General features: G+C 39.6%; 1 protein-coding gene across 1 annotated transcript; it reads left to right on the forward strand.

The window, feature by feature from the left end:
- Window positions 1–2,421: 2,421 nt before the first annotated feature.
- On the forward strand, window positions 2,422–59,351 carry LOC128520038 (carcinoembryonic antigen-related cell adhesion molecule 5-like). The gene is made up of 4 exons (XM_053494046.1): window positions 2,422–2,436; window positions 2,524–2,614; window positions 55,299–55,496; window positions 59,074–59,351. Exons 1-4 carry the CDS (start codon window positions 2,422–2,424, stop codon window positions 59,349–59,351), a joined length of 582 nt encoding a protein of 193 aa, XP_053350021.1.
- Window positions 59,352–72,089: the final 12,738 nt, after the last annotated feature.

Here is a 72,089-nt window from a genome sequence, read left to right on the forward strand (position 1 = left end):
GGGTAATGTATTGGCAGATTTAGATTTAAGAAGTTAATCCAATCTTTAGAAATAAGTTAAGATTCTTGGATTTCCATCAAAATACCATTATGAGAAATCTTAACCTATACCAATCAGCCATGCCTGCACGGACAAAAGGTCAGCCCATTTCCAGAGAAAAGCTTATAAAGGAAAGGCACCAGAACACCCCAATGCATTACAGCCTGCCACTAACAGAGGCTTGCAGGCAAAGAGCCCAAGGTCACCAACCTGGTCACCAACTCCCCAGATTCCTCATAGGATGTGCCTGTGACAAAAAAGTCTGATCTGTGGAGGCCCACGGAACCAAAAGGACCTGCCAATGTCCTGGTCCTGGACACACCCAGAGGCCCTGTTGAACCATGTCCCAAGAAGCCAGATTTCTCCCAGTAGCACAAGGGAAGCCCAAAACCTAGGTTGTTTTAATGTTAATGCTTTCAATGTTTTACTGTAGCTGATTGGCATCTTTTTAAGATGTACTTGCAGAGATATGCTGCAGTGCAGAAAAGTTGGAAGTAAATGTTCTGAAGCATTTGTTCAGAATACATTCCTCTAAACTAAAATCGTTAGCTAGCTATGGAGCCCTAGATGTTCTTTTAGAAACATCATACAGCAGAACTAAGAGATTATTAAAAGATTTACCAAGGTCAAGTCTTTTCCAAAATATTCTGGAATTTAAAATGTTAGGTTATTTTTTTGGCATGCCTGCTATGTAGCCTGCATTATTATTGAGAATTTCTTAATGCCAAAGCAAAAAGTAAACACATCAGTGAAAAAACATGAAATACAATACATGGATTGTGTTGCTTTTCTTTCACTGCATTGCTCTTTTTTTAAGAATTAAATGCTGACATAAAATGTAATCCACCTTCAAAAGCAATACCCTTGATCATTAATAAGATGATGCGACAACAAAAACAATGCAGTTAAGGAAAAGCTATGGTTACAGCTGGAAAAGACTGGCATGCTCAATTAAGTTTTGGGAACAAGCCTTCCAGTGAAAGACGGTACATTTACATTTATTGAATTTGGGTGTTAGCTATTACAGTAAATACATCCAAATACTGGTTCAGTAGGTCACAGCCTAAGAATACAATCAAGCTAAACATTCTGTAAGGGATATATTATAGTTAGAAATTCACACACAAGACTTTTTTAAATTGCTAATGTAAATAAATCAGACCTCGGCCAGTGTTTCAGCTGTTTGGGCATCTAGGGGAAGTTCATCACATCACTTACGTCCTAGAATAAAGAATAAAGAAACGTCCTAAGGCATGTCTTCTTTGTACCCTGAATGATGGTGGGACCAGATGAGCAGTGTTAGAGTGGTGCAGTGTGGGGTGTGAAAAGTGCTTTGAGGTAAGTGGGTGCTTGTTCGTTTTTGGCTTTGTAGCCAAGCATCAGTGTGTTAAATCTGATGCAGGGAGCTACAGAAGCCAGAGGAGGGAGTGTAACAATGGGGTGGTGTGGGAGAACATAGAAAGGTTAAAAACAAGTCGTGCAGCTGTATCCAGCATAAGTTACAGAGGCAGACCTGCCAGGAGCAAGTTGCAGTAGGTCAGTCCTGAAAAACAATATACTGTAGTATCCTGTGTGGGTAGAAATGGATGTAATCTTCTGGTGATTTTTAGGGGAAATTGACATGGACATGCCAAATGAATGATATGAAAGTAAAAGCTCAGTTCATAGTCCCTGGTTAACCAGGGTAAAAGCTGAGAGTTGTCCATGTTGGTCAAATTGTCCTGACATTAAATAAATCACCTGGGGTGAACAGCGGCTTAATTTTGCTTTGATTAACTCTTAGCTGATGAACTGCCATCCATGATGAGTCGTCTGCCAAACATGCTGAGATCTGAGCAGAAGTGTATGAGGGGCGGAAGGAGGTGATGAATTAAGTGTCATCTACAAACCAGTGGTATGCGAACTCATGTAAAGATATGAAGTATAGTGCAAGAAAAGAGGAAGACCGAGTACTAAGTCTTGTGGGACACCGTGGATAGTTTGCATGGAGCAGATGTGGATCTTATCCATGTCACCTATGATCAACATTACTTACACAAATTCCCAGAAAATTGGCTCCTAGCAGAGCTGTCTACGTTTTGTCTATATTCTGAAGGAGAATTGAAGGAATTTGTTGAAAAAGAAAAAAAGGTTAGATTTTAGAATATTTCTTCTAAATTCCCAGTTGTCTCAGTGTTTTTAGGATAAAAACTCAGAGGAACGTTCAGTTAAATTCGGGACTTTTGACTGTGCAAAATAACAAAACAGTTTTGCATGCTATATTATTGCAGCTTTTTATAGTGCAAAATCAAAGAAGAAAGTCAAAGTAAAAAGTTTTTTTAACATGTTGGAGCAATGTAATTGGACTTCAATTCTGACCTTTAACAGTTCAAACATGTGGAAATGGCTTGGAGTGAGGTCAGTGCTGTACAGCGGACGTGGCAATAACTCCCAGCTGAGTTCCTGTAATGTGCAAGTGATCTTTGTGAATGATTGTGTGTACAGTACACACAGACAGATGCGTCCCTTCAAGTTGGCAACCAGTCACTGGACAGTCAGGCATTCTACTTGCTGAATGATTGCAGGAACAATCGCAGTGAGTTCCGAGACAGGATCATCATTCATGGATATATGGCCTTCTTTAAAATGTTTGCACCATTCAAATGTTTTACTGTGGCTAAGAGCCTCATCACCATATGGTGCTTGAAGTCTTCTGTAAATGTCATTCAGATTTATACCTTCTTTTAGAAGACATTTCACCAAAGCTTCTGGTTTGACTTGAACACTCCATATACTTTATATGTAATAAATGCATTAATAAATAAATTAAAAGTGGTTTAAAGTGCACAACTGTTCACTGTACACATTTGAACCTGGTTAGAATTGTGTTGGATCCACAATGTATCATGGGAGCACTCACTGCATGGGAGGACTTTGGTCGGGATGTCTTTCCATTTCATTGCTTAGTACTACATTTTACGTCTATACAGAATTGTGTATTATATAAAAATAAATGTATATAAATTAATTTAGTAAAAATGTACACTTTGGGCAGTTTTGGGGGCATGGTGTCCAATGATGCGTGCACACAGGCACAAAGAGGAGTCTGAGCCTTGAGCAGAGAAAGAAAATGGATCTTTAACCTATCTAATGAGACTTGCTTTTGCTTTACACGCACGCTGTACAAACACGCATAAAGACACAAAATAAAATATTGTGGCTGGGCGGGGTTCGGGTAATAACCATCATGCTTTGCGGGAGGGACTGTTATGTGTTCACCGTGTTGGGGAAAGGTGTTTGGTTTAGTGGCTTCAGCCAGGGTATGTGTGATAGGGTGTGTTCTTCTTTTGAGCCATCTCATGTGTTCGTGTGTGAGATTGTGCTACCTAATAAAATACTCCCAGCCATTTGCATTGGGCAGCAATATAAGCTCACTTGTCTCTCCACCATCCTTTCGGGCGATAAAAACGCCACATTGGTGTCAGAAGTGGGATATGGAGAGTCGCGAGTTGGAGCGCACCCCGGAGGAAATCCGGAGGATCCAAATAGGCCGCCGAGTAGCAGAGCAGCTGAGGAGGAAGAAGACCCTCCCTGATGGGGCCAGCGCGGGCAAAGAGCGGCGACCGGAGCGGAGCGGCGCGTTCCAGGTTCCGGCATTGGACCTCGGGGAGGATTCCTCCAGTGACGCGGCGCCGACACTGGAGCAAGCTACAGCTCCGTGCCCCGTCCGCCAGCGAAGCGACCTACAGCTGCGCCTGCAGGCCTACAACGGCGCCGGCAATACCCACGCGTTCATTGCCCAGGTCGAGCTAGCCGCCAAATTCGCGGGCTGGTCCCCGGCAGAAACAGCCGTCCGGGTGGCCCTCTCGTTGGAGGGTGACGCGCTGCGGGCGTTGCAAGATCTCCGGGCTGATGAGCGGGACGACTGGTTGAAGCTGCAGCAGTCGCTCTGTTTCCGTTTCGGCGCAGGGGACCGTAACGAGGCCGCGGCGAGGAGCTGGCAACCCGCGTGCGGAGCGCCTCTGAGCCACTAGGGGCGTTCGCCATGGACCTGCGATCTCTTGCGCGCCAGGGCTACCCGGATTTCGGACACGGCCAGACGGGACTCTGCGTGGTAGTTTCGGTTTAGCTAGGTTGCTAGTGCCCAAAGCGCAGCCGGACGAGTTAGTAGCACGCACCAGGGGGGCGGAACTTCCGGTGGACGCGCCATGTAAACATCCGGTAGCTGTCTGAGCGAGAATAATGGCCGAGCTGATGCGGCGTAGCAGTGTAGGGCTAAATCAGACGCAGACCGACGCCGTGAAGTCCCTTTTGCACGAGTTCGCCGATATTTTCGCAGTGGATGAGCATGAGTGCACGCATACAGATTTGGTGCAGCACAATATCGATACGGGTAACGCCGCTCCTGTTCGGTTACATCCAAGACGCCTCCCGTTAGCTAAACGAGCTATAGCCGAGCAGCAGCTGCGTGAGATGGCCGACTCGGGCGTCATAGAGCCAGCATCCGGACCGTGGTCTTCACCCGTTGTACTTGTGCGTAAAAAGGACGAATCGTGGCGGTTTTGTGTGGACTACCGGCGGTTAAACGAGGTGACGCGCAAAGATTCTTATCCGTTACCGCGAATAGATGATGCGCTGGAACACGTTGCGGGCTCGGCATGGTTTAGCTCGTTGGATCTGCGTAGCGGGTATTGGCAAGTAGAGCTCGACCCGGAAGCACGACCCAAACCGCGTTTTCGATCGGACAAGGTCTATGGCAATTTCGGTGCATGCCGTTCGGCCTCTGCAACGCTCCCACTACGTTCGAACGGTTGATGGAGAGAGTATTGGCAGAGATCCCTCGCAACCGTTGTGTCGTCTACTTAGACGATTTATTGGTGCACGGCAAGGATTTTGCGGTCGCGAGAAAGAACCAGCCGTTTCGCTGGGACAGGGAGCACGCGAGTGCGTTCACTCGGTTACGGGAAGCTCTGGTTACGTCGCCCGTTCTCGAATATCCTGATATAGCTCGTACGTTTATTCTCGACACGGACGCGAGCGATGTAGGGCTGGGGGCCGTCCTGTCTCAGGTTGCCGGGGGCAAAGAGCGTGTTGTCGCGTACTTCAGCCGCGCGTTGTCTGGGCCGGAGAAGAACTACTGCGTCACGCGGCGCGAGCTGCTTGCGGTCGTCGCGGCCCTTAAGCATTTTAGGCCGTATTTATACGGGCAATCCTTCTTGCTGCGGACCGACCATGCTTCGCTGGTGTGGCTGCTCAGTTTTAAAGAGCCCGAGGGGCAGTTAGCGCGTTGGCTCGAGCGGTTGCAGGACTATCACTTTACCGTTCAGCACCGAGCGGGAAAATTGCATGCTAACGCCGATGCGTTATCCCGCCGGCCGTGCAGCAAAGAGCGTTGTCGACACTGCGAGCGGGTTGAAGAGCGTGTGGGTGGTCACGACATCGAACACACCCCGACCCCCGTGAATCAGAACATTCTCCCTGCGCAGTCTTCCGAAGCCCCCGTCGGTAATCGGCCGTCCGAGCCGGCGTGCAGCCGAGTCACTGCGGCACCTAAACCATCGCCGGTGGTCGTTTCGCCTGTGCCACAGATGGACTGCGATCAGCTAATGGTCGAGCAGGAGAAGGACCCGGCACTGCAGCGGGTATTAGGTTGGGTTAACGCGGGCCAGAGACCGGATTATTCCGCCATTGCCCACCTGGGACCCGAAGAAAAAGCTCTCCACTCGCAGTTTCACCGACTAGCGTTGCGGGGGGGGTTTACTCTACCGCCAGTGGGAACGGCCGTGTGGCGCTGGCGAATCTTTTCAGCTGCTGGTGCCGCGGACTTTGCGGGCATGTGTGCTGGGGATGGTTCATGGGCACGCGGGTTCGGGACACTTTGGGGTAACTAAGACACTGCGGCGGTTGCGTGCTCGGTTCTACTGGCCGGGTTGTCATACTGACAGCGAACTTTTTGTTCACAGATGCGATGTCTGCACGGCAAAGAAGGGCCCTACCCAGCGCTCGCGAGCACCCTTGCAAGACTTTCGGGTGGGGGCGCCCATGGAACGTATGGGCGTGGACATTCTGGGGCCATTTCCCATCTCTGATCGCGGGAATCGTTATGTGCTGGTGGCCATGGATTATTTCACCAAGTGGCCGGAGGCGTTCGCTGTTTCGGATCAGAGCGCTTCCACCACGGCTCGAGTGCTGGTGGATGAGGTGTTCAGCCGATTCGGCGTCCCGGAGCAGTTGCACAGTGATCAGGGGCGTAACTTCGGGGCGGAGGTGTTTGCGGCGGTGTGCGAGCGCCTCGGGGTGAAAAAGACCCGCACCACGCCCCTGCATCCACAAAGTGACGGCCTCGTGGAACGGTTCAACCGAACACTCACCACCAAACTCGCCGTGCTTACCAGCAACCGGCAAAAAGATTGGGACGAGCATTTGCCTCTCGTGCTTTGGGCGTATCGTACACAGTGCAGGAGTCCTCGCAACTGACGCCAGCTGCGTTAATGTTCGGTCGCGAGTTGCGAACGCCTGTGGATCTGGTGTTCGGGCCCCCGCCCCAAGTGGATTTACCCACGAAACCAGGTTTGGATTATTTTTGTTCATTAAAAGACAAACTGTTTCGTGTCCACGAATTGGCGCGTAGACACTTGGCGGACGGCGGGGTTAAGCAGCGCCGCGTGTACGATACTCACAGCCGGGGGCGCGACTTTGCTACTGGGGAGCAGGTTTGGGTGTATTCCCCCGGAAGGAAAAGGGGGCTCTCACCTAAGCTTATGTCGCACTGGGTGGGCCCCTGCACGGTCGTCGCACAGCTCTCTGATGTGGTCTACCGGGTGCGGTTGACGGGGCGGTCGCGATTGGTCGTGCTCCACCGGGACCGGCTCGCTCCCTACCAGCCCCACGTCAGCAAAACATCGAGCTCTGTGGAGGCCGGTCCGCCTCAGGAAGAGGGCTGTGCCCCGCCTTCCCCCGCAAAAAGACTCCGGCGTTCACAACGCCAGCGCCGACCACCGTCACGCCTGCTAGACTGAGTTCGCCATGGTGACCGGGGACGGTCACAGCTCGGGTGGGGGCAATGTGGCGTGGGCGGGGTTCGGGTAATAACCATCATGCTTTGCGGGAGGGACTGTTATGTGTTCACCGTGTTGGGGAAAGGTGTTTGGTTTAGTGGCTTCAGCCAGGGTATGTGTGATAGGGTGTGTTCTTCTTTTGAGCCGTCTCATGTGTTCGTGTGTGAGATTGTGCTACCTAATAAAATACTCCCAGCCATTTGCATTGGGCAGCAATATAAGCTCACTGTCTCTCCACCATCCTTTCGGGCGATAAAAACGCCACAATATGTTTTACGCCCACACACATGGTCACAGTGTTATAGTAAACAGTACATGCATGCACGAATGTTGATTATGCGTAAGAGATGCGCACTAAGACCCAGCAGGGGAGACGATTACCCACAATTCCGCAACGGAAGAGAGACAAAAAACGTTGGCTCAGTTGTGATCACGCAATGCTTGGCGCCAAAACAAGAAGCGCATGCATGCTACATGATACTTGGTACTCGTAAACCAAGACTTTTGTTTTCCAAGTCAAAATTTATTAAAAAATCTTTGCTCGTCTTGCAAAACACTCGCAAACCGCATTACTCGCAATCCGAGGTTTCACCGTACTTGCTTTTGTTTACTGTATGTTTTTTTCCCCAGAATAGTCTAATACATAGTACATTATTTTAGAATCACCCACCCCCATAAAATAATCACAAATTTACAGTATATCCAGCTGTATTTACTTAGTGCAACATCCAAGTGAAAGATATAACACCAACATTTCAGGGAAAAAAACAAAATCACTGATTTGGATAAGGATTTCTTGACTTTTTCCTTAATTTAGTAGTAGCCAATCCCCACGTTCGGGAAATCCATCATTAGGATACAACTACATGTAGACAACAATTATCAGTCAGGGAGGGCAGAGTTACCTCTAAACCACATGACACCAGCCAACCGCATCTTTTTGAACTGCTCGCTCATGTGTAACACACTCCGAGAAGAGAAGCACACACCGTGATTGGCTTAGAGCCCCGATTGATGTGAGAGCGCTGACTGCCTCCCATCCCTTCCCTCTAAGATACAGTTAATTCTACAAAAGATGTCTCCTGCTAATATTTCACTAAAGATAAAAATCTTTTATTTGGTGGTTTATCTTTTCACCATTATAACTGCTTTTTGATCTAACAATAAATCTTTTCTAGACACTTGTTTGGCCAGTAACATGATATTGTGATGATTTAAATCTTTGACCACTAGAGAGCACTCTCTGACCATGGACTGCAAGGTTTAACCAAATACTGTCAATACACAAGTACATTACACAAGTTATTGCAAAAGTATCTGATACTATATCTTTAGATGACAAAGGGAAAACAAAAGTCTATTTTATAATATAACTAACCTAAATATACCTTTATCTAAAAAGACTCTAAAATGGACAACTACATTTTATTAGAAAAGTGCCAAAAGTATAAAGCCTCCAGACCTTATCGTGAAAGGCTGTGTATAATATGCTCACATGCTTTCCCAATCTATAGCACAGTTAATATTTACCATGTTGTACACATAACTTAATTTCATACCCTCCCATCACCCACATTCACTTTATAGCTAAAAGCACGTTAGAAATCTGACCATTACATAAATGTTTCTTCACCACTGTTGCCACAATTTGAAAACACACAGATCTATAATTTTTTTTGTGGGCTATAACATCAGTACCCTTTACTGGAACTAAGGGGACAAAACAAGTTCCATGAAATTATGATTTATCAAGTCAGATGTGGAAGAACTTCAGTGGCCTGCACTGGCCCATGACCTCAACCCCACTGAAACCCTAAGAGATACTTTAATAACTGCTGCACCCGAGACCTCTTCACTCCACAAATATTGCTGCAAAATTTTAATTATTTCAAGTACTGTAAAAATTGCACAATTCTCTTTATTGCACATATAGCAGTTATTGCACATATTGCCTAATTATTGCACATTTTGTACTTAAAGTTTGAAGGCAGCTATAAATGCAAAGGGATATATTTATATTTAATTCAGAAATAAATTTGATGTCCATTTGACATCTGAAGAGCATCAGCATAAATTAATTCATTCTGCTAATAGGACAGTTATAACTTGGTTTTAATTGGCACTGTTCTGCTTATTTCGGGTCACATCGGGTGACTAATCAGCACAGATCTCTCTGTAGAGACACTTATTATGAAGCGGTGATGGAGTGCCGGATCTTTCCTGGTGGATTTACACACCGCACTCTGTTTCTGGTCACATGTACAGATGAACACGTTCATTATATCTCTAGGTTCAATCTCTTTTATGTTTCTGATACTGCACACATTCTCATGGGATGGAGATTTGATGGAAACACCAGTCTTACTGCACATTGTGATGTGGTTGTGTTATTTATTAGTTTATCCTACAGTATATAATATTGTCAAGATTCTCTCTTAACAATATGGTTTAAAATTCAATACAGAATGTTGTAGACTTCAAAACTATTTTTATTAACAGATTTGTGTAATGATTACATCATAAAAATTAAAGAAGCCATTATCTTTCATCAAACCCACTGTGTCACTGTTTACTTCAGTAGTGCTTATTTTTATTCTGGTGCCATATTGCAGTAAAGGATTTGGCATGGCTTTTGGCTGAAGTTTGGTGATTGGGACCCATATCAAAAGTTTATAACACTGTAATGGCATTTGCTAGTGTAGGTTATTGACATTTAAAAAGTGTTAGAATACCACGAGGGGTATTCTACTCAAGCAAGGATACTTCAAGCACACTACGACTCTTAGACGCAGTAAAACAATTCAATGAGGCATGTTTTAAAAAAAGCTGTACATGTGTGAATGATGATGCTGGCTGTGATGACCATTAACTTAAAGGATACCTGTTTTTTCAATGCATAACCTTACAAGAATTTGACTGAAATTATTGCAACATCCCATATACAGTATATTCCTGACCAAGTGATTTCCACATGTTAGGAACAGTAAAGGAGTTCTGTAGTTCTGTGAAAGCCAGCATCCCGATGTCAAGAAATTTTTAATCTGCATAGTTTTTTTCCCCAGTATGACTTAAACAGATGTAAATGATTATTGTCTAAATTCACGTTAATAATATTGTTAATAATATTGGTACAATAACGACGTACAATTGTCTTTTTGATTTAAGATGCTTATGTTCTGGTCTTCTGTGTATGGACCTGATCCATGTATTACCTTTTAACCCCTATAGTGCCAGCCTCTAGTGTAACCATAGTAACAAATAAAAGATTGCTGCTTAAATTCAACAGCTCATCTGCTCTGTATCTGGCTCATGGGCCATAAGGCATCCAACATTAAGCCTCATTTACTGTGAGTTGTTTCATAACATACAACTTGTTGACAGTTCAAAGTGCAGTAAAATTAATTAAGAAAAATCTTCTTCTTCTTGATAATAATAATAACAATACCAACAATTATAATAATAATAACAACAACAACAAAAACAACAACAACAACAATAATAATAATAATCTTATGAATAATAATGATAATAATAGATGGTGGTGTAGTGTTTGCACCTCCAGAGTCTATTGGCCAATTCCCGCCTTGGGTGTGAGTGTTCTCCCTGTGCTTGGTGGGTTTCCTCTCTAGGTACTCAAATTAGGCTAATTGGCATTCCCACATTGCATGTAGTGTGTGTGTGCGTGTGTGTGTGTGTGCCCCGTGATAGAGTGACGATTGAGGAGAATAAATTAATGAATTAATAAATAATAGTAATAATTAATAAAATTATTATTGCCAGTTAAATTCCTAATTAATGGTAATCAGTTGTAGTAGTTCTACTGAACAATATACACAGCTGTCTTCTGTACATGACTATATATATATATATATATATATATATATATATATATATATATATATGTGTGTGTGTGTGTGTGTGTGTGTGTGTAAGTTATGTTTAAGGCTTTTTTATTCTAAATTTCAAAAGACCTGTTTTTTTTTTTTTTTTTTTTTTTTTTAGCCAATTGGATATACACTACCTATGTTAAATAAATGTTCCACTAATTTTTTTTCTATGTCTTGTAATAATACTTTAGATTGAATTTCCTGGAACATCCACGTCGCATATCACATTCCCGGACTAACACATCATTATATTGACACTTTATCTGTGACTAAATAAAGATTAATGTTTTTCAAAAGGCTGAGGTCACACAAGATGATAAGAAGAAGAGGAAGTAAACATTTAGTTAATGATAGACTAAAGTGCACTGAATAATTAAACCATGAATAGGAAGTGTCAAAGGATTAAATGCTTAGAAAATGTTCCCTGTACTTTCCTGTACATATTACATACAGCTATATTAAAATATTTATATAGTGATTTGCGAGAATAAAAAACAGTTAATTGTTATTAGGAAGATTGATTTTACTATTCACCTTAACTTTAACTGTAACTGTAATTTACTGTAACTGATATTATTATTTCAGGCTGAAGCCCATGTACATCGTACACCTGTCTTTCTGTATGGCAGAATTCGCTGCCTAGCTTAATCATTAATTTAATTTTGTATCAGTTACACCTTGTTTACAGTAAATTGTAGTTCCTTCATCTTCAGCCAAATACACTCCCTGTTTGGTATCTGGAGAGTGAATCACAGATGAGAAATAGAAGAATAGATGTTGAAGTTTTGTCTAAAAATTACTCGTGTGTTAAAATATACTTACGCAACTTCAGTGCTGTTATTTCAGTGAAAATATTTAGTTTAGCTAATTTTCAAATTAATATCTATTGGTGAGGTGTTTGTTTACATTGAGCAAGTTGCTTATTAGTAGCTTATTTTAAGGTAGATTATTAAATCGCTTTTACTACATTTTGGTGCAGGTTAAACGTCAGGCAGAAATTTAAGCACTGCAAAAGTTTCATTAAATTCTGTCCATCGATTTAAGATGCTCCCACAGTTTGACGCATGTGCAGTTGTAAATACTTATGTTTGGAATCTGCTTATACTGTAACTTTACTTCCCATCAACATTTTAATTTAATTTATGGTGCTGGTTTAACCTCAGACAAATACCTAAGTACAGTTAAAGTGTCATTATATTCACTTAAGATGCGCCCAGAGTTTGATGGTTTGCGGTTTCTGGTGCAGGTTTACCTTCAGGCAAATATCAAGGTATGATTTTAAATTTCCCGCAGAAAGAATAAACATACATTGATCCTTGCAGGTTTAGTTTTCATAGTCTACTTGCCTTTTTATGGCGTAAGCTATGCTGTGTCAGACTTTCCTCTATGTTTGTAAGGATTGTGGCGACTTGAAACTCTATCTACACACTGTGAACTATCACGTTGATTGGCTCTGTTGAGTGATGCATACAGTTTGTTTTGAAACGGCACGAAAGTCTGGTTTTATCTGTTTTTCGACAGATATTTTTACTTTTCTTGCATGTTCTATTCTGTACTGTGTATAGTGCCATTGAACTGAAATACATACAGCATATGGCTTTCAGACAAATGATGAGCAATGTCCATTAACATGACTTATGGTATAAACTATAACCCAAATAGCCACCGCCAGCCAGCAGAGGGCGACAAAGGCGCATAGTGAGAGTAGCCGAGAAAACTTCCCAGAATCCCCCAGCGTGATTAGGCTGAATTGGCTGCACCTGCCAGGCATGTGATTTAAAGCCATTCCACGACTCTGTCCCTTGTCGCACCATAGAGGGGTGACTGGTGTTGCGACAAGAGTAAAAAATACCTTTAAAAGAAGGAGAAGGTTGAGAAGAAATGGATAAGAGTCTAAGATAAAGCTAAGGCAGAATTTAAAAGATCACTCCAAAATAAGAAAAATGTATGATCTAATTTATCTACATGGAAAGCTACCCTCTGAGCTATTTTAACTTAATCTGTTGAAACAGATTCCTCTTTTTAAATGTCATTTGCCCTAATTTGGTCAAAAGCTTACTTCCCTGGTCATTTTGTCAAAGTTCACCAATCTTGACCAAACCCCTCCTTATAATCTATATTCTTCCTGTTTTGGGTCCTGCCCATGTTGTGGGTTACTACAGAGGATCACTGGGCTTGCAGATTTTAATTTAGCCCAGGTTTTAACTCGCCTGCCCTTCCCGATACAACCCTTCCGAATTTAACTCGCTTGTGCAACCCTAAGTGAGTTTCCTGACTGAATATTGAGCATACAAGCCACTCAAGTCAATGGCACTTTTTGCCATAAACAAGTGGTGTGTTCCAATGGGCCTGAAATACCCTGCGAAGTATATTTCACGGGGTGTTCAGCCATGTTAAGTGTAATTCCAAACTGCAGGGAGTGAAAATGTTCAGTTCAAAGGGAACTGTGAATTATGTGTAGGGAGTGAGTGAATATCTGGTCTTCACTTCACCGGAAAAGGGAATGAAAAATGTCCCATAAGTCATTGCGTCTCGCTGGAGCGTAAAAAAAAAATCGAGCTGGAAAAGGATTTATATATTTATCATTATTATCAAGGATTACATCTTATTAAAAAATCACAATTAAAATTTTAATTTAAGCAAGAAATCCTTAGTGTTATAGGCTAGTAATCTGTAAAAAAAAAAAAGAATAATGATGCTTTTTGATGCTTTTTTGCGTGCTGCTGACACTGAATCCTCTCCTTAGAATATTAGACTAGTAACATTTGACCAGTAGAGAGCATTGTCTGATCAGTGACTGTACTACACTTTAGTGCAAAAATATTCCCCATATCTCTGGTTTAAAAGAAAAAACAATTAGTTTTTATGACACGACTGACAACAAAACACCTCCAAAAAAGAAAATTCCTAGATGTTATTTATTATAATGTAATCTTATTAACAGACCCAAACTTAAACTCCCTGATCTGACCCGAGTGATATTGTATCATATCTGTGAGAATAATAACACTATAATATGTCATTATGTAATGACATAAAGGCAGAACCTGAATGTAATACAGTAGCCTTCTTACCCAAAGTCTGTTCATCTGCTGTCTATTGCGGTATCTGCTCACTTCTTTCGGCATTATAACAAATCACCACTATTTGGTTCACATTTGGTGATTAATCAGCACAGATCTCTCTGTAGAGAAGCTTATTATGAAGCAGTGGTGGAGCTCTGGATCTCTCCTGATTTACATACTGCATGCTGTTTACACTGACATGTACATGTAAATCTCTTTCTCTTAAATCAAACATTGCCAGAGCTTATTTCCCTGGTTTTAGCTACACTGGCTATAAACACCAAGAATGCCAGCACAACAGGTGTTTTAAAAATCAGAGTAAAAAATTTATTTTTATTGCATATTTTTACTTTTCATTCTTGTCCTTGAATGTTGTACTTTTTATCAAATTGTCATGATTGACAGTAAATTTTATTAGATTATAACTATTTCATAAAAGAATAAGTGCTTTTTAGAAACATTAAGTTTTTAAATAGAATTTAAACTTAAAATGAAAAGTGCTGTGATAATGATAATGATTTGTAATAATAAATTACCTTTAGTAATTACTGTAGGTATTGTAATTAAATGATCTTTCCAGAATGGTTATTTCTGAATTTTTTATTTCTGTTTATTTGTTACGAATGTGGATTTTTGTTTGTTTTAGACTTACAGTACAGTAGCATGTTTTAGTTTCACACAGTAGACTGTGATGGTTTAGCATGTTTGTTTCTTTCAACAGGGGTGTGTTTTAGCCAAGCGCTGTTATTAGAACAAAGCAGTTTGGGAGAATGTGGTGAATCAACACTAAGGATTCCTATATCATCAATCCATATTCCTTAATCCCGCACATTTTATCGTCCAATGATCATTTAATAGAAACATAATTGTTACTGTATATTCTGATGGAACTACATCACCTCCACCACCATATACTGGCAGTCAGTGTGAAAACTAGCACTTTAGCTCAGGTGCCTGACTGAGAGTGAAACAGGACAATATTTTCTGACTATAGACCGTGAGGTTAGACCCGTAAGGATTGGCTATAGAGCGTTAATTAATGTGGGAGCACTAAGTACCTTACATCCCTCCCCTCTGAGGGAGCTCGGCCTCGAAAGGTTACAGAATCACCCAGGAATCGGTAAAACTCAGGATGTGGGTGTGTGGTTAAAAGACACGCACACACATAATTCTATACACATAATTTGAAATACAGCTAATGTGTGGACCAGTATGTCTTCTAATAACATGGCTCTTACATTCTGTTGGTTATGCTCTCATGAAACATTTTTGGAGATGTGCTCAATATCGCCTACTCCCAGGTTCAGAGTGATACAGGTGAAGACATGTCCAATGTCAGATGGGGTCCAGAGGATCCTTGGGCCCTCAGGAAAATCTTTCCTGTGAAAGATTAGTTCAGGTCAGTTTGGCCCAGCTTCCCCCCAAAAAAATAAAATCTTGGAACTCTGAGTCTAATAAGCAAAGAAAATACACACAGCTCCACTACTTCTTTCTGAAACATTTATCTCAAATCTGAGTGAATTTATCATTGTCTTATAGGGAAATACTTAAACAGTTTATTATTTTATTTGTTTATTATTGTATTTTAATGTATAGAATAGAATAGAACGATTTTACATTATATTTTACAGAACTAAAACATCCATAAACATGCAAGCAGACAGATAAGTCAGACAGACAGATAGGCATGCAGATAGACAAGTACTGTAAGTAGAAAAACAAAATAGAAGACACAGACAGATCAACTCACTTGCGGTAACCACTTTCACTAGCAAAGAAAAAACATCTTACTATGGTTTTCCACATTTATTAATATATTTGAAAGACGCTAACAACAATACAGTATAAGCAAAGGTAGACATTTATTTACAAGTAAATGTGGAAATGTTTTTTCTTTTTCTCTTTTTTTTAGTAGTAGCAGTACCTTTTTTAAATGATTGAAAGAAAATGCTTAAAACATGGGCATTGTTACTGCTCACTTGGCAACTATTATATTAGTCATTATTTAAAACATGTCAAGTTGTATTAAGCAAAGACTCACAGTGAAAACTGATGAAATAACTGATGATGATCAGTCGATTAGGAGTCTAAAAGCTTCTAAATATCACCAGGCCAATCACTTATATTTTCACTATATACAATATGTAGAATGATAGAAAACATGTTTAATGCTTTTTGTTTAATGATTACTAATTCATAACAGTCTATTATTTATAAGACTCAAATAAAAATGTAATTAGCAACTTAAATAACCTACCCCTTATGACTGAACATTACAATACATTCACAAATGGAAAAAACCCTTATGTCCTAATCGTACAGTAATATGTGTTTCATTAACCAAGTGTTTCAGAGAGCGCCACAGGATATGTTTTCTCCGAATGGCCATAAAATTATACAACTCTTCTCTGTAACATGTACACTATGTGAATAGTCCCTATCAGTAACAATAACACAATATATATTATAACATACCAATATTATAACATACCAATATTAAATACCAATATAATATGTAATACAATATGGGATTAATATAGGACTATAGTCACTACAATATTTAAAAGAACAGAGTTTCAGCAAGACTTTGTCCACAGACAGTCTTTCTCCATATCATTTTGCACAAGGAAATGTTGCAGTGATGGTCTCATTGCAAGTATGAAACTTCTCTGACAGCTAATTCATTACAGTTAAATGTATGTGTGAAACATAAAGGAAAAAAAGATGTTAAATGTTACACTGTGTCCTAACCATTTGCATTGCATTGCCTATAAACACTTCATTTTTTCTCACGTTCCCATATTCATTGTTTTCACCACCACAACCAAACTACAGTATTACAGTAACAGTTTCCTTCTTTAGATGTCTAAAAACCCATTTACTGTCCAATCTTAACAGCAGGAAATCAGTTTACTAAATCAGGTTGCTGAAACTGTTTTTAGCTCTATTTTCATGCAGTTTATTAAATGTCTCAAGTTTGAGTACATACTGTAAAAATAAAATAATCAAAGGACAGTATAAGTTTCAGTGAATGTTAAAAATATTAAACAGAACACCTTATATAGTAGCCACACTTGTATTTAGATTATTTAGAGAACTTTGAACATCTAATTTTTCGCTTTTATTAGGCATCTTGTCTTTGATATTTCAGGAAAAACATGACTTGGATAAGTTTGTAATTCATTGTTTGACCCTATTTACCTTCAGCTGCTTAGCTATTGCATATAATTTGTTACCGCCCTATTTGTAAATTACTTTACATAATAGCATCTCCAACTGGGTATAAGTTAAAATACTGACTTTATAATTAAAAAGATTAGTCTAGAGACACATTTTAACTTAGAAAGTGATGGGATTTTAAAGAAAATCATAGCAGCAAACTGAGCACCTATATTTATTTAACTGCACACTTTATAAGAATCATGTGCAAGCCTAAACCTCACTCATGCAATTATATACTCTAATTAGACAATTGTGCGGCAACGGGAAACAGCTCATGAAGAAAAAACTAAGAAAAAACATCCAGTGAATGGCAGAAAAATAAAGTGATATTTTTGTATTATTGCTGTGTTCTTGCTTCTGGTTGGCGATCTCATCAAACAGTCACCCACCCACCCACACACCCACCCACACACCCCCACCCACACACACGCATATATATATATATATATATATATATATATATATATATATATATTATATATATACATGAAAATGAAATATTATAATTCTATGGATGATCACCTGCGCACTATAAATAATGGCGAAAAGAAGAAGCTTTGTTTTTTTCATTAGACTTTGTGGCTTCACCTATGCTGGAGTGCAAAAGAGTAAAAAATAGATTTTTAAATGCCATTATAGTAATTTGGTGTACTATAATGGCATTTAAATATGTCATTTAAGTACTGTGTGTGTGAGAGAGAGAGGGAGACACTGGTGTATCTGAAAAAAACTACAATTCTATTAAATTTAATTATTTAATTACTAACGTTTATATAGATTTTCATTGTACTCTTATAAATTATAGTTATTTTTTTAAATTGCATGTTTAAGTTTTGATGGCTCCAAGTTGATATAATTAAACTTACCATTTGTTAATAAAACTGTTCTTTTGTATGTTATATTGTATGTTAGTTTTAAAAACCGTTCTTTAATTTTTTATAGATTACGTTTTACCATTATAATTTACCAGTAAAATATTTATGTATTTTTGAACATTTGGTTCTAAATATGATGTTAAAATCAGCTTATGATCCAATAAACATTGTTTTTTTTTTTTTTTTTAAAGTGGAAGTTTCCTTTCACATTTTTGTTTGTGGAAATGTTTTCTATAAAATTTTCAACCATTTACATTTTGAGATCTACTGTATTTTTGACTTTAGATTTAAGTACTGTAATTTTCTAATTATTTATTTAATGCATTTAACCATTGCATTGCTGACTCCAAAATACTCTATCCCCTTAGTTCTTATTTTAATCAAGACAATAAATGCATCAACTTTTGCCAAAAACACACTGAATCCATGCCTTAATTTTTTCTTTTCTTTTAAACATTTAACAATACAACAATATAATATAATTATATTATAGGCCTAATATGATCTGTAGACAACTGAATGGTATTTTCCTTCAATAAATACTGAAGTCCACTCCTTTATGCTCCACTCATTCTGTTGGTGGGTATGTTTAAAAAATACTAAGGATAAAAAATAAAAATATGTCATATCATTTATTTTAGTCAACACGAGGAGCCATTTTGATAGTCAATCCAAATTAGTGTTATGACATCCAGCAAGTGACCTATTTTTCCCTTCCCTATACTTAAACTATCTCATAGCTACAGTGGGATGACTTTGGCTTTTTTTTATTGTTTTCTTTTTCTTTTGTATTGCACATAAAAAGTATGTGTCTTTCTATCTTCTGTGTCCTGCTTTGTCTCCTTCTTATTAGGACCCTTATATATACACACCAGTTTGCCTGTTTAGAACTCTGTGTGGTAGCAGCCTACGGATCTGCCTGTTCCAAACAGTGCAAAGCATTTTGCACGGTTCTGCCCCACGTGAGACCCGCGTCGTTACAATGATGGCCAATTAATGTGTGTAAATGATTTCTTATGCTCTAAGAAATGAGCACAACTTGAACTTGATTCTTAGCATTGTCATCCTGTAATATGCCTTTGCCATAAGGGAAGAAAAAAATCAATAGATGGTATGACCTGGTCATTTAGAACATTTCAGGAGTCAGCTGCCTTTATTTTATTGCAACATGACATTGATGAGCCTAGACCTGACCAAGATGAATCAACTCCTGATGCAACCCTCCGCAATTAACCTAGGCTTGTGACCAGCACCAGAAGGGCTCTCGCTCATGCAACCCTCAATGGCTGATGTTGGTTCCCTGACTGGTTATTAACTTTGCTAGTCACAAGCCAACAAAGCAAACCAGTATAAAAACACTGCGTTGAATATATAAACATACAAAAAATGATCTAAGGCTTTAAAACCTCTTCTTTGGTTGTTAAACATTTACGTGTTAGTATCCTAAGTCTCCAGGCTCACCTTTAATTTTTCAATTGATTCGCAACTAATCAGTACTTGTTGGTGGTGTTAACCCTGGAGAGGCTTTTGGTTTGTTTGGGAATGTCTGGTGAAATGTTTAATGAGAGACTGGATATGTGTGATGAGTGAGGTTTAGGAACATTATGTCTGAATGTAAAATGTTACAATCATAGACAGAGCTGCAGTGAGTTTTATCTGGAAAGTGTTTCCTGCCTGTGATGGCTAGAAATTTGGTTTTTTTTTTTCAACAACACTGGTGGCTTTTGTAATAAGGTTTAATTTTTTCAGTGTGGAACATTGTTCTTCATCGCTTTTTACTCTTTGCTGACATTGCATCTTCTCTTTACATTAATTGACTAATAAAATTATGTTGATTCTATATGTAATACATGTCTGATCAGTGACTGTAGTGCAATTTAGTGCAGAAGTATTGAAGGGTGAAAAAGAAATTTACTTTGTTTTTATGACAACAAGAACAACAACAGAAAGCACAATAAAAAAAATAATAATAATAATTACAAGAAATAAATGTGAGGCACCTGATCTGTTTAGACATTGTATAATCTCTATGAAGATAATAAAGCGTATTACATAATTACTCATCACATGACTGTAAAGTAAACAACAACAACAACAACAAAAAAGCAGAACCTGAATGTGACAGGTTTTTTTCCCTCCCTGAAGGCTGTTTTTGTCAACTTCTTCAGCCATTTGCGTTATAATTAACAAACACTATTCAAACCCGATTATTCATCGGGTAATTAATCAGCACAGATCTCTCTGTAGACACTCTTACTAAGAAGCAGTGGTGAAGTCCTGGATCTCTCCTGATGGATTTACACACTGTATGCTGCACTCTGTTTTTACTGCCAGGTAAATCCCTCTCTATATATAAGTTTTAAAGCAGAACCTTAAAGCACTTGGTTACAAGGAAAAAAACATTTACAACCATTTATACTTTTAAGTTCTAGCATTATACGAGAAGGCAGTAACATCCTAAATTTGTTAAGTATTTTTTAAAATAATCTGAATTAAAGAAATTCAGCCAGTGGTTTGCTGTCCAAAATAATTAAGACAATCAAAGCATTGACCAAATACCCACTTAAATTATTATTTTAGTTACTTCAGCAATGGTGGAATAATTACTTAGGTGAGAAGTGCTTTTTTCCTCTTTTTATCAAAAAGGGAAAACTACCCTCTCAGGCGTTTTGTGAAGGTGGCATAATGGGGTGGGAAATGTTTTTTTATCCCTCAGCTTTGCTTAATACTAGTCAATCACTGACTAAATGTCACAGCCAAAGTAGATATTGTTGCTGGCCATGTGCATCCCTTTATGGCCACATATCTTCTAATCGCTATTTACAGCACCATGCTGCACCATGTCATAAAGCAAACACTGGCTCAAACTTGACTTGCACTGTGTTCAGCCTTGCGGATGATTTTATTTATCTTGCCTACACCCATGGCACTGATGCTGCTCCCCCAGCAGACCACAGCACTATAACAAGCACTAGCCACAACAGACCAATAAAACATTTCCAGCATCCTGCTGCATACATTAAAGGATCTGAGTTTCCTCAGGAAATAAAGTCAACCCCTTCTTATACACAGCGTCAGTGTTGGTCCTCCAGTCCAATCTGCTGTTCAAGTGAACACCCAAGGACTTGTAGTTGTGCACAACCCCAACCTCCTTACCTATGATAGTAACAGGTTTAATTACAGTTTCTAATTACACTTCCTAAAGTCCACTACCATTTCCTTGGTTTTTATAATGTTTAAGAGCAGTTTCTGGTGCACCACTTCACAAAGCTGTCTAGAAGTCCTTTATACTTCAACTCTTGTCCATCCCTGATACATCCCACCAATAGAGTCATCAGAGAATTTCTGCAGGTGGCCGTTGCTTGTCATTTCATGAAAGATTAAACATAAGTGCTTCTAGACATACTGAGTTCATACAGTAATTTTCACAAGTTAGAAACCCCTATTTATTTTTAAACGTGTCGTTAACGTGGCTCAGAAGAATGAGTAGTCTCAGAGTAATTCATAAATTTTCAATTGGGAACACATGCGGAAAGCATCGCAAAAACTCTGTAGGTTATGTACAGGAAACAGAAATGAGTAGTTACTAGTAACTAGTTACTCAAACTAGTAGTTACGACTCAGATTTGAAGACACATAAGAAGAACTGCTTGAGAAGAATTCTGTTTCTTGTGTAATGCACTGGATAGGGAGTCACGTGACAAAATGACGAATGATTCGGACTAGAAGATATGAAAGGTGAGCTGCTCATTCTGTTTATCATAATATGTCCTTAGCTGCATTGTAATTTTTCATTGCTAGAACCAGACTCAAAATGTGTATATGTAGATGCGTTGGGGTCCTGCTTATTGAAAATGTAACATTTAATTTTATTTCTGATCAAAAAAATGAAAAAAAAAAGGGAAAATCAATATCGTTCTACGCTTTTTGTTGCTGTGTGGCTTTTTGCGATGATCCCTAAATCATTCGTTGCGCCGTAGAGAATAATGGTGTTTATGCTTTTAAACATGTATAATTTAAGGTGGATGTAGCTTAAAGACAATGTAAAAAGGAAATATATGTGGGTATCTTATGTGCAGGTTTATTTACGCAGCTACTGTATTGAATTCAGAGATGCGAATATCAAACTAACTTTAACACAAACCGGGTCAGTAGTGTACGGTATGTAGTGAGCATAATAATGTCAATGGATATACATTTGTTACATGGACCACAAAAAAGCAGGCAATTCAGCACTATCAGCCTAATCAACCAAAAAGCCAGCCGAAAGCAAAATATGATGAAGCCTGTGCTGCGCTTGGATTCATGGTGAGAGGAGAGACCTGTGTGTGTTATGTGTCTTAAACTGCTGGCAGCAGACAGCATGAGACCGAACAAAGTAGGAAGACACTTAAAGACAACATACACCAGTCACATTAATAAGCGTGTTCGACTTTGAAATAAAGCTCTAGATAAGTGACGAAGTAAGCCTGTTATAACAATTGCATGTGTTTTTTATCTGTTGGTGTTATTTGATCTTATTGGTTTAAAAATGAATATTTTAATAAATAGTAAACTTGGCCGATTTCGTTATCATTTTGTTGACAAGTGGGGCTTGAAAATTCGCCCACCTCCTTAAGTGGGGAAAAACAGAAAATGTTTAAGAACCACTGGTCTAGGACAACCCTGCTTTTTTCTGGCCTTTTGACACAGAGGCTATGGTGCGTGTCATTTGGACTGAGTGGGGGCTTGGCATGGAGACAGAACTGTGAACTTGGACATCTTTCTTAAACTCAGACAGCAGAGCAAACAAAATCATCAAGTCCAAACGGCAGAGCAAACACAATGTCCTTGTATTTGAACTGCAAAGCAAAAACAGACCTTAAACTAGAACGGTAAAGCAAATAAAATGTCCTCGAACTTGGGCGATGGAGCAAATATGAAGTACTTGAACCTGGGCAGCAGTGTGAGAACAGCGTCCTTAAACCCGGGAGGCGGAGGAAGCATGTTTCCACAACCAGGCATTGGACACAGTGCATTGCTCTTTAACCCCTCCAGCAGAAACAACAGCTTATCCCCAGTGGCATACTGTAGAACACTGCAAAGCCTTGCAGCGAGGGTGCAGTATTTTGCTGTGAGGGCCAGGCATGACGCAGGGCGTGGCACAGGTGGGACAGGGCTTTAGGAAAGTACCTTGCGGTTTTCCCCACCTGTCAGGAACCACACTGCTCTCCAAGCTTCAAGGATATTCAGGGTCATAAACGCATTTAGAGCAAACGGGGCCTTTAACAGGGCTAACAGAGACCCCAAGGAATAATCCATGGTAGCAGAGCACCATCCAGGGATTAACCTTGACATTTTAATGCAAACTTGCCCCAGACCAGAAACTGCCGAAATTTCTGCTTTTATTGAGATCTATTCAATTCAATTCAATTTTATTTATATAGCGCTTTTAACAATGGTCCTTGTCTCAAAGCAGCTTCACAAAAAAAATAATAAATAAAGAATTTTTTTTTTTTTTTTTCTAGAAAAGAAAAGAAAATATTTGGAAGTGTGTATGTGTGAGAAAAATGTGTCTAGATAATAATGAAATGAATGAATGATGAATGAAATGTCTCTGATGAGCAAGCCCAGGGTGACGGCGACAGTGGCAAGGAAAAACTCCCTGAGATGGCAATAGGAAGAAACCTTGAGAGGAACCAGACTCAACAGGGAACCCATCCTCATCTGGGTGATAACAGATAGAAATAACATCATGTGTGTTGTGCAGGTGAAAGTTCAATATAACAGAAGTGGTGTAGATTCAGTTCAGCAGTAGGTGCAGAGGGCAGATGGCGTCTGGATCACTGGAAGCACAGGAGCAGGATGGTAGCTCCAGCCATCATAAAGCAGAATCTAGCTGGAGCAGGTCCTTCTCAAGATGCCTTAGAAACCTCGCAGGGTTGGCCTTTGTCTACTAAAGCTGGCACAATCTCCAGATGCCTCGGGATGGGTAGAGAAATACAGAAAAGATGGAGAGAATTAGCGTAGTTGCCATTCAGGATAGGTGTACTGGAGTATGAGGTTATGGGATGAGTTACGCGTATGTCAGATTAAAGAGATGCGTCTTGAGTCTACTTTTGAATTGGGAAACCGTGTCTGCTCCCCGAACAGTTTCTGGAAGGCTATTCCAAAGCTTTGGAGCCAAATCTGAAGATGCCCTGCCCCCTTTTGTAGATTTTAAAATTCTGGGAATTACCAGAAGTCCGGAGTTTTGTGATCTTAAGGGACGTGGTGGATTATAGCGTATCAAAAGACTGGTTAGGTATGTGGGAGCTAAACCATTTAAAGCCTTGTATGTAAGTAGTACTATTTTGTAATTAATTCTAAATTGAACAGGTAGCCAGTGCAGGGATGATAGTATAGGTGTTATATGATAATATTTTCTGGATCTAGTGAGAACCCTGGCGGCTGCAATTTGGACTAACTGTAGCTTGTTTATTGAGGATGCAGGACAACCACCTAGTAATGCATTACAATAGTCCAGTCTGGAGGTCATGAATGCATGAACTAGCTTTTCTGCATCAGATACGGATAGGATACTCCTAAGTTTGGCAATATTTCTAAGATGGAAAAGGCTGTTTTTGTGATATTGGAAATATGATTTTCAAAAGACAAGTTACTGTCTAATATCACGCCCAGGTCTTTTACTGTTGAGCTGGTAGTAACAGTACATCCTTCTAAACGCAGGCTGAATTGTGAAAGCTGTTGTGTGCTGGTTTTTGGGCCGATGAGCAATATCTCTGTCTTATCTGAATTTAGTAAAAGAAAGTTATTGGTCATCCAATCTTTTATGTCCTGGACACACTCTGTTAATCTAGACAACTTGGGTATTTCATCTGGTTTTGTTAAGATGTATAATTGGGTATCATCAGCATAACAGACGGTACTCCATTTAGATCTACAAAATGGTATCGATCAGACAGGTATGATCTAAACCATTTTAATGCCTGCCCCTGAATACCTATATGATTTTGTAGGCGATCTATGAGAATATTATGATCTATGGTGTCGAATGCAGCACTTAGATCAAGTAAGACTAGTATTGAGATGCAGCCTTGGTCTGAAGCTAAAAACAAGTCGTTTGCAATCTTAACTAGTGCAGTTTCTGTACTATGATGGGGCCTGAAACCTGACTGAAATTCTTCTAGGATGTTGTTTTACTGCAAGAATGTGCATATTTGAGCTGATACTACTTTTTCTAATATTTTTGATATGAACGGAAGGTTTGAAATCGGTCTATAATTTGTTATTTGATTCGCGTCCAAATTAGATTTTTTAAGAAGCGGCTTAATAACTGCCAGCTTCAAAGGTTTAGGGACGTGACCTAGATATAATGAAGAATTAATAATGTTTAGAAGTGGCTCTCCAACTGTAAGCATCACTTCTTTTAAAAATCTGGTTGGTATTGGGTCTAACAGGCACGTTGTTGATTTAGCTGAGGTGATAAGTTTATACAGCTCTTCCTGTCCTATACCTGTAAAGCACTGAAAATCTAAATGTGAAGCTCTAGGCTGAACTAGATCATGAGATGCTATTAGAGGTTGAACCTCTGTTATTTTCTTCCTTATGCTATCGATTTTTTCATTAAAGAAGTCCATAAAATCTTCACTACTAAAATGTTGTGGAGTACTCTCTGCAGGCATCTTAGGTTTTGTTAGGCGGGCTACTGTACTAAATAAGAACTTGGGATTGTTTTGGTTTCTTGCTATCAGTTGGCTAAGATGCTCGGTCCTAGCGGTTTTTAGAGCCCGTCTATAGCTGCACATACTGTCTTTAAATGCAATTCGAAAAACTTCTAATTTAGTTTTTCTCCATTTTCGCTTAAGGTTACGGGTTGCTCTCTTTAGGGTGCGAGTATGACTATTGTACCAGGGAGTAAGTGTTTTATCTCTAACTTTTTTTAATCTGATGGGAGCAACAGTGTCTAATGTACTGGTAAAAATAGTACCCATGCTGCTAGTCACTTCATCTAGATCGTCTGCATTTAGGGGTCTAATAAGAATTTGGGACAGATCCGGTAGATTACTTGTGAATCTGTCTTTAGTGGTCGGATTCATATTTCTAACAAATCGATAACGTGGAGAGACACAGCTAATCTGTTCTATGGGTAGAGTATATATCAGGAGGTGATGATCTGTGATATCATCACTTTGAGGTGAAATCTCTATATTAGAGACATCTATACCATGGGATCTGCACACCTGAAGATAATCAGTTAATAAAGGGCTAATAATTAGCAGCATCTGGCTGTAACTTATCCTCCTAAATCCTGTGGAAGTAAGGAGAGCGTATTTAGTGTTGCCTACATGCTGTTTTTTTTTTTTTTCTTAACGGCACAGTAAAAAAGTTATAAATCAGATTATTCTTATTATGTTTTTACACAAAAACAACACATAATTAAAGAGGGAGCACAAACTTTTGAACATGACTTTATATATAATTTTGGATTTAAAGTAAAAAGTGCTATGATTATGATGGTAATGATTGTTAATCAGTTTAATAGTTTTGTCAGAATAGAATAGTTTAAATAATTAATTACTTGCCCTTTATTATTGTTAACATTTGTTAATGTAAAAAATATTTTTTTTGTGATGTCTGCTCTTATACTGTACTTATGAAAAATAATATAGTGAGGTAACCTCTCTTCAGCATGGAAGAAAAATTAAACAACAAATGCAGTACAGGGCCAAAGTCTCTCTACCTGCAGCCTCAGAGGGTCTTAATCTAAAACTTAAATTTTTTTGGAAACTTAAATTTAGTTTTGTTTCTTTACTCTCTCTCTTTCTGTATTATTAGAGCCCGAGCACTATAGGGTGCACAGGACCCTCTTGTTTTCCTAAGGATTATTATTTTCTACATATTTTTTCCACACTTTTGGGCTTTTTGGGGGGCTTAACATGCTTAAAAATTCATGAAAATTGGCAAACAGGTTGGAATCTGCTGCCATTAGGATGCCTGGGAGTCTGCTCGTGGCCTTCAGGGGCCCTCACAAGAGATTTTGCTGCATAGCTCATACACACTTTCATATAGGCACATATTTAGAGCTCATTCACGCTGCATGTCCTGGGCTAAACTTAACAGGAGGCCGGTTATTTTGGGCAGTTTGCAAAAACGCACCCGATGGATTTTGATATACTCCTCATAGGGAATTTATATGATTGCCACCAAACTGGGCAGATGTTATCTAAAGACATTGAGGAAATGAAATTGCAGAGGGATTTTTGATATCTCAAATAGGTCAGCCGTGACGATGCCTTAAACCTGACCTGAAAAGTGATTAATAACTTTATGTTTGGCATTATGAGTGACATTATATTCAGTGACACGTTCAGTGATATCACTTTCAGTGACATATTGAGTAACATCATAGTGTGATGCTTTTTTTCCAGCATGTGCGGCCTATTGTACACACGTACACATCAAAATGTTAACACTCACACACACATACACACATCTCTCTCTCTAACACACACACACACACACACACACACACACACACACACACACGACATGACAAATATTTAGGGCCCAAGCTGACATCAGCCCTATATAGTGTGTGACATGTGCAAGTTGGACCCTGGTGGCGATGGCGCAGGGTGCTTGTGCCCGCTCATTGTTGCTTGCAACTATATTGTTGTTGTTGCATTATATATGTGTGCACGTGGTTACAGAATTTTTTTTTGTGCTTTGCATATTTATTTCTTTACACAGGAATATGTTTTGGCCAAGAGCTGTTATTACCTAAGAGAATAAGTAAAACAGTTTATGACTTTAACTAGGTGATGGTTTACAATTCTTTAATAATGCAACCATAGCTACCTGTGTATCTGCATGTTGAATTGACATGGATAGTAAAACAATTTATTACCAGAAACAATGTAGTGCAGTTAAATAGGGAGGATGAAGAGATTTAAGGGTCAGCCCTAGACTATTTGCTAATTGCCCATGTTTCTGTAGCCATCCTGATATAGATGAGATGATATTTTGAACCATCTTAATTTAAATATTGTTTATAAGAAGATATCTAAAGGTATCCTGGTCATTGTTGACTGAACAATTTGAATGTCAAATTAAATGATTTGGTGTTATAGTAAATTACATAAACTTTAGTGTTTAGAGCAGTTTGGTAATTCCTTGGTTTTTCATGTATTCCTTTTTGTTTTAAAAGTCACAGTGGATTAATACATGTACAGTTGTTCTTCAAAGTTCTTAAATGTAATTCATATGTTGGAGCTTTTATGTGATTATTATTTAAAATATGAAGAGCTAATATTGGTGGCACAGTGATTACTTTGATTATAGGTCATTACTGTTGAAGTCTTGTGTACTGTATCTGAACTTTTCTTACTTTTAAATCTTCAATTCCTGCCTCAAATGTTATCATAATACCAAGTAACACTGAACTGGTCGAGTTCAAACAGCACTGTGAGTCTCGTCTGCTCTGCGTCTGGCTAGACTTTTTTATTTATTTGGCGGAATCGCAGCTCTGCGGTAACAGCAGGGGAGCAAGTTTAGCTAACAAACAGCAACAGCAATCTGACCATTACCAGTGTGATCAGAGGTGACACAGGTCCATACCAATGTGAAGCATCTAACAGTTTCAGCAACGCAACGAGTCCTCCATTGAGCCTCACCATTTACTGTGAGTTATCTAACATTATGTGACTTGTTGACCATCATAAAATTTACCTCACAAATCTGCATAATTTAACTGGTCTCCACAAAACCAATATGGCTCCAAAACTATTCCGGAAAATATCAAAGTTGTAGCAGCACCAGTGGGACCTTCCTACAGCTCTGGGTCAAACCAAATATGGGTCATATTGACCTGTTCAGCTGATTCTAGTCCTGCTGCTGAGTTTCAGTGGGCTGTGAATGGAACAGAGCTTGGTGAAATGGGCCAAGTGCTCAAACTGAGCAATATTCAGAGCAGTCATAGCGGCAATTACACCTGCATGGCCCATAACAAACAGAGCCTGAGATACTCCACATCTGAACCCATCGGCATCACTGTACTAGTTGAGTTATAATCTACTGTAGCTATTGTGCAACAAGCAGTACAACACAGCCTATATGAACTAGCTAGTGTTCATTTGGCCCCTTATTTTTTTATTATTGTTTTTATTAGATTTTATTTTTTGGTTTGAAACTAAGCTCTGTGGCTCTGAGCAGTAGAAAGTCTTCTTTTTAGTAGAAGTTCCTTCTACCCATCTCTCCCTAGCCCATTTGGTCATAATCATCAAAAATGTTGCATTATTTACAGTGTACCAAACACCATGTGCATTACACACACTTTTACACTAAGAAATTTTATTCTTATGTGAGTTGAGCTTACAGATTATTAGAAAACATTTCACCATGCAAAACTCATCAGTACCAGTACAATGGCAGGTTGTGCTTGAGAATGTAAGAAAGAATGTACCTCAGCTATTGTGATCTCCTCTTTGTCAGACTTTGGCTTCTGAAAAGAACTATGAAAAACCTGAGGAGCCTATATAGGGGTGGTCATATATACGGGCCCAAAAATTTTTATACACATATATACTTTATATGCCTTTCTTCTGATGGTCACATGATAGCATCAACCATGATTCGACTACTGACATCTTTAGAGAAATCATAATACAGTGGTAGCTCAGGACACAAAAGCCCTGCCTTGCAAATTTTCACCCAAAGAAGAATTTTGCAAGAAAATTTAGTTTTTAAAGCAGCTGGTGCCAATAGAAATCATAAATTAAGCTTAAGTGAGGTTTACTGTCTATTTATTTCAGATTTTACTTCATTGTTTTACTTCATCAATTTACTACTAAATATTTTGATTGTTTTTATATGTAAACTAGAATTATAGTGTTAAAAATTGGTAATACTGGTAAAAAAAAATTTATTGGCTGGAACATATTATCGGCATTTACATAATTTCCTATACAAACATGCGTTTCGCAATATAAAATTTCTCCTAAAGAACTCGCCTCCGGAACAGATTAATTTTAAATGAGAGTTTAGATAACAACTATTAAAGTCTTATTTTATATATCGCTTCTTGCTATCAAAATGCTAATGAAGGACTGAAGCATTAACTCTCCCATAAACAGTAAACTCACCCCTGTCAATAGACATATACAGCGAACAAAAGTGCCATTAATTTGACTGCTATCACAACCAAGAGGATACGTTACTGTATTTTGGGGTAAAGTGCATTTTTTAATAGTGAACAAGACTCAACTTGACTGATGGATCATTTCGCTCACTCTCTCTCTTTTGCTCGCTCGTTCACTATCTTTTAAAAATAGATTTGCGGGCATCGGGGAGCTGATATCAATGTGTAAGTCTATTAGCAATATTAAAAATTAAATAAACAAAAATAACATTGCATGTTAAAGACATTACATTGATTTACCGTTCACCAAAGAAATTTGCTCATTTAGTGAACGGATCTCATTTAGCACACTCATGCACACCACTTCTGTTAGGTACTTTAATTTGTTACACATAAACTTAATAATATTTCTTATTAAGAATAGCCAGGAGGTCTCTTTAGCATCTGGTGGTTATTGCGTTTAATTTGAGGTGTGGTGCTCAATAGAGGTTATATAATCAAATATAATGAGTTTAAATATTTTAATCAATTTAAAAGGCATTGGTCTACTAATTGTAAGGTTTTGTTTTCAAATCCCAGTACTGCCAATGCCCTCAACCCTTAGCTACTCAATTGTATAAATGTGGCAAAAGTCATGTTCTCTGACTTCTGTTAGTCAGGTTAAATAAGGACATACCGTATGTCAAATTCTGATTAATGCTAATATTTGACTCTTGTCTTGTAGACTTTCATGTCTTGTAGACTACAAATGTAGACTTTCTTTAAATTTCTGTTCTCCAGTAGTATTAGACCTTATTAATTTGAGAGTTTATTAACTGGTCCTGAATGATATTATAAATGAAAAATCAGGCCCTTTAAATGTTTGTTCTGTAATAGGTAAAAACTGTTTACTCTGATATGTAAAATCTGTACCACCTCAGTTCGGGGGAAAGAGATCTGGGTCTCTGGATTACTAGCCGTAGCTTTGTCACCCCCTTTTGTGTCTATGTGTGTACTTGTTCCCCTGTATCTGTATTAGCACAAGACCAAGTTCACCTGTGTCTACCCCTGTGTGTCTCTATATATACCAGCTGAGCCCGTAGCCCTTTGTCTGTTCACCGTTGTGCACCTGTGTCTTTGTGTAGAAGAGTGTTTATGCTTATGACTCTGTCCCCTTCCCCCAGGAGTAAAGGTGTCTGCAGGACGGGGACCGAAGCAGACGAAATAAATAAGGACAGTTGTGAGTTACGGCCCGCCTGCAGACCCAGCGTGGGAAGCCGACGCGGAGCCGGCATTCTCTTTAGTTTGTTTCTTTTTTTTTTTTTTGGTGTTTATAAAAAATAAAAATAAATAAATACTTCTTGTTTGACCCTGCATCTGCGTCTGTCCTATCTACAACATGACATGATATGATGATTTCTTTGTGTTCTCATAAAAGGAGGGAATACTGATGGACGTGGAGATTCTCCTACTGGAGAAGCTATAGCTAGAATTGTTATTGTAGTTTTATTAGGTGTTGCTGGTTTGTTTTTGTACTCACAAAATTGTCACTATTTCTGAAGTGGCCCTGAGACAAAAATGGGCCAACAATCATTTCAAATTCGGGTGAGATGTAGAAATATTGTTTGGTAACCTGTCTAAATATGTTGTGGGATGTGCCATGTATAAATTAGGTAATGCAGCTCTACTATTTACTGTAAGTCAGGAGCAGATGCAGTTAAAATTTGTTGTTTGGGTATTTTAGTCCTCCAGCATTTACCGGTTTGATTTAGAGCTAAATATAAAGCAATTATTTTCTAAACAAAATATAAAACTTTTGTTACACAAAAAGCTAAAGTTGTAACACATATTTTTTTTAAACACCTCTGTGTGCTTATGATTACCTAGCAACTGAGCTGAATCAATCAGATAATAGTAACTGGAACCTAATGCACTTTATGATATACTGTAAATATTTTTATGTATAAAGATTTTTATTTTCTAGTGCTACACATTACTACAGTATAAATAAGACAACAAATAAAGAGAGAACAAAATAGTGGCCACATTTCTAGTTGCAGTGTAATTTGTGAATATTTCATTGTGTATAATTGCATTATTTGTTGTTCTTACTGTACCTGTCATGTCAATAGAACAGACTTAGTTGTTTAATAATCTATTTCCAACACTATCTTGGGTTGTTATACTATCGATACTTGGGTTGTTTATGCTGCTTAATTGATGCCACTGCTAAACTGGATAGAAGTATGGATTAAATGCAATGCTTAATTGTTGTCTTTAGCTAGAAAAGAAGTGAGTACTACCAGTCTCAGCAGGTAGTTTAACGGCTTATAAAGATTTATAAACATTAATTATTATTGTTATTATTATACATTACAAAAAAGATTTATAAACTATTTAAAAGATTTAACTTATTAATTCCATTAGAATTTTTTTTTTTGTAAAGTGTATTAAAGTAAAGTTTATTAAAGTTTAGTAGGACTGCAACCTGCATCTGAGGACACTTCATGTTTTTCAGACAGCAACATCTAATCTTACACCTGTGTCACGTTCGGGGTGTAATGGCTGGTGTAAAACGCCGTGGGTGGAGAGAGCAGGCACAGAGGCAGAGGGGTTGTGTAACCAAAAAAAAGAGTCTTTAATGAACAGTAAACACAAAAGTATACGTAAAAACTCAACAAACAAAAGAAACAACCAAACTCAAACAATACTTAACTTTGTGCTAACAGGGGCTCTCTGGCAAGACACAGGCAGAAGGATGAACACCACACGTCCTGTGGCGTAGCACAGGCAAAAGGACAAACACACATCCTGTGATGCAACACAGGCAGAGGAACGAAGAACACACCCTGTGGGGCAGAAGGAGGACAAACACGTAACGGGACACACAAACTATGCGTGGAGCTGAAACTGGACACTAGAGAGAGACTAGGGAGACACATAGAGAGACTAGGGGAGACACGTAGAGAGACGGGACTAGGGCTAAAGACATGGCAATCAGCGAGGCATGGCTTTTAGCTAAACATGGTTAAGCTGGACTTAACCATGGCAGTCAGCTACACATTCACCTAGCTAAACATGTCTTCAGCCCCAACATGCACTAAGCTATACTTGCCTAATAGCTCAACACACACTAGGGAATTAGGGCACAGAAACACAGACGGAGGATACCCAGCGGCTAGGCGGGGCGGCACTCCCAGCACAAAGGACAGTGGTAAAACCAAAAAGGCTTGACCCAGTTTCCCAATCTAAACAGCTATTTACAGATGGATTAATGGCTACCTCGGCTCAGGTGTACACTCGCATCACCTGACCGAGGTGCCTGCTGGGAAACTGAGTCAGCCAACAAAAACTACAAATAAAAAATAGCGACCTCTGGTGGTGGACCCTTACAACCTGCACCATCATTTATCAGGAATATATACAGGAATTGAAAGTACTCGTGTAGCATTAAGACAATTTTTGATTAGAATTAAATCTGTTAAAGAAAAACTGTTCAGTTGTTCCTGTTAGTTCCGGCATAGTTACTTATGACTTGTAGAAAAATACTGTAAAATTGTTACCTATAAAGTTTATTTTGGAGTGACCAAATTGATTAAATGCACATCTAATAGCAGTAAAGATTTGTTTCTTCTTACTGCAAACAGAATATGTTTTTAATGAATGGTTTCATGTACGGGCTGCCTGGCACATCGGGCAACATATATACATCCGCCATTTCTGTGGGAATTATTTAAAGGGTTGGGTTGCCTGCAAAACTCCTGATTGTGTCTGAGCACTTGGGGGTGAAGGACCTTTCTCAAGGGTCCAAAAGTGGCCCGAAACCTTAACCACTGAGCCACCCTTGCCCTATTTTATTAATAATGATGCATTTTTCTATTATATAACAATATAATAACCATTGTCACTCCAGACAAAAAAATTACAAACCTGTTTTCTCTTAAATATCAAAGACCACATGGCTAATAATATCAACACTTCAGATGTTCAAAATTTTTAATTAACGAATCTGGATAGAAGGGGGGGCTACTACTACTACTACTACTATAATGTGTTCTGTTTACTGAAAATATTTTTTAAGCTTCACTGAAACTTCTACTCTCCTCAAAATTGAGACATTTAACAAACTCATGAAACAGAACTACAGAAGACTTGATGTTTCTGGTCTGCATTTTCTGTCCACTATGTTACAATATGCAGTCCCCATCCCTTCATGTTGCATTACAGTAATGAATTAGCTCTCAGAGAAGTTTTATACTTACAGTGAGACTCAGATTTTTTATATTTTACTAAAATAACTACTAATTTTAGTAGGCTATTATCCAAAATAGTTTCAAAGTGAGTTGGTAACATAAATTATATAGCTGCTTATTTATAAACAGTGATTTTTTAACTGTAGTGACCATAGTGCTATATTTAGTGTTGGGGCACATTTATTTTTAAAGTAACTAATTACAATACAAAATTACTATCTTTAAAAAGTAATCAGGTACACTAAAGCATTTTATTTTGATAAAAGTAACTAGTTTGAGTACTTTTCCATTGCAGAAAATGAAAACTCCCTTTGTGATTCCTCATGCATGTTGTTTTAGTCAAGACCTTTATAATTATTCTACCATCATCACTCAGCAAAGTTTGGCCTATAATCTGTTAACTACTAACACCCCTTACCTAATATAATCTCACTTACCATCTTATTATTATACATTATTACAAAAAAATATAAACTAAGATTTAACTTATAAATTCCATTAAAAAATTGTAAAGTGTATTAAAGGAAAGTTTTATTAAAGTTTAGTAGGACTGCAACCTGCAGCTGATGACACTTCATTTTTTTCAGACAGCAACATCTAATCCTGCATCTCAAATCATTTATTCTGATGTGGGGAACATATAGAATGATGCTACAGCATTAAATGTGGACCACAATGACCAATTCTGCCAATCCCTGCTTAAAAAAGGGGGACTGTGAATTTGAGCAACCAGAGGAAGAAAAAAATCTTGAGATCTTTAATATCATCCGAATATTTTTCTTTGCAGATTCTGCTTGATTGTGTATGATTTCCGCACGTCGTTCCTCGCATAGTCAAACCGCATAGGTGAGATAGGGGTATAACAGCAGGAATAATAGAGGGGGACGGGTTATCGAGGACGAGGCTTGTAGGACAACTTTCAAACAAACACAATGACGGATTGGGAATGACTGCTGTCCGGCTCACGGATTACATAAATTGTCTGAATAACGGATCTCATTTTTGAAAATATAACTAAATAACTGAGTACTTAAATGGCGGACCTAACACATTGGATTACTCGTTACATCAAAAAAGTAATCCAAGTACTCTAATGTGTTTATAATATATAAAATGGCTTATTGCTGCTATAAAAGGCAGAATCCTCTGTATGTAATATAAACTAAGATATCAGATAAATTTGATAATCAGATGAACGTACCTTATCTTTAGAAAATAATGGCAAATAAGGTCAGACACCTAATAATAAACATGACCTCCTTTTGCAGTTGTATATGTAATTATGAGCCTGACAGGCCAAACTCACCCGAAGTAGACATGCAAATTGCGTAAACCTGATGTGATGGATTGCACTCTGCTATAGGCCTTGCATGCAAACTTTCCACAGAGAAGGTTTATTTCTGAGGGACCAAGGATCCGCTGGACACCATCTGATATTGAACATACACTTGTATTACTCTGAACTTGGGAGCAGGCAACATCTTCAAAAATGTCACAGGAGAGCATAATCAAAAAAACATTAGAGCCACCTGGTGGTTATTAGCATGCTTACTGGTCCACACATAACGGATTAAGAATTGTATTGTATATTACACATCCATTCATCTAGGCACCTCTGTAGTCCAACTAGGGACTGTGGAGGCCAGTGGTGACCATTGTATTTATTCCCATTTGTACGACTGTGGTAGGACCTCCGGTCAACAGTCACATGCACATTCACACACTACTGCCAATTTGGAAAATGCCATTTAGCCTAATCTGCATGTCTTTGAACTTGGGAGAAAACCAGACAACACGGAGGAAACCCACCAACTACAGGGAGAACATACAAGCTCCATGTACACAGACGATTTCGATTAATTTCGATGTGGAAATTGAACCTGGAGGACCTGGAGGTGCAAGGTGACACTACCACTCAAAATTTTGGCATCACTTGCAAATTTCTTTGTTTTTGTTCAGTGATTTATTTTCCTTATTCTATAACAATATTGTGGATTTCAAAACTATAAAAAACACATATGGAATTAGGTAATTCTGTAACAACAACAGTCAGTTGTTATTTTAAGATCTGGAGGTTAGCCTTTCCTAAATAGTTCTTGCAAGAACAGTATTCTTAAGTGCATTTGCAAAACCCATCAAGCACCATGACCTTCCCTTCCATCGCAGGGCGCGCGCACACACACACACACACACACACACACACACACACACACACACACACACACTACGGGAAATTTGGAAACACCAGTTAGCCTAACCTGTAGGTCTTTGAACTGTGAGACGAAACCAGAATACCCGGAAGAAACCCACCAAGCTTGTGGAGGACATGCAAACTCCATGCACACAAAGATGGTGTAAGGTTTCATAATATTGTAAGACATTGTAATCTTATAAGAGATTCCTATGCCCTTAGAATAGACCCCTCCACTGTGCGTGCTTATGCCTTCTGTGATAACACCTTCTATATCCTGTATCCAGACAAATATCCATCCAAATGGCTCTTGTCCGTTAGAACCCTTTTGTTTAATCAGGAGAATGCAAATGTATTTCCTGTCTCCAGGCCCCTTTATGACTGACATGTTAATGACAGGTTCTTTTGATGTTCGGGACGTAGCACCGTTTAAATGTGCTCTCTTTGCTGAGAATAAACAGAGATCTTCAGACATCATGGCTGCGTGTATGTGTTTGTTTGACTCTCCCGGTCGATCGGCCCCGGACCGGTAAGTGTATCAAGGTGCAGCGGACACAACAAGAAATAACTCTTCTTCTATTAGCTTAAAACTTGTCTCGGACACACTTCTTCTTTGTGCTCTTTTTATATTTTGATGATACTGTATATATATTTTCTTCGTTCTTGTTAAAGAATTATATTGTAATAGTCATTGTGCACCTGTCATTGCAGGACGTCTTGTAAGAATGCTGTGAAATTGACCACTACATTTAAATGTCAGGTACATGTTCTATTATAGATCATTGTCATTTGCAAACTGTGTTTTATATTGTATATACTGTTGAAAACATTAATTATTAATATTTGCGCCAAGCAAGAGAGTGGTTGTAATGGGACGACCTTGTAAGGATGCTGTGACATTAACCACTACATTTAAATGTCTTTTATTAAAATTAAATATTCCACCCAAGGCATGAAATGGTGTCGGTTGTCGCAGTAATTACACACAATGCAGATTGTGCACTGCTGCATGTGTAACAACTCCAATCTGCATTGTGTGAACCCGGTGCTCTATGCATTTGTTGAAGTAAATTTTCAGCACCATCTGCTTGACTTAATCATTTAGATGCTTGTAGACCAGTGGTTTCCAAAGTGTGGCCCATGATGCTGCTGTAGGTGGGCCACAAGAGATCATTTTTTAATAAAGTTTTACTATTAAATATTTTGTAACAAATTGGGTGGTATATTGGCTGATGTTGTTGCCGTGGGCTTAAAAGGCAGGCGCAGAGGGGATGATGTTTTGTTGACGTTGAGGTGATTGGTTGTGTGTGGATAATGGATTTAATGGTTATAATGGGAATTGTATTGGTTTTAATGGTAAGTATAACAATGTCTGCTGGTATATGATGGATTCTATTGGTGGGTGGAATGGTAAATTATTGGAAAAGTGCCCAAAACACACTACAATAAGGAATTTTGTAATAGTTTCACTGGAAAAAGCCATTAGAATTTCTGTGATGGTTTGTATATTAGGCTTTTATTGTGTTTTTTTTAGCGAGGTAAGCATAGCAAGCATCATAAGCAAGAAGGCTAACAAATCTAAGAGTTAACGTTATACCACTAATTAACATAATGACATAAATACCATAATCATACAGAGAGAACATTGTTGCATACCATTATCTTTTGCCCGTTTCTCCTTATCTTCTTTTCTTTTTTTCCTAAATTGGGCACCTGACAGCTTTGGCCTTTTTCTCTCCATCGCTATGTTTACTTTGTAATTGAGGATTCAACAATCAACAGATTTCCCCCAACGCGGTCACTCACGACCAGAAGTCGAGACTAAGCCAATTCACCTCCACATCTTAATCGTTTTTTATTACCTATTTTTATTAGGCATTTCACACAATTAAATAAATGAAAAAAGTGCAAATTATTGGTTTGTGTTTATAATATTTTAAATGAAATGCGCGTTATTTGTAAGAAAGTCAGGTCTCACTGACATAATTTAGCCCCGGTCCCTCCTTGTCCACTTCATTTGGGAGAGGTGAACTGTACTTTGCGCCCCCCAAAACAACCCCCACATTAACGAAGGCGTATATCGTTAGCTCCAGCATGTACCACTATCTTAGATAACCTATGCTGTCCTAGAGCCCTAAGATTACCTGCTATGTCCGGTGCTCTGGCTCCCGGGATACACGTAACCACTGCCGCCCCTAAAGGCCTGGCTAATTTCACATGTCTCAGTATAGAGTCTCCTATAACCAGAGCTCTTTCAGGTTTCTCAGCGAGTGCATCACTGAGGAGATCCAACCTGTTGGACACGTGAAGCGCAGAAGAGGTGTGCTCCGGTGGGCTAGCCTTAGCATTAGCTTTGGCTGATCGAGTATGCTGCCGAGTTGTCACCCACTCGCCTCGCTGTGAGGGCTCTAATGCCGGAGTTGGGGGCTGGTTACCTCCGCCTATGGCACCCAGACGATCCGCTACGGGAATAACGCTGCTTTCGCCCTCTCTAACCCTCGCTAAAGTCTGGATGCGCTCCTCTGGCCCTAATATCTTCTCCGTCAGAGTGCTCACTAACACACACCTATCACAAGTAAAATTATCACTAACGACGGAGGAAGAATGTCTAAACATCCTGCACTCCACACACTGAACAAGCTGAATGATAGACATGATAACTCTGTGTCGGAGTTTAGTTGTTTGGAGCTGAAATTCCGTTTCGTAGAAGAAGAAACTCGCGCGTTCTCCAAAAAGCGCAAAAAACATGGGAAAAAGGCGAAGCCAAATAGTATAAAGATGTAAAAACTAGCTTCTATTAATATTATTATTGTATAAACGAAAAAGCTATATAATTTAAACGCAGATACAAACACGAAACTTTCGCGGCAACAATACCCATTGAGTTTAATCATACAGCACTTTCAGTATTCATAGCAAAAGCAACCCAAAAGTGTGAATAAAGCACCTGAAATAACACAAAATTTTGACCCAGCATAAACAACCCAACGATGTGTTTACAGAAAACCTACTAGTAGTACCATTACAAATGAATGGAGAAAGCGCAGTCAAAGCCCAGGGATTCTGCGTGCTGTCGCGTTGTATTCAGCGAGTATCATATATTTTTGTGTTTGTTAGCAAAAGGCAGTGTTTATTGTTTAATGTATAAATTAAAGCGCATTAACACAATAAAACAATATTGTTTTAGGCTAACATATCATACGTTTTTGTATTCTTTGTTGTACTTCGTCTTTTTGCACACACAAGTGGGTTCGTTACAATAATAATAAGTATAATAACAATAATAATAAATTCAGAGCATTACTAATAATAATAATACTGGATGGAGAAAGCGCAGTCAAAGAAGTATCATCATTGATAGAGAGAAGAAAATGAAAAACAAATACATATCAGTATTTACAGTTTGAGCTTGACCCGTTTATGAGCTCTGTCGCTTGCTGTCAATGGGCGCCTAAGAGAGATAACACATTATCGGCTTCAGTAGACACATAATACTTCAGATTGAAACACGACTGCCTCCTACAGGTAATGAAGGACATTTTCACAGCTTGCCGCGCGCTGCCGCGGCAAGTCACAGGATCCCTTTTCTCAAAACGTGCGTTCTTAATGGCCAGATCTGTATGTGCACGCACATCATTGGACACCGTGTCCCTTCACACACACCCCTCCTCCTCTTGTCTTCACACACACCCCTTCTCCTCTCGGCCTTCACACACGCACACACACACACACACACACTAACGGAAACACTGCTCTGTCAGAATTATTTTTGAAAGGTAAAAGGCAGGTTAATTTGTTTTATTTTTACTTTACAGCAGTAAGTCTGTTCGTGTGCGTGCAGTCAGGTGACAGAAATGTCTCTTGTTAATTTTTCTGATTATGCAGGGTTTCCATTAGTGTGTGTGTGTGTCTGTGTGTGTTTGTGTGTGAAAGTCGTCCCGCACAGTAGTTCCTCCCCCCTCTCAAATGATAGAGAAGGAAGGGTTACTGTGTAAGACGAGAAGAACGTCTCGGGTTACTTTGCTGTAACCCTGTTCCCTGAAAAGGCGAGAACGAGATGCTGCGTGAAAACGCTATGGGAACATCTTGTCATGTTGCCGGTTGTGAAGCATGTGTGTACCAAACACGCCAAATTTTTGCCTTTTATAACCTCGGTCAGGTGACGTCATCTGATAGGACGCACCTGCAGGTTATAAATAGGAGTAACCCGGAAACATTCCTCAGATTGATTTGTCTGAACGGACGTCCGGTCACATAGACAGTGCGGCATTGGGACGCAGCATCTCGTTCCCGCCTTTTCAGGGAACAGGGTTACAGCAAAGTAACCCGAGACGTTCCCTTTCAAAGGCTACACTCGATGCTGCGTGAAAACGCTATGGGAACGAGAGTACCAACGCCGCCGCACTGCAAGTGTCTGGACTCCAAGGTTGTGTAGTGTGTGCGCACAAGGCCGAGAAGGTCTCAGAACTATGTCTGGGTAGCTGACTCGAGGACCCGTGGGCCCGGAGTAGCATGAACATCCAAACTATAAATGTAATAAATGTGTGCGGAGAGGACAACCCTCCGTGTCACATATTGCTGCAGAGGAATACCTCTTGCTAGTGCAATAGATGAGGCGATCCCCCTGGTTGAATGAGCCCTGATTCCTAGAGGCGAAGTGAGCCCACGCGCCTCATAGGAGAGGGCAATAGCCCAGTGTAGTGGGGGACACCCCCCGTTGCGGCCCCAGACCATGTAAAAGCTGCTCTGACTTACGCCACTAGCTGATGCGGTGGACGTAAATCTGAAGAGCACGTACTGGACACAGTAAGTGAAGTCTTTCCTGCTCCGAAGCTGTAAAGGTGGAGGACAGAAGGCTTCAAAACAATAGGATGCATATTGGCAAATGTGTGCGGAGAGGACCAACCCTCTGCATCACAGACTTGCTGCAAAGGAATACCTCTTGCTAGTGCAATTGATAAGGCGATTCCCCTGGTTGAATGAACCCTGATTCCTAGAGGCGAAGTGAACCCACGCGCCTCATAGGAGAGGGTAATAGCATCTCTCACGCAGCTTGCGGCTTCAAAACATGTAAAAGCTGCTCTGACTTACGCCACTGGCTAATACGGTGGACGTAAATCTGAAGAGCACGTACTGGACACAGTAAGTGAAGTCTCTCCTGCTCCGAAGCTGTAAAGGCGGAGGACAGAAGGCTTCAAAACAATAGGATGCATGTTGGCAAATGTGTGCGGAGAGGACCAACCCTCTGCGTCACATACTTGCTGCAAGGGAATACCTCTTGCTAGTGCAATTAATGAGGCGATTCCCCTGGTTGAATGAGCCCTGATTCCTAGAGGCGAAGTGAGCCCACGCGCCTCATAGGAGAGGGCAATAGCATCTCTCACGCCGCTTGCGGCTTCAAAACATGTAAAAGCTGCTCTGACTTACGCCACTAGCTAATGCGGTGGACATAAATCTGAAGAGCACGTACTGGACACAGTAAGTAAAGTCTCTCCTGCTCCGAAGCTGTAAAGGCGGAGGACAGAAGGCTTCAAAAACAATAGGGATGTCCGATCCTCTTAGAGAGGTAACACCATTTAGAAAAACCCTTTTAAGGGTCAGAAACCTGAGGCGCTGACTCTAGTGGTTCAACAAGGGGCACAAGTCAGAGAACAAATTTTTTCTGCCGAAACTCCAGCACTGAAACAATTCGGCAGTGGACTGGGTCTACCTGCTTCGTCATGCACCAACTTTCAAATACATTCCCTTTGAGGGGAGGCAGTCCTAGTACTTAAAATAGTCTTAATTACGCTGGCTGGAAGACCAGCTTGACTTAGAGTCAGAGAGTAGTAAAGGGGACATTTGCTGATCTTGCGAGGCAAAGACGTCCACCTCCGCTACATGAAATTTTCCCAGAATGTAAATCGCCCTGGGGGACAGGAATCTGGTGCGCTAGCTATTTAGCGGCGCGAGCACAGTCCGCCCTGGCGATTAATATATGAGACTGCCATAGTGTTGTCCACCCGCACTAGGACATGGTAGTCTCAACTGCTGGAGGAAGTGCTTTAGGGCCTGAAATGGAGCCATGATTTTGAGGCAATTGATGTGCCGCGCAAAAAGATGGCCTCTCCAGCTCCTGGGCTGGATGGTCATTTAAGACCGCACCCCAGCCCATGAGGGAAGCGTCTGTCGTTAGCATTTGCGACGACAAGACGAACTTAGAGTGGGACCCAGAGTCAGAAACCGGGGTCTGAACCACATAGGAAGGGTACGAAGCACCTGGCGCGTAGCCCTTATTGTGGATTGGCCCTAGAGTAAAATCCCCTGGTTCTTAGCCACAACTGAAATGCTCTCATGTGCAGAAGGTCTAAAGGTGTCACCGTGGATACAGCTGCCATGAGAGCAAAGATCTCTGAAAGTGATGGTCACTTTCTGGTGTAGCTTGATTTCCTTGACAATGTTGAGAATGGATTCGAAACGAGCGGGAGACAGCTGTGCCCGCTTACGCTCAAATTCCATGTGACACCCAAAAATGTTGTCCTCTAAACAGAAAAGAGCATGCTTTCATGGCATTGGATCTCAATCCTAGGAAACAAAGATTAGCTAGAACGACATGCTGATGTCGAAGCGCTAGCTACTGAGACTGGGCCAGCCAGTCATGTAATTCAATACGGATGCTCTGGAGTCGTAAGAGCCAGAACTACATCCATGTATTTTGTGTATGTGCGGGTAAAAAAGCTAGACCAAATGGAACGACCCCATACTGGTAAGCTTTGCCCCCGAAAGCGAACCTCAGGAACCTCCTGTGTTGTGGCAATATTTCCATTGATTTATCTTTAGATAGCGGTAAAGCCCGCAAAATCTAAAAAATTAGACGCAGCCCCCGTTCCTCTTGCACTTTCCGGTTTCATGGAAGTGGAGACCACGCCATTGAAACACGGAGTTGATGTGAAAACTGAATCCTGTAGTTTCTCTGTACAGTGCTTAGTACCCAAGGAGATATACTTGGCAGTAGCTTCCACGCTGCTAGTTTCTCAGAAAGGGGCAAAGCTCAGCGGCTTGGTTAAACGGAGGGGATGTAAGATGTTCGGTATCCTGAAAACACGGCAGGAAAACCCGAAGAACTAACATTTTATTGGAGACTGGAGTTGCCCGAAACACCAGTGGTGGCGGAGCAAGAACACCAACCTCCTGGGGGTGCCAGGGAGAACACTTCATTCTTTAAAAGGAATTCTGCGTGCCTCTCCCCATTGGGGGGCCACCCCCCATGGTCCTGGGCACATGAACCTCAGGGCTTCTTTGTGAAGACAATATGCCAGTCTGACCTCTTTTGAGGCGGATTGCGTGATGCACCCCAATCTTGCGAGGGGGTGCCCAGCTCAAAAACACTCTCCTTGTGTGTTTAACGCCTCGCAACAGTCAGACCCGGTCGAGACTGGGTGGCTGACAGTCCCGACTCTTAAGCAAAGCGGGGAAGGAATTTCCCGAAGGCTTGTTAGATAACTTCGCCTCATGAACCTAGTGGCGACCGAGTTAACGACATCGCCAAGTAGGCCGGGAGGCGAGATGGGGCATCGAGGAGGAATACACGATCCTTCTCCTTAATGCCCCTGAGATTCAACCACAAGTGCCTCTCCGCGGAGACCATAGCAGCCATAAAACGGCCGATAGCACGAGCCGTCTGCTTTGTTGCACGAAGAGACAAATCTGTGGCCCGGCGTAAGTCCAATATGCCTTACCTTGCAGAGCCCCGCCAGTACTCAAGTCTCTCAGCAGGTCAGCCTGGTAGGCGTGCAAAACCGCCATGGTGTGCAATGCGCCAACCTGACCTGCTGCCTGAAAAGCTTTTTCCTCCAGGGAAGATAAAAAGTCTACACAACTTGAAAGGAAGTAATAGCTTTTCAGGAAGGATGATGTCCCAGAAGAGAGATAGCCTGGAAGCGTCTCTTCTATCTGGGTGTCATCATATAACTCCGCGTTTCTACCTCAATTATATTTAAATAAATAAATAGGTTGATGGCAGGAAATCACGGGATGAATACAGCTTACTCCATGAAAGGGTTAACTTATATGGAGATTGCTAAGAAAAGGGTAGGGAGCGTCGTTGAGGCTCTGTCCCCGGCCACCCGACAGAACCTGTCGTCTATGTTTTTATTTTTATTTATTTTTATTTTATTTTTAAGTGCTTAGAAGCTATTACCATCTCCGCGGAAGCAAGAGAGGATGTTTATCCTTGCCCATTTACAAGAAGCGCAGCGCGCGCTTGCGAGCGGACAGAGGGATTTCCCGATCTGATGAGAACGCAGAGAAAGGGGTTTTAAATCCGTCTCTCACTGCTCTGCCGGATGCACGTGTTTAAGCCCCAGGAATGCGTGGCGGCTCGGAATGCGAGGCGCACGCGTAGCACTTAATCGAAGCAGTAAAGTGTAGAGATCGCCCTCGGATATGGATTATACACACGGAGGGACATCTCGTTTAAAACTCTGCCATTATCGGTGAGTTAAACACTTATTTTTGCTGGTTAGACACACACGCTCACAACTAGGTGAAGACAAGAATCTGAGGAATGTTTCCGGTTCACTCCTATTTATAACCTGCAGGTGCGTCCTATCAGATGACGTCACCTGACCGAGGTTATAAAAGCCAAAAATTTGGCGTGTTTGGTACACACATGCTTCACCACGGCAACATGACAAGATGTTCCCATAGCGTTTTCAAGCAGCATCGAGTGTAGCCTTTGAAAGGGAACGAGAGAGTGTCGCACAAACACACACATACACAGTCACACACATACACAGTGCATATGCGCACTATTATTCTTCTACTTATTATTTCTTAAAGGGAAATTCGCTTTGATTTATGAATGTTTTGATACATGAACACGCTTCCGGAACAAATTATGCTCGTAATCCAAGATTCCACTGTAAATGGCTAAAGTGTGAACTCTGATTACACTATATTTAGCACAAACTAGGCTACAGTAATATATGAGCAACATGTATGTACAAGTTTGTATTTTGGAGAAAGTTATAGTTATAGAGTGGTTATTAAAAACAACAAAACAGAAGTCACTGAAATAAGGCCACAAACTGCATTCATAACATTTGTGTACAAAATGTTTAAATGTTTATTTATTTATTTATTTTTAATAAATTTAGTTGTGGTTTAAGGGTCCACCAGCAGAGGTCGCTGTTTTTTGTAGTTTTGTTATTTGTAGTTTTTGTTGGCTGACTCAGTTTCCCAGCAGGCACCTCGGTCAGGTGATGCGAGTGTACACCTCAGCCGAGGTAACCATTAATCCATCTATAAATAGCTGTTTAGTCTGGGAAACTGGGTCGAGCATTTTTGGTTTTACCACTGTCCTTTGTGCTGGGAGTGCCGCCCCGCCTAGCCACTGGGTATCCTCCGTCTGTGTTTCTGTGCCCTAATTCCCTAGTGTGTGTTGAGCTATTAGGTAAGTATAGCTTAGTGCATGTTGGGGCTGAAGACATGTTTAGCTAGGTGAATGTGTAGCTGACTGCCATGGTTATGCAATGACATGCAATGGTCATTTGTGTGGGCATTTTGTTTTGGTTTGTTTTGTTCTGTGTTTGGGTAATATTTTGATTTATGTTTTGTTGACTTGGGCTCTTATATTGGCAATGTTTCTGTGTATGTTCTGTGTGTCTGTGTTAGTAGAGCTGACTCAGTCCTGTCCTAAGTGTATGTAAGTACTGTGGTTTTTGTCCTCCTGTGTTCTTATGTGTTTAGCTAGAGTCAGGTAAGTAGCTAGATGTGTGTTTGGCTAGGAGGGTGTTTAGCTAAAATCTATGTTGAGCTAACTAGCATGCTTCTAGCCATAGCCCCTTTGTGTCTCTAGCTGTTCAGTGTTTCCTGCCTCCCTAGTGTCCCAGTGCGCCTAGCCTTGGAGTGCCGCCTCTCCTAGCCTTGGAGTGCCGCCTCTCCTAGCCTTGGAGTGCCGCCTCTCCTAGCCTTGGGTCTGGTTCCCTGTTGAGTCTGGTTCCTCTTAAGGTTTCTTCCTATTGCCATCTTAGGGAGTTTTTCCTTGCCACTGTCGCCGTCACCCTTGGCTTGCTCATCAGAGACATTTCATTCATTCATCTCATTATTATTTAGACACATTTTTCTCACACATACACAATTTATTATTATTATTTTTATTATATATATAGTATATATATATGCGTGAACCAGACCTTGCTCATTGCTAGTGGAGTTTGTGATTGTTAGATGCAGACCTTTTTATTTACCGCGGGAATTCACCACTGTTTTCATTATCGGAGTGTACATTCCACCTAGCGCTAATGCTAAGGAAGCGCTATGGGAACTGTATACAAAGATCAGTGAACTGCAAAATACACACCCGGATGGAGTGTTTATTGTTGCTGGAGATTTCAACCATGCAAATCTCAAGTCAGTGCTTCCTAGATTCCTCATCAGATGATTCCTCAGTATGTGGACTTTGCAACGAGAGGGAAAAACACGCTGGATCTTGTTTACACAAACATCCCCGGCGCATATCGGGCAGAGCCCCGCCCCCACCTCGGCTACTCAGACCACATCTCTGTTATGCTAATTCCAGCATACAGACCACTCGTCAGGCGCTCAAAACCGGTTCTGAAGCAGGTGAGAACCTGGCCAGCAGGAGCCATCTCTGCTCTTCAGGACTGTTTCGAGAGCACTGACTGGAACGTGTTTAGGGAGGCTGCAACTTACGGCGACTTCACTGACTTGGAGGAGTACACGTCATCAGTGACCAGCTACATCAACAAGTGCACCGATGACGTCACTGTCTCCAAGAGCATCATCTCACGACCCAACCAGAAACCGTGGATTACTGCGGAAGTGTGTGCACTTCTGAGGACCAGAGACTCTGCCTTCAAAGCGGGAGACAATGTGGCCCTCAGAACAGCAAGGGCCAAACTTTCTCGGGCCATCAGAGAGGCAAAGCGCGCACATGCCCAGAAAATCTACAATCACTTCAGGGACAGCGGCGACACACGGCGCATGTGGCAGGGCTTACAAGCCATCACAAACTACAGGACGACATCACCTGCCTGTGACAGTGACGGCTCCCTCCCAGATGTGCTGAACAACTTTTATGCTCGGTTTGACAGGCAGAACGACGTGGCGGCGAGGAAGACCACCCCTCCTCCGAACGACCAGGTGCTGTGTCTCACTACAGCTGAGGTGAGGAAAACTCTACGCATAGTCAACCCATGTAAAGCTGCTGGACCAGACAACATCCCAGGCAGAGTGCTCAGAGAATGTGCTGAACAGCTGGCAGATGTTCTCACCGACATCTTCAACATCTCTCTGAGCAGCGCCGTCGTTCCCACGTGCTTCAAGGCCACCACCATCGTCCCCGTGCCCAAGAAGTCTACTGTGTCCTGTCTCAATGACTACCGTCCCGTTGCACTCACACCCACCATCATGAAGTGCTTCGAGCGGCTCGTCATGAGACACATAAAGACCCTGCTGCCCTCCTCACTGGACCCACTGCAATTTGCGTACCGTCCTAACCGCTCAACGGACGACGCCATCTCCACTACACTCCATCTTGCCCTCACACACCTGGACAAGAAGGAAACATATGTTCGAATGCTGTACATAGATTTCAGCTCAGCATTCAACACTATCATCCCCCACCAAATGATTGGGAAGCTGAACCTGTTGGGCCTGAACACCTCCCTCTGCAACGGGATCCTGGACTTTCTGACCGGTAGGCCTCAGTCAGTACGGATCGGGAACTGCACCTCCAGCACCACCACACTGAGCACTGGGGCCCCACAAGGCTGTGTGCTCAGTCCCCTGCTGTTCACACTGCTGACTCACGACTGTGTAGCAACACACAGTTCGAACCACATCATTAAGTTCGCTGATGACACAACCATGGTGGGTCTCATTAGCAAGAACGATGAGTCAGCGTACAGAGAGGAAGTGCAGAGGCTAACGGACTGGTGTAAAGACAACAACCTGTCTCTAAATGTTGACAAGACAAAGGAGATGGTTGTTGACTTTAGGAGGACACGAGGCGACCATTCTCCGCTGAGCATCAACGGCTCCTCTGTGGGAATCGTCGAAAGCACCAAATTCCTGGGTGTCCACCTAGAGAAGGACCTCAGCTGGTCCCTCAACACCAGCTCCCTACACAAGAAAGCCCAACAGCGTCTCTTCTTTCTGAGAAGACTGAGAAAGGCCCAGCTTCCACCACCGATCCTGACCACCTTCTATAGAGGAACTATCGAGAGCATTCTGAGCGGCTGCATCACTGTCTGGTTTGGGAATTGTGCCATATCGGACTGCAAAACCCTACAGCGGATAGTGAGGACAGCGGAGAAGATCATCGGGGTCTCTCTCCCCTCTATTGAAGACATCTACACCACACGCTGCATCCGCAAAGCCACCAGCATTGTGGCTGATCGGACACACCCCTCTCACACACACTTCACACTCCTGCCATCTGGAAAAAGGTACCGAAGCATTCGGGCACACACATCCAGACTGTGCAACAGCTTTTTTCCACAAGCCATCCGTCTCCTCAACAAAAAGGGACTGGACTGATAAACACACACAGACACACACACACACACAGACACACTAACACAAACATTATCACACAGCTTAACTCAACTACCTCAAAATATTGGGACTGGACTGACTAATCAACACAAGTGCAGACACACTGACCTACACCACCAAATTATCGTACACACCAACCTAAATATAAATGCTTCACTGTTTATCTTTTGCACAATGATCATTACTGGACTAATTTTTGCACTAATTCCTCAATTCTTGCTGCTGTTTTTAAAGAATGTTTACGTTTACCCACTACCTCAACACCATATTTTATGTTCTGTTATGTCGTGGTTGCGCACTGTCACTTTGTTGTTGCTCTTGTTTGCACATTTGCACATGTACTTTATGTTGTCTGTTAAAATAGTTATACTTAGCTAGTTAGTTTTTGTTAATTTATGTTGTAATTTATGTTAGGTCTCTCTGTCCTGTCTCTGCTAGCCAGTTAACTAGGCCTATTGGTTAGCTAGTTTAGTGTCTCTGTTAATTTATGTTGTAAATTTATGTTTCATGTAGCACCTTGGTCCTGGAGGAACGTTGTTTCGTTTCACTGTGTACTAACTGTATATGGTTGTAATGACAATAAAGCCTACTTGAACTTGAACTTGACACACAGTTATATGTCTCAGCAAAACCTAATAAGATAAACCAGCTTACTAAAGTTGAGCAATGTGTGCAGGACATAAGAAATTGGATGCTAATTAACTTCCTTCTGCTTAATCCAGATAAGACAGAATTTCTAGTCATAGGACCGCATACAGCTAAAAGTAAGATTCTAGATCACTCTGTAACTTTAGATGGCCTTTCTGTTCCATCAAGTGCAACAGTAAAAGACCTCGGTGTGATTATAGATTCCAGCCTTTCATTTGAAGCTCATGTAGATAATATTACCAGGGTAGCATTCTTTCACCTCAGAAATATTGCCAAGATAAGAAATATATTGTTGCTAAACAATGCAGAAAAACTAGTTCATGCTTTTATCACCTCTAGGTTGGACTATTGTAATGCCCTACTGTCTGGTTGTTCAACTAGGTGCATAAACAAGCTTCAGCTAGAATGCAGCAGCGAGAGTCCTCACTAGAACCAGAAGATACGAGCACATCACACCTATCTTATCTTCACTTCATTGGCTCCCTGTGAAATTTCGCATTGATTTTAAAATACTACTTTTGACATATAAGGCATTAAATGGTCTTGCACTGCAATATCTGAGTGAACTGCCAGTGTCTTATGATCCGCCACAACTACTTCTATCAAAGGATGCAGGCTGCTTATCAGTACTGCGTATTATGAAAACTACAGCTGGGACCAGAGATTTTTCTTACAAAGCCCCAAAATTATGGAATAGTCTTCCAAATAGTGTTCGGGACTCAGATACAGTCTCAGTGTTTAAGTCTAGGCTAAAAACCTATTTATTTAATCAAGTATTTTTATAAATAGATTTGCCTTAGGTAAAGGAGCAGATTTGGGGGACTCATGAACATAGAGTATTATGGTGAACTGGTATGTTTAGATGCTGTCTTCCTCACTCTCATTGATCACTCAGGTTTGCTGACGGTGAGGTGATTGGTTGCTTTACATCTCAGGGAGCCCTCATGTCTGTGTTTCCTTCTGGCTCTCCCTTTTAGTTATGCTGTCATAGTTAGTCCTGCCGGAGTCTCTGCTTGCACTCTACAGTTAATATACATTCACATTATACATTGTGTGACTGTGACCATACCTAATTGTTATCTCTTCTCTTCTGCTCTCTCTTCTGCTCTTTCTCTTCCCTCTCTCCCCCTCTCTCTCCTTCCCTCTCTCTCTGTCGAGCTACACATGTCGTTCCTGAGCTGCCAGTAATCCAGACTCCCTCTGCCCTCCGGACCTGTCTGACCCATCCTGGTGCCCCGCTTCTGGTTGGAGATCTCGTCACATGGATGCCCCGTGTGTCTCTTTGGGATGCGTCTGGTGTCTGGGGATGATTCTCTCTACCTAGAAGATGGTTCTGGCCTCGACTGGTGTTGGCAGCTGTTTCTCTGAGGACTTGACCGTTCGATAGTTCAGGACTGGAACTTCATACAAGTCTACCTAAGTTTTCAATAACTACCTGGACTCCATATTAACATCAGTTAACATCAGCTATTATAGCTGAACTGTCTGCCACCTAACACACTGTATAAATGCAGATTATTTCCTGCTCTCTGTTTCACCCAAATGAGGATGGGTTCCCTGTTGAGTCTGGTTCTTCTCAAGGTTTCTTCCTACTACCATCTCAGGGAGTTTTTCCTTGCCACAGTCGCCCTCGGCTTGCTCACCAGGGACAAACTGACCATTTTGGTTCATACACATTCACATTTCATACAAACTTAAATAACTCTTTTGATTGTGTAAAGCTGCTTTGCGGCAATGACAATTTTGTTTAAGCTCAGGTTTCTCTCCAAAAAGAAACCTCCACTTAAAAATTGTTTCATGTTGCGAAGCCCATTTCATGGAAATGTTTCTATGGAAACAACTGATGTGCACTATGTACCACCAGAAACACTAACTGTAAAGAGGAGAAATCACATGACTCCAGCTCATAAGCTGTAGAAATCAAATCAAAATGAAAGCATGATTCTGGTGTTTTTCTAAGCAAGTCTAAGAACATCACATGCATTGATATGTGACAGTGATTTTCCATTTTAGACACACAATCTGACTCAACAAAATATTTAATATAGCCACTGTACATAGCTTATAACACTGGTATCTATATTAGTAAATAGAGACATAAAACTTGTTCATTGTGTAGTACTCATTTCTGTTCCTCATGCAGAGACACAATTTGAGCTTGATCAGACTGATGGTGGCACTGTGGTGTTGTGTTCTTTATTCACTGTAGAATGGAACTATATTGTTAGTGAAAATAATTCTCATTAATTTTACCATTATTTATGGTTGGATACCAGTGGTCATAATACAATAAACACCTTCTACTGTAAAAACAAACAAACAAACAATCAAACAATAAAAGTGTGGAACACTTGCATAGTGAACATCCATAGACTTACACTTACGTTTGCATTGTGGCATAGTGCTTATTTGTTCTCATCTCTATGGATTTCTAATCATTATTAATCATTTATTACCTACAACATGTTCAGGACCAAATCTCAAGACCCATTTTCACTTGAACAGCCATTCTGTATCCTCTACCAGACAAGCCTTACACATATTGTTCCATTCGTTTTTAAGCTAAAATTTTGATTCCTTGACTAAGGCTATAAGCAGCTCCCTTTGAAAAAAAAAAAAAAAAAAAACTCTGTTAACAAAAACATTGATATGATTATTATGCAAATGATTCAATAATAAAAAAAATCATGTATAATAATGCTAATTTAAGTTTTACTTAAAGAAAATAAGAATCAGCTTCTAATCCTCAGTAATTATCAAAAATCACAAAATTGTGAACAATCTCTCACCACCAAATGGAATCCTAAATTCCATTTAGGATTGCTGTCACAAAACATATTTTGAACTACATCAAAAAATATGATGTATTTAGTGTATGGTCATGTTGGTGTATGTGTCTTTAGTGTGTTTATATGGTCTTTTTAGTTCTTTAGTTTTTAGGTCTTTTCAGTAACTTCAACCAAACGCTCACATATTTTAATCAGTACCCTTAAAATTAGATAACCTTCCTTACACAATATATTAATAACATATCTATAATAATATTAATAATAATAATTATTATTATTATTGTTGTTGTTGTTGTCTTGTATTGAATGCAATTAGAGTAAACATTTCTTTTTACTGATTAATTATCGGGATAATTTAATAATCAGTGAAGACTGAACTAATCACCTGACTTCCTTATAAAGGGCGGAACCTGAATGTGACGAACTGGGACTAAGCGGTGGACAATTACTCTAGTACTTTTTCTGTGGAATGTCTCCTCCTGCATGTGTTTTAATAGTGTTAATAGTAACAGTGTTAACAGACCTGCTGTCTCTTCTGCTTACTCAGTTCACTTCCTCAAACTTCAGTTTAGTCGGCACGGTTCATTTCAGGGTAGATCAGGTGCTGAATCCGTGCTGGTGTATCTGGAGAGACGTTTATTGAGAAGCAGTGGTGGAGCTCCAGATCTCTCCTGATGGATTTACACGCTGTGAGCTGCTTTCTGATTCTGCTGACATGCACAGGTGAGCTCTCTCACCGCGGTTACAACATTTTCAGACATTAGACATTTGGGAGCAACATTTTAAGAACCATTAACAAATGTCTGTACAAATAAAGCATTGATATTTAATTCATATTATTATTACAGTATAAAGCATGCATGTACATAGTAATACTGTACATAGTTGATAGGAATAAATTTGAGGGACATATTTTCTTGAACCTCTTTAAAACCTTTTTGGTCATGTGACCCTGTGAACTAGTGTTTACATAATCTACTTGGTGATCCCTGCAAGATTCCTAAAATGCCGCTTACAAATGTATAATGTACGAATACCAAACTACTTTCATCGCGGTGAACATATACATATATAAAACATTCGCTTTCTCCGAATATTTTGTTAATAAGAAAAATGTTAGTAACAGCAGTGTGGCTTCCTTTAGCATAATAGTGTTTTTGATTTATATTACATATTATTATTATTATTATTATTATTATTGTTGTTGTTGTTGTTAAAGATTGATTGATTTGCCTGTGTGTTTTAGCATATTTATTACATAGTTTTTGCTTTGTTTTTGTGCTTGGCATATTTATTTCTTCACACAGGAGTATGTTTTGGCCAAGAGGTGACATTACCTGAGGGAATAAAAATAGAGACTGGGCAGGATGTGGAGATTACCCCACTCAGAATTCCTGATCCCACACCAGTTACTTTCAGATGGTTATTTAATGGGAGCTTGATTATTAATGTATTTCCTGGTGGAAATATAACATCATCAGGATACATTGGCAGAGTCACTTTGAACACCATCACTTTAGCTCTGAAGCTCAGAAGCCTGACTGAGAGTGATACTGGACCATACACTCTGAGTGTAGACACTGATAAAGGGATTATCACTGGTCAAACATCACTGCAGGTGTTGGGTGAGTATAAACAAAACATGAATGTAGTAAAGTTTTTCCTTCAATCTTGTACAGTCTTTCTCTAATCACAAGACAACATTTTTTAACTAATATTTGTTTTATACAATATGCAAGTAACCTAGTTAGCGAGTGTTCCGCAAGACAAGCAATTTTTTAAAATACATTTTGACTTAAAAAAAAAAAAAAAACTAGCAAGTTTAGATTTACGAGTACCGAGTATCATGTAGTATCACTGCACTGATTTCGTTACTGTGTACGCGCATCTTTGGACAGCATGCTTCTTTTGCTTTTCTCGCCTTCACAGTCTCACACACGCACACGCACGCATGCACGCACACACACCCACACCCTCTAATGGAAACACTGCTCTGTCTCTATTCTTTTCAAAGGTAAATTGCAGGTTAATTTGTTTTATTTTTACTTTAGAGCAGTGATTCCTTTAGTGTATGCATGCTCGAGTGTCATTAGAGAGGAAGTTTTTTTGATAAAGCAGTGTTAACGTTGAACATGTACTGAGTGTTTCTGTTGATGCGAAACAGTAAAACATTATTTATGTTTTATTCTATTGATATTTTAAACTTACAGACAATAACATTTTTGTTACATTTATTTATATTATGATCGGCCTTTAAATAATATGCTATGTTACCACTGGGCTAGAATGCTTGTGTCATTGCTCATTTTACTTCTGCTGCCATACTGCAGTAAAATGTCCTTTTCTGAAAGCTCCTTGACTGGTGGTTGAAGACCGATAACTGTAACCCGCATTTGTAGTACTATAATAACAGGTTTTTGGTCTAAAATTAAGTTGGTGAGGAATATACAGTACAATACACTACTAATTTCACTCACACCTAATTTTAAGTTTGTATTTAGTGATTATTGTTTAAAATCACGAGAGATAATAAGAGATTATACAGTGATTACACATATGTTTTTTGATAAATTAACATTCAAATCTTATTTATACTAGTGTTCACCTGAGCCCCGGTTTATTTTTTAATTCCAGTGCCAGTATCCACTGTTACCATAATATCAAGTAACACAGAGCTGGTTGAGTTTAACAGCACTGTGAGTCTCGTCTGCTCTGCGTCTGGCTCGTCTCTTTCATTCATTTGGCTGAATCGCAGCTCTGCAGTAACAGCAGGGGAGCGAGTTCAGCTAACAAACAGCAACAGCAATCTGACCATTACCAGTGTGATCAGAGGTGATACAGGTCCATACCAATGTGAAGCATCTAACAGTTTCAGCAATGCAAAGAGTCCTCCATTGACCCTCACCATATACTGTGAGTTATCTCACATCATGTGGCTTGTTGACAGTCATAAAGTTTATCCAACAAACCTGCATGATATACAGTACCTGGTCTCCACAAGACCAATATATTCAATTCAATTTAATTCAATTTTATTTGTATAGTGCTTTTAACGATTTACATCATCACAAAGCAGCTTTAAACAATCAAAAGAATTAAGTTTGTATGAAATGTGAATGTGTATGAATCAAAATTATATGATTGTCCCTGATGAGCAAGCCTAGGACGACGGCGACAGTGGCAAGGAAAAACTCCCTAAGATGGTAATAGGAAGAAACCTTGAGAGGAACCAGACTCAACAGGAAACCCATCCTCATCTGGGTGAAACAGATAGCAGGGATTGATGTGCATAATAATATGCGAGACTGAAAGTTCAGTATAGGAAGAGATGTGTAAGATTAAAGTCCAGTTTGTTCCTGGAGGCTCAGGTAGACTGTGAAAAATTCCAGTCCTGAACTATTGAGCGACTGAAGTCACAGGTCCTCAGAGAACAGCTGTCTGCATCAGTGGAGGACAGGACCACCTTCATGGAAAAGTGGAACCAACCCCAGTCACCACACGCATTCCAGGCAGACCACACAGGGGCATCCATGTGATGAAATCTCCAACCAGAAGCAGGACTTCAGGATGAGTTAGAGAGGTCCAGCGGGCAGAGGGGGTCTGGATCACTGACAGCTCAGGAGCGACATGTACAGTATAGCTCGACAGAGAGATAGGTAGAGGAAAAAGGAGAGAGGGAGAGAGAGAAAGAGAGCAGAAAAGGAGAGAGCAAAGAGATGGAGAAATAACAGTTAGGTATGGTCACAGTCGAACAATGTAAAAAGTGAATGTATATTTAGTGCAGAGTGCAAGCAGAGACTCCGGCAGGACTAACTATGACAGCATAACTAAAAAGGGAGAGCCAGAAGGAAACACAAACATAAGGGCTTCCAGAGATGTAAGGCAACCAATCACCTCACCGTCAACAAACCTGAGTGATCAATGAGAGTGGGGAAGACAGCATCCAAACATACCAGGTTACCTAATACTCTACGTCCATGAGTCCCCCAGATCTGCTCCTTTACCTAAGGCTAATCTATTTATAAAAATGCTTGGCTAAATAAATAGGTTTTTAGCCTGGACTTAAACACTGAGACTGTGTCTGAGGCCCGAACACTATTGGAAGACTATTCCATAACTTTGGGGCTTTGTCAGAAAAAGCTCTGCCCCCTGCTGTAGTTTTAATAATACGCGGTACTGACAAGCAGCCTGCATCCTTTGATCGAAGTACGCGTGGCGGATTGTAAGACACTAGCAGTTCACTCAGATACTGCGGCGCGAGACCATTTAATGCTTTATACGTCAAGAGTAGTATTTTAAAATCGATGCGAAATTTCACAGGAAGCCAATGCAATGTAGATAAGATAGGGGTGATGTGCTCATATCTTCTGGTTCGAGTGAGGACTCTCGCTGCTGCATTCTGGACTAATTGAAGCTTGTTTAAGCACCTAGTTGAACAACCAGACAGTAAGGCATTACAATAATCCAACCTAGATGTGATAAAAGCATGAACTAGTTTTTCTGCATCGTTTAGTGACAATATATTTCTTATCTTGGCAATATTTCTGAGGTGAAAGAATGCTATCCTCGTAGTATTATCTACATGTGCTTCGAATGAAAGGCTTGAATCTATAATCACACCAAGGTCTTTTACTGTTGCACTTGATGTAACAGAAAGGCCATTTAAAATCACAGTGTGATCAGAAAGCTTACTTCTAGCTGCTTGTGGTCCTATAACTAGAACTTCTGTTTTATCAGGATTAAGCAGAAGGAAATTAATTAACATCCAATCTCTTATGTCCTGCACACATTGCTCAACTTTAGTAAGCTGGTTTTTCTCATCTGGTTTTGCTGAAACGTACTGTATACTTGTGTGTCATCAGCATAACAATGAAAACTAATACCATGTTTACGAATTATGTTACCTAGAGGAAGCATGTAAAGGGAAAAAAGCAGTGGGCCTAAAACAGAACCCTGTGGAACACCAAACTCAACTTGAGAACATGAGGAATGGTCACCATCTAAATCTACAAACTGATAACAATCAGTCAAATAGGATCTGAGCCATAAGAGGGCCGTTCCCTTAATTCCTACTACATTTTCTAATCTGTGAAGGAGAATACCATGATCAATAGTGTCAAAAGCTGCACTGAGGTCGAGTTACACAAGTATAGTGACACAACCCTGATCAGAGGCCACTAGGAGGTCATTTACTACTTTAACGAGTGCTGTCTCTGTGCTGTGATGAGGCCTAAATCCTGACTGATACAGTTCATGTATGCTATTCCTATGTAGATATGAACATAGCTGTTGTGATACTACCTTTTCCAGAATTTTAGAGATAAACGGGAGGTTTGATATCGGCCTGTAATTGGAAAGCTGACAGGGGTCAAGGTCAGGTTTTTTGATTAGTGGTTTAATAACTGCTAATTTAAGGGATTTAGAAACATACCCACTGCTGAGTGAACAGTTAATTACTTTTAACAGGGGTTCTGTTATTGCTGGAACTATCTGCTTGAGAAAATGTGTCGGTATAGGATCTAATTCACAGGTTGACGATTTTGAAGAGGAGATGAGTGAAATTAGTTCACTCGCTTTAAGGGGAGTAAAGTATTCTAGGTTCTGATGTGATGTGATTAATTTATCATCTGTATCACTTAAATTGTCTGGTTTTAAAGCCTGAATTTTTTGCCTAATATTTATGATTTTGTTATTGAAAAAGTTCATGAAATTCTTACTACTGTATGTTGTTGTTGTGGAGATTTCTGCAGTGGTCTTGTTTTTAGTTAATTTAGCTATGGTATTAAATAAAAATCTAGGATCATTTTTGTTATTTTCTATAAGAGTGGAGAGATACATTGACCTAGCAGCACTGAGAGCTCTTCTATAGTTCAGGATGCTCTCCTTCCATGCTATTTGGAAAACTAACAATTTAGTTTGACGCCATTTGCGTTCTAATTTCCGAGCGGTTTGTTTTATAGTGCGTGTGTGATCGTTATACCAAGGAGCAAGTTTCTTATCTTTAATCATTTTTCTTTTAACTGGAGCTACATTATCTAAGCTATGACGAAGTGTTGACTCTAGATATTCAGTCGCTTGATCGAGTTCTGTGGAATCAAATGGCGATCCAATTAAAGTTGATAACTCTGGAAGATTATCGATAAAGCTCTGTGTGGTATTTGATGTGAATGTACGTTTAAGGCGGTAGCGCGGTGCTGTGCGTACATTATTACTATGAGACACTTTAATCGAGACAAGACAGTGATCTGATATAACTTCAGACTGTGGAATTGTAATAATGTTTCTTTTACTTAATCCGAAGGATTATATTAAGTCCAAAGTGTGACCTGCTTTATGAGTGGGTCCTACTACACACTGATATACACAATATAGCTCTGAAGCTGACTAAATATGGACTATTCCATTACAGATGGTCCAGAAAATGTCAGAGTTGTAGCAGCTCCAGTGGGACCTTCCTACAGCTCTGGGTCAAACCTCATATTGATCTGTTTAGCTGATTCCAGTCCTGCTGCTGAGTTTCAGTGGGCTGTGAATGGAACAGAGCTTGGTAAAATGGGCCAAGAGCTCAGACTGAGCAACATTCAGAGCAGTCATAGCGGCAATTATACCTGCATGGCCCATAACAAACAGAGCCTGAGATACGCCACATCTGAACCCATCAGGATCACTGTACTAGGTGGGTTATAATTTAGTTATTGAATTCATGTGCAGCAAATAGCATAATCCACAAAATCAAGCTAAAACCTTTTTCATTACTATTACATTATTTATTGTATTTAAATAAAAGGCTGCTTAATCACACTTTTAGTTCTATAGATGGAATGTGGAGAACGCTGGGGCTAAATGATTTTAAGACATCATTTGGAAAAACAATTCTGTCAGATCTTCAGAGATGTACAGTATAAGGCTGCTGGACATTTTTTATTTAATTAGGTGCTGACTATTTCAAGCAGACATTCACTAGACTGATTTTAAAACTGGTCCAGTATGATTTTACGTGGTACTCTATTAAAATTCTTGCTAAATTTGGCAGAAGTGTGCTACATTTACTTTACATCAGCATTAGAAAAATCAAATCCTGGATAAATTTCCTGGGTTCTTGTAACCAGGTATACATATATTTAAAATATTACATTTATTTACACTACCGTTCAAAAGTTTTAGAACTCTTGCAAATGTCTTTTTTTTGTTTAGTGATTATTTTCTACATTCTACAACAATACTGGGGATTTCAAAACTATAAAATAACACATATCGGATTAGGTAATTACGTAACAACAAGAAAAACAACAGTTAGTTGTTATTTTAAGACACAGAGGTCAGCCTTTCTGTAATAGTTCTTGCAAGAACAGTATTGTCAAGTGCATTTGCAAAATCCGTCAAGCACCATAATGAAACTGGCTCTCATGAAGACCATCTCAGGAGGGCGAGACCAAAACCTACCTCTGACGCAGACGAGAAGTTCATTTAGAGTTATCAGCCTGAAAAATGACCAGTTAACAGCACCTCAGATTAGAGGCGTTATGAAGACTCTACAAAGCAGAAGTAGCAGACATATTTTAATATCAACTGTTCAAAGGAGATTAATGCATTTTTTGGACGCCTTCAGCATTTCTTTACAATGTAGAAAGAAATAAAAATCAGGAACCATCATGGAGTTAGAAAGTGTTTTAAAACTTTTGAACGGTAGTGTATGTTTTCATTTGTTTCATATTATTGCTATGAATCTATTTAGGAAAAATAAGATTGTTAGCCAACAGAGGTGTGTGTACTGTATCTCTTCTTTGTCTCACTCTTTCTCTCTCTCTCTCTCTGAGCTACACATGCTGCTCATGATTCGCCAGTGATCCAGACCCCCTCTGACTGTCTCATCCAGGAGCCCCGCTTCTGGTTGGAGATCTCTTTGCATGGAGGCACTGTTTGGGATGCATGTGGTGACCAGAAACAGTTACATTTTATCATAAAGACAGTCATGGCCTCGGCTGATGAAGACAGCTGCCCTTTAAGGACTTGTGACTGCAGCACTGGATTTCCTTCTGTTTTGTAGCTGAGCCTCCAAAAAAAAACTGAACTCCATATTAACTTAAACACATTTTCTGTTCTACTGAACTTCCAGCTGCCTAACTCACAGCATGACTGAAAAACAATTCCTGATATCCATTATCACCCAAATGAGGATGTGTTCCCTGTTGATTCTGGTTCCTCTCAATGCTTCTTCCTTTTGTAATCTCAGGAAGGGTTTCTTTGCCACCGTTGCCGGCTTGCTCATGAGGGAAAATCTGATCATTTTTCTTACACATTTCATACTCATTTCCATAATTTTGATTCTGTAAAGCTGCTTTGTGACAAAGGCTTTGTGACAAGCTTTTTTGATAACAGCACTATACAAATAAAATTCAAGTGAATAGAATATTTTGAGGGAATTTTAAATTCGACAAAATCTCAAGCCTGTTCTTTAGCTGTGAAAGGATGATCTGCTGCTTTTTGTGTTTTCATTTTTTAACAGATAAAGGGACTATAAGTGGAAATGGTGATTCCCTGTCTGCAGGAGCTGTAGCTGGGATTGTGATTGGAGTTTTATTAGGTCTCGCTGGAATTGCTGGTTTAATGTTCTACTTTATGAAAGCAAAAGAGATGTAAGTAAACTTTAATTTCTCATGTACTTGGTGTTTTATATACATAATATTTGAATTAAAATAAAATAATATAAATATAATATAATAATATATAAATAAATAGTATTTAATAATACATTTTACGGTCATTTAGGCCAAGAACAAAGTCTAGAGGGAATCAGCAGAATGGAGGTTTGTGTGATGATCGCATTAAAAACCAGACATGTACTGTAGCTTATGGCAAAATATACCGACATCATTGTTAATATTGTCTTTTTGAGAATAATAGCAAGTAGGATGAGATAATATAATGACACTTCTGGGATATTTTGTTATCTCATACACCAAATTGTATTACAAGCTTCAGGTTAATTTGTCTTTATTCTTTCCTATAAAGCAACACATAATGCACAACACCAAGTAAGTCCTGTTCTTTATGATAATAAAAAAACATAATTATAATCGTTTTTAATTAAAAAATAAGAATTTTATACGACCTTAATCAAAAAGAGAGAATGTGACTAAAACGTCCCTTAGAGGTTTCCTGATGGATGGAAAAAAAACATAAACAACTAATATATTTAAGCAATATTCACACTTAAGGTCATTCTGTACTGTTGGATAAAGCATGGGTGTGGGGTATATATATGGGCATGCGGGGTGTAGCTCGAGTGCCGAAGGCATCACAGCCATGCAAGATCCAGCAGTACACGATGACCCTGAGTGTGACGTTGCTTAAATTGCTTAAATATACAAAACAAGTTCTAATTTGTTTCTTTATTGAATCAGTTATTTTGCTCCCCCAACACATCCTTCCACAACTGTCAGGACTACAGTAACTATCCTGCAATTGGTAGAGTTTGGTAGAGTATCCTGACAATTTGTCTAAAGATCAGGGCTGAAAGTAGTTTTAAATCTTTACCGGTACAAGGTGAGGAGAATAAACCAAGGAGGTGGTAGGCAGTGCAGTAAATTTTGCATGTTTTTTTTTTAAATATATTTCCACTTATTCTACTTTAGAATATGAGTTTTATTAATGTCTGTGTCCTGAGATTACCAAAATACAAAATAGTCAGCTAATCAGTTATAATGATAATGCGTTCATCATTTTAAATGCAGTTTATTGGATGTATTTTCTGAATGTGTTTATTACTAACCAATTCACTTTGTTATTTTATTATTAGGATTCACATTACGTAAATATGACTATGAGTAGAACTGACACCCAGATGGGACACACCGCTCAACCTGATAATGTAAGCAGTCTATTTAGCTTATTTGCAATCCAATTTTAGTTTAATCTCAGCCTCAATGTTGATAAAATTAGCTATTGCTATACTAACATTTTGTCAAATACAGCCATTTCAATTCTATTCGTTTTCTTTTTCTTACTATCTAGGATAGTAATATATATGAAAACTGATGAGCAGAAATCTGTCCAGGTTTAGAACCTACACGCCTGTTTGAGGATAATGAGGTAAGCAGCTTTACATCAATTAAAGTGCAATTTGGTTTGATTGAAAGTGTAAATACTGTTGTATTGTTTTTTTTCCCCTTCCTTTGTATTTATACACTGTTTTGAGTATTAATAATTTATTTATTTTTGATTATGTCTATTTTTCGCTGATATGTCTTTATACACGGAACTATCACTACTTTGTTTGCACATTGTTCTTTGCTGCTGTAACTTTCCCCCTGTGGGACAAATAAGGAATAAAGGTATATCTTATCTTATCAAATTAATTTAGAACTAGGTAATAATTGTAAATATTTGAAAAATACAGAAATAATATTAATATTGAGTGACCTCCCCAATAACCAGAAACTAGTTGTATTAAACCAATATTCCATAAGCATTTTGAGCAATTGTGCATTTATTCTGAATATCAGCACGATATTGTAATTTGGCTTTGGACATGAGTTTGCAGGCCGAGTGCTGATATTTATTACAGCAACAAGATTGATGATCGTACAATAATTTTGTAAACAATAAATTAATACTGAATAATTGACATTTCAGACACAATATGGCCAAATGTTTGTCAGTGCATTATCTGACAACCTGCAGTCAGTGTAGTAACAGTTTCAATGTAATGAACTACTGCTTAAATGGGAAATTATTTGGAAATGAGTGGGGTAATAAAAACGTAAATGTTCTAGAGCTGTTTTATAAAATAGTGTCACTTTTTCAGTATCGCTTGTCAAATTAAATCAGTAGACTAGAACTAAATGTTGTGTAACCTAAGTTTAATCATATATAAAAATTGTGTGGTATAATATTACATATATAAAACCTAAACTTTTCTTTAGAAATGCATCATTCATTATTTACAAGAACTCTTTTAGACTTACAACCTAGTTCTATCTGTATTGTCAGTGTTGCTTGGAGGTATTTGGTGAACTTATTTTATGAGCTGCTTTCATGAAGAAGTTCCAAACTACTTAAAGCACAACAGACCACAAAACTCATCCAGTCTGTACAGTTCTGAAATGGGGGTCTTTTGGGTCTTTTTTGATTCCTTCACTGTCCTCAGGAGGCAGTATTTTCATATGAGCTTTTATGTCTTAGATTGCTTTTAACAAGGTTTAATTATTAATGCATTTTATAACCATACAGCGGTTGTGTGTTTACTGTTCCATGCTCTTTGGTCTTACCTACTTCCTTGTTTGTGATGTTGGTAGTTTTAAAAACACATCTTTTTTTCCCTTAACCAGAATTCAGCTATTCTAGTCTAGGATTTGTGCATGTGTGATTTGTAAATATTGATCAGGATTAAGGTTCACAAATATTTTCTTTGAGTTCTTTGCTTATAATTCAGTTTAGAACACATTAACTTCAATGACTATATGGATGTGTTACAGGGATTAATGTTTTCCAGAGGACGCTGAGGATGTGGAAGAGGAAGTGCATATTTGGTTAAACATTGACTAAATTACACAGGGCTATGGAAGAGACAGTGCATATTTGGTTAAAATTTGACTAAATTACACAGGTTAAGCGACAAATAAAAAACAAAAATAAAAAAATAAAAATAACAAAATGTATAATGCATTCCCACATTTCTGACTAACAGCTGTAAAGAAGATTTTGTTTTTCCTAAGTATTTCTGTATTAATAATTAAAGTGTGAACAGGATGTGAGATAAAGGATGTGCATCTGATGGTTTATAATTAAATGGTTTTCCTTGCACTTCCTTGTACACATAAGATACAGCTTTAAAAACATTTAAAATTTTGGTGAGATGTCCCATATTTTACTGTATATAGTGTTTACCCAGCATGTAATGAGAAATATCCATGAATATGTTATGATATGCCACGGATCTGCTTTTACTGTACTTGCTTATATAATAATGAAATGTTGTTCATGCATCATACTTATTTTTATTTTTGATTACTTAAAGTAGAACCTAAAAGCACTTTGTTACAATTGAAAATACTTAAATATTTATTAAGTGCAAACATTTAAGATCTACTTTTTAATAATGATAAGGTTTTATATTTAACTTTAACTCAAATATGTTAATGAGTTTTTTTTTTTTTGTAAATATTAATTTACATAAAGGTCAGCTAATAAAGGTAATTAACTTTCCTTTAAAGTTTCACAGCATGAGTTTGTGGAGATTATTTATTTCTTCTTCTTCTTATTATTATTATTATAGTTTCCTGAAGCACACCTGTTTATTTTTTTTACTTTAAAATTCAGAATCACACCCATTAATACTTTGTGCTCTGTTCAAATAAAAAAACATCCCAGATTTGAGTAATTTTTAAATAATCTCCAATAATCTTCCTTTTGTGTTAGGGTCAGCACCGACCCATTTTACTTTTTAAATGCATAAAACTACTACCTAATTTTCTTTATTGCATCAAGGCTTTTTGACTTTGTCAGGAATCTATATTTAATTAAAATAAAAAATAAAAAATTATTACCTTTGTGTTGGTTTTTACCAAGTTATAATTTAAGGTTATAAAACAATAACAAAAATCATAAACACACTTTGAGGGGCTTCTCTTTTTGCATGTGTGTATCCTTGCCTGAACAAACAAAACAAACAAACAAAGACGGACATGTTCAGATATGTAAGGCTTCCATAGAACAAATTTAGTTTAGCGTTGGTGACTTGCAGAGTACACATCTCCTGTTTGCAGCAGTCAAAAATGAGAAGAAGATTTACAGTAAGCCAAGCTCTGGATCATATATTTTCTGAAAATGAGGCAGAGGACACAGAACAGCATAGTGATACAGATGGAAGACATTGTAGAGTATCTACCAGAAGGCACAGACACATCTGATGAGTCTGATGAGGAGGTCACCGATGCTAAAGCTGCACTCACTCCTGCTGAAACATTCAAATCCAAAAGTGGTGACATCTGTTGGAGCTCAGTACCTCCTGACTTACATGGCAGGGCAACTGCTGCAAATGTCATCAAAAAGACCCCTGGAATCACAAGGTTTGCTGTGACGAGAGTAAGTGACATCAAAACATGTTTTGATCTGTTTATGCCATTGTCACTTAAGAAAGTCATGATTGCTATGACAAACCTTGAAGGAAAAAAGGTTCATGGCGACATGTGGAATGACATTGATGAGGAATACCTGGATGCTTATACTGGTGTTTTTCTTCTTGCTGGTGTTCACAAATCCAGCAATGAGGCCACTGATGGGATGTGTCAAAAGGCAGAAATATTTCCTGGGCAACAATGTCACTTCAGTCATTTCGAATGATATCAAAATAAAACAAATTAAACTGCGCTTTACCTTTAAAAAAAAAAGTAAAAATAAATCCTGACACACAACGGAAACACTGTTTTATTGGAAAAATAAACAAGAAATCTCTCTAATGACACTCAATTGAGTAACACTAAAGGAGTCACTGCTGTAAAGTAAAAATGTAACAAATTTACCTGCACTTCAACTTTAAAAAGAATCATGACAGAGCAGTGTTTCTGTGTAGAGCAGAGAGAAAGCGTGTGTGTGTCTGTGAAGGTGAAAGTAGGAGGGGTGTGTGTGTGTGTCTGGGTGTGTGTGGGAGGGCATGGTGTTCAATAACATGCGCGCACACAGACACAAAGAGCAGGCTGTGCCTCAAGCAGAGAGAGAAAATGGATCTTAACCTCTCTAATGAGACTTGCTTTTGCTTTACACGTGCGAATGTACACACATGCATACAGGCACAAAATAAAATATGATTTACGCGCACACACATGGTCACAGTGTTATAGTAAACAGTACACGTATGCATGGATGATGATTACACCTGTAAGAGACGTGCACTAAGACCGAGCAGGGGATACGATGACCCACAATTCCGCAGCACTAGAGGGAGAAAAACCATTGGCTCATTTGTGATCACGTGACGCTTGGCGTCAAAACAAGAAGTGCATGCGTGATACATGATATTCGGTACTCGTAAACCAAGACAAACTGTGTTACTTACAATCCGGGGTTTCACTGTACTTTCAACCTCGCTAAAATTAACAGTTTGTGTAATTAAAAGTTGTAGACACTTGAGCCACAGATTGATACAGTATACTTCTTCTTTGTCTTTTGACTAATCCCCTTTAGGGATCGCCACAGCGAATCATCTGCCGCCACCTAACCCTATCCTCTGCTTTCTCTTCACTCACCCCAACTTACTCCATGTCCTCTCTCACTGCATCCATAAATCTCCTCTCTGGTCTTCCTTTAGACCTCCTGCCTGGAAATTTCAACCAATATGCTCACAATCACCTTTCTGAACATGTCCAAACCACCTCAATCTGGCCTCTCTGACTTTATCGAGCTGGGAAGATCATCTATACCACCTTCCCCAAATCCTTGAAGACCTCTGAAAAGCTGGGCTAACAGTGAACCCCCCGAAAAATGCCACCTTGGCCTGACAGAAGTGCAGTACCTAGGGTACCGAATTGGCAGCGGTCTACTCAATCCCCAGGAAAAAAGGTAGCGGTACTGTACGCACAGGCGTGTACATTCTTAGACCTAGCTGGTTATTACCAACTCGTAGTGGATGAAAGAGACAGAGCACTTAATTTAGCTGTTAAAAACCTACCTTAGCAGCTCCTCCATCCTCCGCAACCCTGATTTTGCTGGAGCAGAAGTATGCTGCTCTCAAGCGAGGAACCCGTAGCTACTGTATCAGGTTGATGAGCTCAGGTGCTATCTAACAGGATGGCACTTGTCCCTGGTCACAGAGCATGCCCCCCTGCAGTGAATGTTGAGGGTAAAAAAATACCAATCCTTCATCACCTGCTGGTTTCTTTTACTACAGGACTATTCTTATTTCATCCTACACAGAGCCGAGGCACAAGACAACATCATCGACTGCCTTTCCAGAAGCCATGCTCTTTTATCTGTGCTTAGGCTAGGGGTTTTGTGTGTTTAACCACACACAAACAAAATCCCCATGATATACTGTACATAATTCTATAGTATACACATAATTTATACTGTATACAGCTAACATGTGGACCAGTATGTCTGCCAATAACCACCAAGAGGCTCTAGCATTCTGTTGGTTATGATCTCCTGTAACTTCTTTGGAGACATGCTCAACATTAACCACTTACAGGTTCAGAGTGATACAGGAGACTTCAGTCCAATGTATCCTATCAAAGGATCCTTGAGTCCTCAGGAAAAATCTTCCCTGTGGAAAGCCTGCATGCAAGCCCTATAGCACAGTGCAATCCATCCCATTCTGCATCACAGGTGTACTCACTTTGCATGCCTACTTAAGGTCAGTTTGGCCCAGTCAGGCTCAAGATTATATATCCAATTGCAAAAGGAGTACATGTTTATAATCTAACCATATCTGCCATATGAATTTTCTGACTTATTCAAGATAAAAAACAGAGTTTATGGATGTCCATGGATCCAAGTTCATTTTGGATAGTTAATGTAAGAGGTGCACTTCCTTTTTAAGCCATCTTATAATGCCTGGTGAAAAGGCTCCATCACATGCTAAATATAATGATTGCCCGGACAAGATGGCGCTAATAGTGTTTACAGCGACACGTCTTTCTGTCAGGATTTGGATGTTGTTTGTTTTACTATGTGGAATTTTTGGAAATGTCTCAGGACTACTTGTGTATGATCACCACTTCTTAGCATCTAAGCGTCTTATGAACTAATTCTGAAACAAGTTGCTAGAGGACAAGAGTATAGTTTCCCTCCTCCACCTTTTGAATCAGCTGTTCCGGCTTACTTGCGCTGCATCCATTATGCCATACCTTGGAAAAAACGCCTGAGAAAGCGTGGAAAGCAAGCCGGTGTGCCTGTCAGAGCCAGGGCTTACCTTTGTGCCTCTGGTCACGTAGAGTTAGTGGACTACACTCATGGATCCTGCCTATTGTCCCTGAAGGCCTCAATCAGGTTCCTCCGGTCGACCTCCCCAAGCGGCCTCGAATCCACGGACGGATGTTACGCATTCAGGACCGTACCCTTTGGATGGCTTTATTCAATGCTAGATCGATAGCAAACAAGACTTTTATACTGAATGAATTCTTCAGATCGAAGCAGTTGGATTTTCTGTTTTTGAAAATGGCTTTAAGATGGTGAGTCCGTAGCCTTTTCTGAACTTCTTCCTCCAGACTGCACATTGTTACTTCTCACCGGACCTCAGGTAAAGGTGGAGGCTTGGCCACAGTTTTTAATTCTTGTTTTCACTGTCAACAATTATTCCAACCGAATTCAGTCTCCAGTTTTGAACTTTAGCTCTTTGAGCTGTACCTGGATACTCCTGTCCTGTGTGCGCTTGTTTATTGCCCTCCCAAATTTAATAAAGATTTTATTTAAGAGTCTTATGATTTGACGGCTGGCATTGCTCTTAAATTTGATCGCTTTTTAATTGTTGGGGATTTTTATATTCATCTCTGTTGTGACTCTAAACCCTTGCTACACTCTTCAGTGAATAACCAGCGTACTCCTGCGCGCAGGAGACGAATGCCTCACCGTTTCCAAGTTCTCTGAATGACTCTCGACTAATCAATTCTGGCTGTGAAAGTGCTGAGGACTTGGCTGAGCGTTTTAATTTCACCTGTGTTGATATTAAACTCTATTGCTCCTCTCGTGCCCGCGCTCTCTAAACCAATGGCAGAGCCTTGGTTGAACAAGCGTACACACGCTCTTAGACGCGAATGTAGACGCGCTGAGAGGAGATAAAAAAAGGACAGGTTGCATGTGTCTTTACAAATATTAAGAGAGTGTTTATATACCTACCAACATGCTGTGAAGACCGCTAAGATCCAGTTTATGTCTAACATTGTGTCTGCTAATATCTTAAGGCCCAAAGTTCTTTTTAATGTATTTAATCATATTATTAATCCATGTGATACTGCTGGTTCTGTGCCCTTACCTAGTATGTGTGAACAATTCTTGCCATTTTTTATAGATACGGTTTTAATAATTAGGTCCTCTTTCTCTTTAACTTCTGCTGTAGACGCCAGTGCTCTTCCAGTGTGCACAGATGTCTTGGAGCAGTTTGAGCCTGTTTCTCTGAGGGAATTATCCAAATTAATTCATTTCTTAAGACCCTCTTATTGCCCACTGGACTGTCTTCCACCCAGCTTGTTTAAAAACACTTTTAACACTATTGGGCCCTATATTTTAAAATGAATTAATGTTTCCATTGCTACAGGTTTTGTTCCATCCTGCTTTAAACAGGCCACAGTGCAATCACTTATTAAAAAACATAATCTAGACCCGACAGTCATGTCAAATTATAGACCAATCTCGAAGCTGCCTTTGCTCTCAAAAATTTTTGATCTTTTTTTTTTATTTTTAAATCTGGTTTTAAATCACAGCACAGCACTGAGACTGCACTTTTAAGTGTTTTTAACGATCTCCTTTTAACTACAGATTATGGCAATTCTGCAGCCTTTGATACGGTTGACCACAATATACTTCTATCTCGCTTAGAACTACTGTGTGTTGGCCTTAAGGGCACCGCTCTTCAGTGGTTTCATTCATACCTTTCCCAAAGATCATTTTTTTGTCAATATGGGCCCTTACAATTCTAAAGCAGCCCACCTTAATTGTGGTGTGCCACAAGGTTCTATCCTTGGCCCAACCCTTTTTGGCCTTTATTTGTTGCCCTTGGGGTTAATCTTCTCCAAGTACAATATTACTTTTCATTGCTTTGCTGATGACCTACAAATTTATTTGCCGTTAAGATCAGACACAGGATCTTTTAGCAACCTAATGGACTGCCTTACCGAATTTAAACAGTGGATGTCCATTAATTTTCTTTTTTTTTTTGGTGATCCTGCGGTTTCAAATGGAGTGGATAGTGCTTTGGGCACATTATCCTTGTATTGCAAATCGCATGTCAAAAACCTGGGAGTGTTCTTTGACAAGTCCTTTAAATTTCATAAGCAAGTGAGTGCAGTTGTCCAGTCAAGTTTCTTTCAACTTAGCCACTGTAAAGACATACCTTCTAGCTCACGTTTTTGAACAAGTTATTCACCTCTTTGTTACCTGTCGACTGGACTACTGCAACTTCCTTTATTACAGCCTAGACCAGTTGTCATTACAGCATCTCCAACTTGTTTAAAATGCAGCTGCTGGGTTGCTGACTGGTACTGTACCAAGCGGCAAGAGCATATAACTCTGGTGCTTGCCTCTCTTCACTGGCTTCCTGTTGCATACAGGATCCAACTTAAAGTCCTACTCCTTGTGTTTAAATCTTTGAATGGTTTAGCTCCTTCTTATCTTTCTAAGCTGCTGTCTATGCATACTCCAGCCAGAACCATTAGATCCAGCACTCAGCTCATTTTAACCACTTCAAGAGCAAAGCTAAAAACCAGAGGGGACAGAGCATTTGCTGTGGCAGGCCCAAGACTTTGGAACAGTTTGCCTCTGAATGTCAGATCTGCACAAACTTTGAAGCATTTTAAATTATTATTAAAAAAACAAATTTTTATGGACTGGCTTTTAGCACAGGTTGACTTGGATGTTTTTAATTATTTTATTTAATTTACTTTAACTATTTTCCTTTCTTTCCTAAATTGTTTTATTGTCTCTTAACTAGTTTGATTGTATTTTTGTATTTTTATTGTGTGGATCATGTTTTTTTTAAATATTATTTATTGTCTGCTTGTACAGCACTTTGGGCAGCACAAACTGTTGTAAATGTGCTATATAAATAAATTTGACCTTGACCTTGACCCCACTTTAGGCTGCTGGTTAAGCACTGACTGATCAGTTGATCTTATCACAAATGAGATCTGTAAGAGTTTAAAGGAGATTCACTATGTTCATAACATCAATGTATATGAAATGTGTTTGTCAGGTTTTATTTAGCTGAATGGAATCAATTAACTTGTTTATGCCATATTCAGATAAATTTGCTTTCTGATAAAAGTAACTAGTTAGAGTACTTTTCCATTGCAGAAAATGAAAACTCCTTTGTGATTTCTCATGCATGTTGTTTTAGTCGACCTTTATAATCACTCTACTATTAATACTCAGCAAAGTTTGGCCCATAATCTGTTAACTACTAGTACCCCTATCTCACCTATGCGGTGGCTGGTCATCATAATTCACCGCAAGTTTTGACGCTGTAATTAGGTTTCCATCTTTCCGCGCGTCGGTCCTCGCATAGTCAAACAGCACAGGCGAGATAGGGGTATAACAGCAGAGATAACGGGGGGGGGGGGTTTATCAGAGGCGGGGCTCTCTTGGATTATTGACTACATACCATCCAAAAGGGTAACTTACAGTAAATAGACTGTCCTACAATCATGTAAATTGGTAAAAATCTGAGCCTTTTTGCTCCTATCAATTTGAAATGGATTACAAGTAATAAAATCA

The sequence above is a fragment of the Clarias gariepinus genome, chromosome 4 (assembly GCF_024256425.1).
Source record: "Clarias gariepinus isolate MV-2021 ecotype Netherlands chromosome 4, CGAR_prim_01v2, whole genome shotgun sequence".
Taxonomy (NCBI): Eukaryota; Metazoa; Chordata; class Actinopteri; order Siluriformes; family Clariidae; genus Clarias; species Clarias gariepinus.

Excerpts from the sequence above, each read along its gene's own strand:
- LOC128520038 (XM_053494046.1), top strand. Across the intron at positions 2,615-55,298 it reads TGATTGCAGGAACAATCGCA|TGCCAGTATCCACTGTTACC; the intron begins GTGAGTTCCGAG and ends TTTTAATTCCAG. Across the intron at positions 55,497-59,073 it reads CATTACCAGTGTGATCAGAG|ATGGTCCAGAAAATGTCAGA; the intron begins GTGATACAGGTC and ends ATTCCATTACAG.